Source organism: Rhinoraja longicauda, chromosome 3 (assembly GCF_053455715.1).
Source record: "Rhinoraja longicauda isolate Sanriku21f chromosome 3, sRhiLon1.1, whole genome shotgun sequence".
Lineage (NCBI taxonomy): Eukaryota > Metazoa > Chordata > Chondrichthyes > Rajiformes > Arhynchobatidae > Rhinoraja > Rhinoraja longicauda.
In genome coordinates, this window is record NC_135955.1 from 14,356,636 (window position 1) to 14,428,724 (window position 72,089).

General features: G+C 44.4%; 2 protein-coding genes across 2 annotated transcripts; both read right to left on the reverse strand.

Annotated features, from left to right (window-relative positions):
- Positions 1-21,243: 21,243 nt before the first annotated feature.
- Positions 21,244-23,225, reverse strand: LOC144612495 (profilin-3-like). The gene has a single exon (XM_078432076.1). It carries the CDS (start codon positions 21,778-21,780, stop codon positions 21,271-21,273), a length of 510 nt encoding a protein of 169 aa, XP_078288202.1. The 5' UTR covers positions 21,781-23,225; the 3' UTR covers positions 21,244-21,270.
- Positions 23,226-23,231: 6 nt separating this feature from the next.
- On the reverse strand, positions 23,232-37,104 carry lrpap1 (low density lipoprotein receptor-related protein associated protein 1). Its single transcript, XM_078432073.1, has 8 exons — positions 36,876-37,104; positions 33,779-33,923; positions 32,906-33,036; positions 32,123-32,243; positions 31,326-31,481; positions 30,753-30,835; positions 27,447-27,623; positions 23,232-23,325 (listed from the first exon to the last, which is right to left on the reverse strand). The coding sequence occupies exons 1-8, from the start codon at positions 37,065-37,067 to the stop codon at positions 23,257-23,259; spliced, it is 1,074 nt and encodes a 357-aa protein (XP_078288199.1). The 5' UTR covers positions 37,068-37,104; the 3' UTR covers positions 23,232-23,256.
- Between the last annotated feature and the right edge of the window lie 34,985 nt (positions 37,105-72,089).

A 72,089-nucleotide genomic window follows, 5' to 3' on the forward strand; every position in this document is an offset into this window, starting at 1 on the left:
CCAGTGAGGGAAATGAAGCTTATGTGCACTGTTCAAAGTCACTGCCAATTTTTTTTTTGAACTAACATGTCACCCTCAAGGTTTTTTAGTGCTGACTGAAAAGAGACTACTGAATTTGTACAGATGCATTTGTCAATGTAGACGATAGACGCAAAGTGCTGGAGTAACTCAGCGGGTCAGGCAGCATCTCTGGAGAAAGGAACAGGTGGTGTTTCATGTTGGAACCCTACATCAGTCTGAAAGTAGAGGGGGGCGGGGGGGGGGGGGGGGGGGGGGAAACTAGAGGTAGGAAAAGGCCAGAACAAATCAGGGCCGGCAACAGATGATCAAGGAGGGGTGGACAGAGGGATCATTGTTGGCTGGGGAAGTGATATCGGAGAGACACAGGGATGCCAACAGTGGAACTAGCACGACGACCGGGGGGGTGAGGGCTGGAGAGAGGGAATTCCTTTTCTCCAAAGACGCTGCCTAACCCGTTGAGTTACTCCAGCACTTTCTATCTACGGTATAAACCAGCATCTGCAGTTCTTTCCTACATGTTTCAACTGCTGTAGATGTATGGTTTATGAATAATGCAACAACATCATGTGTAAATATGCTGCTCAATGCAATTGCTCTTTGCATTTTAGTGGGAGTTGTTCCTGCTAGTTTGGTGGAGTGGGAATTACTGAGGGATGCTGTCTGGCTCTCCCCTTTCCAAATTATATTTTGTGCACGGGATGCAGATGTTGCTGGTAGTCACGGTGGCGCAGCGGTAGAGTTACTGCCGTACAGCGAATGAAACACCGGAGACCCGGGAACGATCCTGACTACGGGTGCTGTCTGTACGGAGTTTGTACGTTCTTCCCGTGACCTGCGTGGGTTTTCTCCGAGATCTTCGGTTTCCTCCCACACTCCAAAGACGTACAGTATGTAGGTTAATTGGCTTGGTGTAAATGTAAAAATTGTCCCCAGTGTATGTAGGGTAGTGTTAATGTAGGATCGCTGGTCGTCGTGGACCCAGTGGGCCGAAGGGCCTCTTTCCGCACTGTATCTCTAAACTAAACTAATTGACTCTGAACTGAGGGGTCTGTTTCACGTTAATCTGACTCTTCATCTTCTCACGACATCCTAAACTATTTCACAGACCATGACTTACTTTTGAAGTTTAGTTTAGTTTAGCACCAAGTCCGTGCCGACCGGCGATCCCCTACACCAGCACTACCCTGTACACTTGAGGACAATTTACAATTTTTACCGAAGCCAAATTAACCTACAAACCTGCACGTCTTTGGAGTTTGGGAGGAAACCGGTGCACCCGGGGAAAACCCACGCAGTCACGGGGAGAGCGTAAAACTCCATACAGACAAGCACCCGTAGTCAGGATCGAACCGGAGTCTCTGGCTCTGCAAGGCAGCAACTCTACCTCTTCACCATCGTACCGCCCCTAAGTGTAGACAGCATATTTGTGCTCGAGAAGCTCCCTCTAAGTAGCAACTAGATAAATGTTGGGAGAGGGACACACATAAGCTCACCTGAACTAATCTTCAGCTGAATAGAGCACCTCTGTCAGTGCAATATCCTCCAGGATTGGACTGGGGTCAATGGTTGCTACATGGTTTATGTGAGCATTAAAAAATTCTAGCTCTGGCAAGAATGTTACACATTTCCTTTAAAACAGTCTCCAGCTCTACTTAAAATGATATATTGCAAGCTCTGACACTTGCTCTTGCTAGTCTAATAATCTAAGTCCATAATCTATAGGAGCAAAATTAGGCCATTCGGCCCATCAAATCTACGCCATCATTTAATCATGGGTGATCTATCTTTCCCTCTCAACCCCATTCTCCTGCCTTCTCCCCATTACTCCTGACACCCTTACTAATTAAGAATCTGTCAATCTCCACCTCAAAAATATCCATTGACATAGCCTCCATTGACATGGCGATGAATTCCACAGATGCACCACGCTTCACAGAAGATCACGGTGGTGCAGCAGGTTGAGCTGCTGCCTGACAGCACTGGAGACCAGGGTTTAATCTAGACCTTGGTTGGTGTCGTGTGGAGTTTGCACGTTCCCTCTGTGACCGCGTGGGTTTCCTCCGGGTAATCTTGTTTCATTCCACATCCCAAAGACAAACGGGAGTGCAGGTTAATTGGTCTCCAAATTGCCCCTAACGTATAGCGAGTGGATGAGAAAGAGGAATAACAGAGAAGTAGTGTGAACTGGCAGCTCATTCCATATACCCCCACCTGATGTGTGAAAAATGGTTGCATCTCATGTTCCTATTAATTTCTCCTGATTCTCTCTCCTGATTCCCCCTTATTAAACCTATGGTTCTTTATTTCCCTACTCTTGAGTAAAAAACCTCTATAAGTTCATCCCTCACCCTCCTGCGCGCCAAGGAATAAAGTCCTATCCTGGGCTACTGCTCCCTATAGCTCAGGCCTCGAGTCCTGGCAACATCCTCGTCAATCTTTTCTACTCTTTCTAGTTTAACGACGTTGTTGTAGGACCTTGTGTTTGCCAGTTGTTGGTGTTACAGTTTTAGTGTCAGGTGTACCGAGAGACAATTAAAAGCATTGTTTTGCATGCAATCCAATCAGATCAGATAATACTATCCATAAACACGGTCAAACCAAACTCAAGTACAATAGAGCAAAGGGAAAGATACAGAGCACAGAGTATAGTCCCCAGCATTGTAGTGCATCAGTTCTATAGACAAAGTTCAATGTCCACAGTGGGTAGAGGTGAATCAGAAGAACCCTAGTTCATGGCAGGACTGTTCAGAAGCTTGACAACAGAGGGGAAGAAGCTGTTCCCGAGAACAGCACCTGTTGAGTTCCTCCTACAGATTGCTTCTTGCTCCTGATTTCGGCAGCTGCAATCTCTCTTGTGGTTGCACTTCAAATCTATTTATTTTGGCACTGAGGCAATTTGCAATGTCCTGAGGTTGGGAAAGATGCTTTAGAATGTGCAAATTAATCAATGCATTTGTAGTACTACTACACATGATGACCAGAGTGAATCGTCCACACTCATCTTGCTGGTGGAAGTCGGTGTTTGTTTGGAAGCTCATAGGGTGAATTGATAAAGAATTATTGCTAAAATAGTAGATTTTTTTGTTTTCAAATACTTGAGTTAAAATATTAAGGGGTGGGAAGGTTGTTCTACAGGTATAAGGTCACCTTAAAATAGTTTTTAAATTATTTTTGTATGGAAAAGAATTCCAATGTTTTGTGGCGTCACCTCAGAAGTTCCCTCAATTTGCAGAGAACTTGTCAACCGCTGGGAAACCAGTCAGGCTTCTTGTGCCTGCATGTTCCACCCTGATCAGGAGCTGATTAGTTCTGAGGGTTAGCCCCTGTGAGTCTCTGATAACTGATCATTACTTCCTGCAGTAGACAGCTTAACATGCAACACCAGGACTGACCTTGGTAGTACCCATGTACCCAAGACACTTGTAGGAATGTTTCAACGTAGAAGGTGAATAGGAATTGAAATCGCAGCACATTGATCTTTCCCCCACCCCTTCCCTCTAACGGAGCTGAATTATAACTTCTCAACGTTATAGTCATAGTGTGGAAGCAGGCCCTTCAGCCCTATTTGCTCATGTCAAACAAGTCCTATCTATACTAGTCCCACCTGCCCTCGCTTGTCACATAACTTTCTAAACCTATCCTTCCCATGTACCTCTCCAGATATCTCTTAAATGTTATGATAGTACCTGCCTCAACTAACTCCTCCGGCGGCTCGTTCCATACGCCCACCGCTCTTTGTGTAAAAAGGTTACCCCTCGGGTGTAACAGGTTAAACAAACCTATGCTCTCCGGTTCTCCCCTACGCTGAGCAAAAAACTCTGTAAAATCAGTGCAACGAGCAAAATCAGTGTAACGAGCAATTGGAATAGGTGCCTTCCTGGACCATTTTGCCCCAGTTACACTTTGGATTAGTTGCTGGGATCCTCATCAGATACTTAAAATAGAAAATGGATAGAAAAACTGGAATTGTATAGGCTTTCGCAGTGGAAGGGAGTGATTGCGATTGTGGGGCTGGGAATATTTTCACTGCAGTTCACTAGGCAGTTTATCCTACAATCACAAGCGCGGTATTGTATTTCCGGGTTTAGAGGAAAAAGTCTTCCATGGGATAGGATTACCCATCCCTCGTTACCACTGTGCTTGGGAGGATGTTAGCAGTCAATGACGCTGGTGGGTCACGTAAATGTAAGACCAGGTTATGGCAGCAGATTCAGCAGGTCAAAGAAAAATACAACGCAGGGACAAGACCTTCATCGCACATTGTCCATGCTGAACATGATGCCAGGTTAAACTAATCTCCTCCGTGTGATCACAGTGGCGCAGTGGTAGAGCTGCTGACTTACAGCACCAGAGACCCAGGTTCCGACTACAGATCCTGTGTGTAGAGCTTGTACTTCCTCCCTGTGGATTTTCTCCAGGTGCTCCGGTTACCTCCCACACTCCAAAGACGTGCTGGTTTGTAGCTTAATTTGCTTCAGTAAAATTGTACATTTTCCCTAATGTGTAGGTTAATGTTAGTGTATGGGAGCTGGTCGCTGGTCGCTGGTCGGTACGGACTCGGTGGGCCGAAGGCCCTGTTTCCGCACTGTATCTCCAAAAATCTAAATCCATATAATCAGACAGCATCTGTGAAAATCTCTCTCCACAGTTGTAGAAATAAAAGAGCAGCAAATGATGGTTTGCAAAAAATAAAGAAATAAAGTGATAGGGCAATTCGGCAGGACAGGGAGCATCTCTGGAGAACACATTTGGAGACTACATTTCAGGTCGAAAGAAGGGTCCCGTCCCTAAACGTCCCCAATCTATGTTCTCTGATCCACTGAAATTATTCCAGCTCTTTATGTCTTTTTTTTCCCCTCTCCACAGATATTACCTGACTTGCCAGGTGTTTCCAGTGTTTTCTGTTTTTATTTCAGATTTCCAATATGTGTATCTTTTTCTATTTTTATTGAGAACAGATTTTCTTCCCCGAATGGCATTAAGTAAATCTAATGATCTTTTACAGCAACCCAGTAGTTTTCTGCTTACCTTTACGGATCCAGAGTACAATTACTTGAGTTTAAATTTGTCCAGCTACCATGGTAGTTCTTACACTTGTGCTTCCACGGTCTAGAACTCTGGTTGCTTACCACACCTTCATGCCCCATTCTATGTCTGGTTGCAAAGTACCTGTTAAATACGAGACAAACTGAAGCCCTTCAATGGGACAAGGGCTGCTCAGTTCCAACGTGGTGCTTAGCTGAGGCTGGTTGACATATCATCCTCCCAGCTGCTACTATCTTCCTATTGCTCCTCTCCTGAGTCGTTCATGTTCATACATCATATGAACAGAACTAGGCCATTTGGCATATCTAGTCCATTCTGCCATTCAATCATGGCTGATCTATCATTCCCTCTCAACCCCATTCTCCTGACTTCTCCCTGTAACCCTTGATTCCCAAATCAAGAACCTACCAATCTCCGCTTTAAAAATACAGTACCCAATGACTTCGCCTTCACCGCCACAATGAATTCCACAGATTCACCACCCTCTGGCTAAAGATATTCTTCCTCTTCTCCATTCGAAAGGTACCTCATTTGGGTACAGGTACCACAGAGGTTGAGTCACCTCTATATAGGAGTCCCACAGACACCACTAGTCTCTCCTTATGCAAGCCCAATTGGCTGGAAGGCAATATAATCACAGATTACTACTGTTCCCATCATATATGAATCAGAAATATTTATCCATCCCTATCCCCGAGGATACTGATCTCAATTGTGTTTTGCATGCATCACGATCAAACCAGGAATCTTGTGGACTGCAAATCTGAGCTTGTGCACTGATTCAGCTGTTTTGGGGGTATTGTAGGGAAATGTGTTTTGTTTGTTAATAACTCAGTTGATTAATGTAACTACAAATCAAGGGTCGTTTTTTTTATATAAACACACATACACTGGATGCGTTTACATATTTTTATTCTCAATAGGTTTGGTGGTAGAGCATGGACAGGTTTTTAAATTCTCATATGTACTGTACTTGTTAGAATGTGGTTCCTCCACCTGTGCTGTGGAGATCTGACCTCAATAAACGTTGTGGCTAAAACTGATTTGCTGTTGTTCAGAGTATTTCTTCTCATTTTTCCAACTAATTTTTTTTTCCCTACAAAGTGCTGGAGTAACACTAGCTCCGGCAGCATCTGAGGAAGGAATGGACTGTTGATATCTCGGGTCTTCGGGCTGATTGGAGGATGGGGGAGAAGGCTTGAAGGGAGGTAGGAGTGGGACGAAGCCTGGCAAAAGATAGGTGGATGCAGGTCAGGGAGGGGGTTTGATGGGCAGTTGGGAGGACAACGTTATGACAAGGAAACCAATGGATGTCAGATAAGGAAAGGAGTGAAACCTAAAGTGCAACACGATAAAACACCACCAACACACACAAACTATAACATAAACTGTCGTCGTGGCTATCCCTCGAGGTCGATGATGATGGTCTACGTTCCGATGTCAGAACGAAGACGCCTGTGCGTGTGTTTGTTTAACGTGTACTTGATGTTGCACTCCAAGAAGCACCCGGTCCTTCACAAATCAATCAACTAATTCCAATAGCAAGGGAACCAAGACGATTGGAGCTGATAAGATTTATTGCTGCCTTCATCCTCCTTCACTGCCGTTGAGTTCAAGATAACCGCCTGCCGTTGAGGTCTTCAACATTGGATCATTCTTAGTCTGGACCCTCATCCTCGACCTTACTGCCATGGGTGGCCCTACCAGAAGCTAGTGCTTCCGATGGCATCACTCTCGGAATCATAGGGGCATGCAAGCCTGTTCACCACAACAAGGAGAACGGTCCAGAGGAAAACACACTATATAACACACACTAAAACAGACTATAACACACGGACACACTATAACACACGAACACAACGCACACACTATAACTCAATATAACACATTTTACACACCAAAACAGAACAATCACTACAGCACACTATAACACATAACACACTAAAACACACTATAACACACAAACATATAATACCACACTATAACACTATAAAACACACTATACACTAAAAAACACTATAACACTATATAACATACTTTTACACACCATAAAAAACACTAACACACTAAAACACACGAACATATAATACCACACTATAACACTATAAAACGATACCACACTATAACACAATAACACTAGACACTAAAAAAACACTATAACATTATATAACACTATTACACTATAAAACACACTATACACTAAAAAAACACTATAACACTATATAACACACTTTTACACACCATAAAACCCCTGTAACACACTAAAACACACTATAACTTACTATAAAACACACTACAAAGCACACTATAACATGCTATAAAACACCATATAACGCACTATAATACACTATAACACACAGTAACACACTATAACACATGATATCACACCATAACACAAACACATCACACACACTATAACAATATAACACACTTTAACACACCAAAACACACCTTTACACACCAAAACAGAATAATCACTATAACACACGAACATATAATACCACACTAACACACACTATAACACACATACATACTATAACACACACACTATAACACACACACACACACTAACATACTACAACACAAGAACACCCAACACACATACTATAACTCAATATAACACACCAAAACACACTTTTACACACCAAAACAGAATAATCACGATAACACTATAACACGCAAACACATAATAACGCACTATAGCACTCAACCACACGATCATATAATACCACACTAACACGCACTATAACACACACACACACACACACAATAACACACACTAACACACTATAACACGTGAACATACTATAACACACGAACACATAATAACACACACTATAACTCAATATAACACACCAAAACACATTTTTACATACCAAAACACAACTTTGCACACCGAAACAGAATAACTATAACACACAAACATATAACACACAAACATATAATACCACACTAACACACACTATAACACACATACATACTATAACACACAAACACATAACACACATACTATAACTCAATATAACACACCAAAACACACTTTTACACACCAAAACAGAATAATCACGATAACACACTATAACACGCGAACACATAACACACTAAAGCACTCAAACACATGAATATATAATACCACACTAACACGCACTATAACACACACACACACACACTATAACACACACTAACACACTATAACACATGAACATACTATAACACACGGACACATAATAACACACACTATAACTCAATATAACACACCAAAACACATTTTTACACGCCAAAACACACTTTTACACACCAAAACAGAATAATCGCTGTAACACACTATGACACACGAACACATAACACACGAACAAACTATAACACTCGAACATATAATACCACACTATAACATACAATACACTATACAATACACAATAAAACACACTATAACACACTATAACACACTTACACACAATAAAACGCACTGTAACACACTATAAAACACACTATAACACATGATAACACACTATAACACATGATGACACACTATAACACATGATGACACACTCATAACACATGATGACACACCATAACACATGATAACACACCATAACACATGATAGCACACTATAACACACAATAACACACACTATAACTCAATATAACACACTATTATACACCAAAACACACTATTACACACCAAAACACTCTTTTACACACCAAAACAGAGACAACACACTACAACACACCACATCGCACCACAACACACGGCAACACAAGAATACACATGATAACACACAACACATTATAACACATGAACATACTATAACATACGAACAAATAATGACACACACACAATGTAACACACTTTTACACACCAAAACACACTTTTACACACCAAAACAGAATAATCACTATAATACATAACACACTATAACACATGATAACACATGAACACACTATAACACACGAACACATAATAACACACACTATAGCTGAATATAACACACAATAACTCAACACACAATAACACACCTTTCTACACCAAAACACAGTTTTCCACACCAAAACACACTTTTACACACCAAAACAGGAATAATCACTATACCACACAACACACTAAAACACACTATACCACATGAACATATAATACCACCCTATTACACACTATGAAACACGCTATAACACACACTATCAAACAAAATATAAAACACATTATAACTTACTATATAACACATAATAAAACACACTGTAAAACACACTGTAACACTACAACATACTATGACATACTATAACACATGATAACATACTATAACACATGAAAGCACACTATAACACATGATAACACACAACACATAACACACTATAACACATGATAACACACTATAACACAACACAACACACACACTATAAGTCAATATGACACACCAAAACACATGTTTACACACTATTTCACACGAAAACAGAATAATTACTATAACACACAACACATGATACCATACTAAACCACATGGACATATAATACCACACTATAATACACTATAATATCACATCACACTACAACAGACTATAACACACTATAACACTATAACACACTTTTAGACTCTATATCAGAATAATACACTATAGCACATTATAACACACTAACACATAATAACACACTTTAACATACCAACACACACACCATAACACACTAACACACACTATAACTTACTATAAAACACACTATAACACATTATAAAACACACTACAAACACTATATAACTCACTATGACACACTAACTCACTATAATACACTATAAAACACTATAACACCCAACACACTATAATACACTACAACACACTCTGACATACTATATCACACTAAAACACTTGATAATATACTATAACACATGATAACGCTCTATAACACATAATACACTAAAACACATAACACACTATAACACACAAACATATACCACACCATACCACACACTATCACACTATATAACATAGCATATAACACATCATAACACACAACACATGATAACATACTATAACACATAACACATAACATGCTACAACACATAACACACTACAACACATAACACACTATAACACATGAACATATAACACACACACTATAACTCAATCATATAGTGTGTTTTATAATGTGTTATAGTGTGTTTTATAGTAAGTTATAGTGTGTTATGGTGTGGTATTATAAGTTCATGTGTTATAGTGTGTTATGTGTTTTAGTGTGCTATGTGTTAAGGTGTGTTATAGTGTGTTATAATGTGTGTTATAGTGTGTTATAATTTTTTTTGGTGTGTTGTAATGTGTCTTAATGTGCTATAGTGTATTATGGTGTATTATAGTGTGTTGTAGTGTTTTATATTGAGTGTGGTATATGTTCGTATGTTATAGTGAGTTCTCGTGTTTTATAGTGTGTTATGTGATTTATTGAGTTATAGTGTTATGGTGTGTTATAATGTGTTATAGTGTATTATTCTGATATAGGATGTAAAAGTGTGTTATAGTTTGTTGTAGTGTGATGTGATATTATAGTGTATCATAGTGTGGTATTATGTGTTCGTGTGTCTTAGTATGGTATTATGTGTCCGTGTGTTATAGTAATTATTCTGTTTTGGTGTGTAAAAGTGTGTAAACATGTGTTTTGGTGTGTAAAAGTGTGTTACATTGAGTTATAGTGTGTGTGTTATGTGTTCACATGTTATAGTGTGTTATCATATGTTATGTATTATCATGTGTTGTCATGTGTTATAGTATCATGTGTTATCGTACGTCATAGTATGTTGCAGTGTGTTATTGTGTTATAGTGCGTTTTATAATGTGTTATAATGTGTTTTATAGTAAGTTATAGTGTGTTTTATATTTTGTTTGATAGTGTGTTATAGGGTGGTATTATATGTTCATGTGGTATAGTGTGTTTTAGTGTGTTGTGTGTTATAGTGATTATTCTGTAAAAGTGTGTTTTGGTGTGGAAAAGTGTGTTTTGGTGTGGAAAAGTGTGTTATATTGAGTTATTGTGTGTTATATTCAGTTATAGTGTGTGTTATTATGTGTTTGTGTATTATAGTGAGTCCATGTGTTACAGTGTGTTATCATGTGTTATAGTGTGTTATGTATTATAGTGATTATTGTTTTGTTGTGTAAAAATGTGATTGGTGTGTAAAAGTGTGTTATATTGAGTTATAATGTGTTATATTGAGTTATAGTGTGTGTGTCATTATTTGTTCGTATGTTATAGTATGTTCATGTGTTATAATGTGTTGTGTGTTATCGTGTGTTGTAGTGTGTTATCTCTGTTTTGGTGTGTAAAAGTGTGTTTTGGTGTGTAATAGTGTGTTTTGGTATGTAATAGTGTGTTATATTGTTATAATGTGTGTTATTGTGTGTTATAGTGTGCTATCATGTGTTATGGTGTGTTATGGTGTATCATGTGTTATGGTGTGTCATCATGTGTTATAGTGTTATATAGTGTCATATTGTGTGTTACAGTGTGTGTTATAGTGTGTTACAGTGTGTGTCATAGTGTGTTACAGTGTGTGTCATAGTGTGTTTTATAGTGTGTTAATGCATTTTATTGTGTAAAAGTGTTTTAGTGTGTTATAGTGTGTATTGTATAGTGTATTGTATGTTATAGTGTGGTATTATATGTTCGTGTGTTGTAGTTTGTTTGTGTGTTATGTGTTCGTGTGTCATAGTGTGTTATGGCAATTATTCTGTTTTGGTGTGTAAAAATGTGTAAACATGTGTTTTGGTGTGTTATATTGAGTTATAGTATGTGTGTTATGTGTTCATATGTTAATGTGTTATAGTGTGTTAGTGTGTTATAGTGTGTGTGTGTGGTATAGTATGTATGTGTGTTATAGTGTGGTATTATATGTTCGTGTGTTTGAGTGTGTTATGTGTTCGTGTGTTATAGTGATTATTCTGTTTTGGTGTGTAAAGGTGTGTTTTGGTGTGTAAAAGTGTGTTATATTCTTATAGTGTGTGTGAAGCGTTTGTGTTATGGTGTGATATCATGTGTTATAGTGTGTTACTGTGTGTTATAGTGTATTATAGTGTGTTATATGGTGTTTTATAGTATGTTATAGTGTGCTTTGTAGTGTGTTTTATAGTAAGTTATAGTGTGTTTTAGTGTGTTACAGTGTATTTTATGGTGTGTAAAAGTATTTTATATAGTGTTATAGTGCTTTTTTAGTGTATAGTGTGTTTTATAGTGTTATAGTGTGGTATATGTTCGTGTGTTATGGTGTGTTTTATTGTGTTATGTGTTATAGTGTGCCATAGTGATTATTCTGTTTTGGTGTGTAAAAGTGTGTTATATTGAGTTATAGTGTGTGTTATAATGTGTTTTATAGTAAGTTATAATGTGTTTTATATTTTGTTTGATAGTGTGTTTTATAGTGTGTTATAGGTGTGTAAAAGTGTGTTTTGGTGTGTAGAAATGTGTGTTGGTGTGTTATATTGAGTTATAGTGTGTTACAGTGTGTGGCATAGGGTGTTACAGTGTGTTTTATAGTGTTACAGTGCGTTTTATTGTGTGTAAGTGTTTTAGTGTGTTATAGTGTGTTTTATTGTGTATTGTATAGTGTAATGTATGTTATAGTGTGGTATTATATGTTCATGTGTTTGAGTGTGTTATGTGTTCATGTGTTATAGTGATTATTCTGTTTTGGTGTGTAAAGGTGTGTTTTGGTGTGTAAAAGTGTGTTATATTCTTATAGTGTGTGTGAAGCATTTGTGTGTTATGGTGTGATATCATGTCATAGTGTGTTACTGTGTGTTATAGTGTATTATAGTGTGTTATATGGTGTTTTATAGTACGTTATATAGTGTGCTTTGTAGTGTGTTTTATAGTAAGTTATAGTGTGTTTTAGTGTATTTTATGGTGTGTAAAAGTATATTATATAGTGTTATAGTGCTTTTTTAGTGTATAGTGTGTTTTATAGTGTGGTATATGTTCGTGTTATAGTGTGTTTTACTGTGTTATGTGTTATAGTGTGCCGTAGTGATTATTCTGTTTTGGTGTGTAAAAGTGTGTTATATTGAGTTATAGTGTGTGTTATAATGTGTTTTATAGTAAATTATAACGTGTTTTATATTTTGTTTGATAGTGTGTTTTATAGGGCGTTATAGGTGTGTAAAAGTGTGTTTTGGTGTGAATAAATGTGTTTTAGTGTGTATTATGTGTTCGTGTGCATATAGTATGTCCATGTGTTATAGTATGTTAGTGTGTGTGTGTGTGTGTGTGTTATAGTGCATGTTGGTGTGGTATTATATATCCGTGTGCTTGAGTGCTTTAGTGTGTTATTATGTGTTCGCATGTTATAGTGTGTTATCGTGATTATTCTGTTTTGGTGTGTTATATTGAGTTATAGTATGTGTGTTATGTGGTCGTGTGTTATAGTATGTTAATGTGTTATAGTGTGTTAGTGCGTGTGTGGTACAGTATGTATGTGTGTTTGAGTGTGTTGTGTTCGTGTGTTATTGTGATTATTCTGTTTTAGTGTGTAAAAGTGTGTTATATTGCTCCAGTGTGTGTGATGTTTGTGTGATAGTGTGTTACATGTGTTATAGTGTATTATAGTGCGTTATATGGTGTTTTATAGTATGTTATAGTGTGCTTTGTAGTGTGTTTTATAGTAAGTTATAGTGTTTCAGTGCTTTTTATGGTGTGTAAAAGTGTATTATATAGTGTTATAGTGCTTTTTTAGTGTATAGTGTGTTTTATAGTGTGGTATATGTCCGTGTGTTATAGTGTGTTTTAGTGTGTTATGGTGTGCTGTAGTGATTATTCTGTTTTGGTGTGTAAAAGTGTGTTACATTGAGTTATAGTGTGTTATAATGTGTTTTATAGTAAGTTATAGTGTGTTTTATATGTTCATGTGGGATTGTGTGTTTTAGTGTGGTGTGTTATAGTGATTATTATGTTTTGGTGTGTAAAAGCATGTTTTGGTGTGGAAAAGTGTGTTTTGGTGTGGAAAAGTGTGTTATATTGAGTTATTGTGTGTTATATTCAGTTATAGTGTGTGTTATTATGTGTTCGTGTGTTATAGTGTGTTCATGTGTTACTGCGTGTTATCATGTGTTATGTATTATAGTGATTATTCTGTTTTGGTGTGTAAAAATGTGTTTGGTGTGTAAAAGTGTGTTATATTGAGTTATAGTGTGTGTGTGTGTGTGTGTCATTATTTGTTCATATGTTATACTATGTTCATGTTATAATGTGTTGTGTGTTATCGTATCTTGTAGTGTGTTATCTCTGTTTTGGTGTGTAAAAGTGTGTTTTGGTGTGCAATAGTGTGCTTTTGTGTGTAATAGTGTGTTATATTGAGTTATAATGTGTGTTATAGTGTGCTATCATGTGTTATGGTGTGTCATCATGTGTTATAGTGTCATCATGTGTTATATAGTGTCATATTGTGTGTTACAGTGTGTTATAGTGTGTTACAGTGTGTTATAGTGTGTTCGTGTGTTAGCGTTTTATTGTGTGTAAAAGTGTTTTAGTGTGTTATAGTGTATTGAATGATATATTGTGGTATTATATGTTCGTGTGTTATAGTTTGTTCGTGTGTTTTGTGTTCGTGTGTCGTAGTGTGTTATAGCGATTATTCTGTTTTGGTGTGTAAAAATGTGTTTTGGTGTGTTATATTGAGTTATAGTGTGTTATTATGCGTTTGTGTGTTATAGTATGTTCATGTGTTATAGTGTGTTAATGTGTGTGTTATAGTGTGTGTGTGTGTGTGTGTGTGTTATAGTGCGTGTTAGTGTGGTATTATATGTTCGTGCATTTGAGTGCTTTAGTGTGTTATTATGTGTTCACGTGTTATCGTGATTATTCAGTTTTGGTGTGTAAAAGTGTGGTTTGTGTGTTATATTGAGTTATAGTATGTGTGTTATAGTATGTTAATGTTATAGTGTGTGTGTGTTATAGTGTGTGTGTTATTGTGTGTATTATATGTTCGTGTGTTTGAGTGTGTTATGTGTTCATGTGTTATAGTGATTATTCTGTTTTGGTGTGTAAAGGTGTGTAAAAGTGTGTTATATTGTTATAGTGTGTGTGATGTGATTGTGTTATGGTGTGATATCATGTGTTATGTGTTATAGTGTTACTGTGCGTTATACTGTATTATAGTGCGTTACATGGTGTTTTATAGTATGTTATAGTGTGCTTTGTAGTGTGTTTTATAGTAAGATAGTGTGTTTTAGTGTGTTAGTTTTTTTTATGGTGTGTTAGTGTTTTTTTACTGTATAGTGTGTTTTATAATGTTATAGTGTTCGTGTGTTTTAGTGTATTTTAGTGTGTTATGTGTTATAGTGTGCTGTGTGATTATTCTGTTTTGGTGTGTAAAAGTGTGTTATATTGAGTTATAATGTGTGTGTTGTGTTCGTGTGTTATAGTGTGTTCGTGTGTGTTATATAGTGTGTTTTCCTCTGGACCGTTCTACTTGTTGTGGTGAACAGGCTTGCATGCCCCTTGCTTGCATGCCCCTATGATTCCGAGAGTGATGCCATCGGAAGCACTAGCTTCTGGTAGGGCCACCCATGGCAGTAAGGTCGAGGATGAGGGTCCAGACTAAGAATGATCCAACGTTGAAGACCTGAACGGCAGGCGAAGTTATCTTGAACTCAATGGCAGTGAAGGAGGATGAAGGCAGCAATAAATCTTATCAGCTCCAATCGTCTTGGTTCCCTTGCTATTGGAATTAGTTGATTGATTTGTGAACGACCGTGTGCTTCTTGGAGTGCAACATCAAGTACACGTTAAACAAACACATGCACAGGCATCTTCGTTCTGACATCGGATTGTAGACCATCATCCTCGACCTCGAGGGATAGCCACAACACACTACAATACACCATAATACACTATAACCCATAAGAACACATAACACACTATAACACATTATAACACACGAACACAACATAACACACTAAAACACACACTAACACACTGTAATCCACTACAACACACTATAACAAAATAACACACCATAACACATCATAACACACTATAACTCACTATAACACCATAACACACGAACATATAATACCACACTATAACACACTATAATGCCCTATCACACTACAACACAAAAACACATAACACACTACAACAAACTATGACACTATAACACACAATAACACACTATACCAGAATAACACACTATAACACACCATGACACATTATAACACACGAACACATAACATACTATAACACACAACACTATAACACAATAAAACACATAACACGCTATAAAACTAACACACGAACCTACAATACCACACCATAACACACAAACATATACCACACTATCACCCTATCACACTACAACACACTATAACACATAAAAACACATAACACTCTGACACAATAACACTATAACACACTATATATAACACATTATAACACACTAGAACACTATAACGCACTTTCACACTATACCAGAACACACTATAACACACCATAACACATTATAACACACAAACACATAACACACTACAACAGTTTAACACAATAAAACACATAACACGCTATAACTCACTATAACACTAACATACAAACATATAATACCACACTATAATACCGTATAACACACTATAACACACTATGCTAAAACTCTCTGCTTGTTTGATCCTTCCTTATTTTTGTGCTTGACAATTTTAGGTCCACCTTACTCACCATTATCCTGTGGTCATCCCAATGCAAGTTTCATTCAAATTGGTCTTATATTTTTAAAGTTGTAGACATTTTAAAGTTTAAAAATAACCTTTTAAACTTACGCTGGCGGTGTTCAGCTTGCGACGTCACAATGGGACCCGCCCGAGTGACGGGAGTGGCGGCCAATGGGGGGGGGCTGCTAAGCTGACGAGCTGCTGCTAACTTTAATAAATGCGCCCCCACGCCTGACCTTCCTCCGTGATGCAGCGAGGTGGCAGAGTGTCCAATAAAATGGGCATCAGCGCCGAGAGCTGTGTGTGTGTGTGTGTGTGTGTGTGTGTGTGTGTGTGCGTGCCGCTCGCCCGCCGGGAGGTCTAGTTCCCGCTCCCACCCAGCCCCAGGATCCCGGACCATCACCGGACTACAAACCCCAGCGGCAGCGCGGCACACACACACCAACTGTGGCCGCTCTTCTTCTTCTCCTCCTCCCGCTCCGCCGTGCTGCCCGCCGGGAGGTGTAGTACCCGCTCCTGCTCGGCCCCAGCGCCCCGGACCATCACCGATTCCAGAAGGGGGGTTGAGGGGGGATGGAGTGGTTGAGTGGGTGAGGGGTGTATGGGGGTTGAGGTGGGTGAGTGGGGGAAAAGTGGAGGAGGGGGGTTCAGGGGGGGTGGAGTGGGTGAGGGGATAAGGGGGTTTGGGGGGGATGGAGTGGGGGGGAGGAGGGCAAGGGGGGAGTGGGGGTGCTAGACCAATGGAGGAGAGGTTTGGGGGATTGAGGGGGGATGGAGTGGGGTAAAGTGGGTGATGGAGGGATAAAGGGGGTTGAGGAGGGATGGAGTGGGTGAGGGGGAAGGGGGGTTGGAGTGGGTGAGAGGGAGGATAAGGGGGGTTCGGGGGGATCGAGTGGGTGAGTGACGGGGAGGGGAGGAAAAGGGGGGATGGAGGGGGTGAGTGGGTGAAGGGGGAGGGGGGTGAGTGGGGGAGGAGAGGGTGCTGGACCAATGCAGGAGAGGTTTGGGCCCAACGGGTCCATTTGGTCTACTAACACACTGCAACACACTGTAACACATTGTAACACACTAACACATGACAACACTATAACACACCATAACAGAATAATACACTATTACACTGTAACACACCATAGCATATAACACACAAATAATAACACCTTAGAACACTCTAAAACACATAACAACACATTATAACACACTATAATGCGAACTCAACACACTATAACTCACTATAACACACAAACATATACCATACTATAATACACTATAACACACAAAAACACATTATAACACGCTACAACACATCAACACTATAACACACTATAACACTACAACACACTCCTCTTTGGATCGTTCACCTTGTTGTGGTGAAGAGGCTTGCGTGCCCCCATGATTCCGAGAGTGATGCCGTCGGAAGCACTAGCTTCTGGTAGGGTTTAGGATGGCGGTAAGGTTTAGGATGAGGGTCCAGACTAAGAATGATCAAACGTGCAAGACCTCAACGGCGGACCAGGCGGACAAAGTTATTTTGAACCCAACGGCAGTGAAGGTGGATGAAGGCTGCAACAGATCTTATCAGCTCCAATCATCTTGGTTCCCTTGCCATTGGAATTAGTTGAGTGATTTGTGAAGGACCGTATGCTTCTTGGAGTGCAACATCAAGTACACGTTAAACAAACACACGCACAGGCGGCTTCGTACTGACATCGGAACGTAGACCATCATCCTCGACCTCGAGGGATAGCCACGACGACGATAACACACTATAACACTCTAAAACATATTATAACACATTATAACACGCGAACACATAATGCACTACAACACGCTACAACACACTAACACTATAACACACTATAACTCACTATAACATATACCACACTAATACACATCATAATACACTCCAACATGCTATAACACATTATAACACACTAGAACGCATTATAACACATTATGACATACGAACACATAACATTATAAGTCTGAAGAAGGGTCTCGACCCGAAACGTCACCCATTCCTTCTCTCCTGAGTTGCTGCTTGAGTTACTCCAGCATTTTGTGAATAAATACCTTCGATTTGTACCAGCATCTGCAGTTATTTTCTTATTCTTACACTATAACGTACTAACACTATAACATGCTACAACACAACACATAACACACTATAACACACTAACATATAATACCACTTAAACACATAACGCACTACACAATAACACCAGAACACACTATAACACACTCGTGTGTAAAAACACATTATAACACGCTACAACACATCAACACTAGAACACACTATAACACATTATAACACACTATAACACACAAACACATAAAAACACACTATAACACACTCGTCGTGGCTATCCCTCAAGGTCGAGGATGATGGTCTCCGTCCCGTTGTTTTGGTGAACTCTCAGGTGGCTTGAGTCCAAAGTTGAGTGACTGAATCAAGTATTCATCGCTTCCGTGCCGGTTCTTGACTAGGAGCTTCCAGCCATCACGTAGCCTGCTCCCGTCGCCCATCCCTGATCGTCAAAAGTCTAAAGTTTTGTGCTGCTCACAGTACGAAGACGCCTGTGCGTGTGTTTGTTTAACGTGTACTTGATGTTGCACTCCAAGAAGCACACGATCCTTCACAAATCATTCAACTAATTCAATAGCAAGGGAACCAAGATGTTTGGAGCCTTCATCGCCGTTGGGTTCAAGATAACTTTGTCCGCCTGGTCTGCCGTTGAGGTCTTGTAGGTTGGATCGTTCATTGCCTGGACCCTCATCCTCGACCTTACCGCCATGGGTGGCTGCACCAGAAGCTAGTGCTTCCGACGGCATCGCTCTCGGAATCATGGGGGCACGCAAGCCTCTTCACCACAACAAGGTGAACGATCCGAAGAGGATTAAACACACTATAACACTGTATAACACACTATAACACTCTGTAACACACTATAACACACCGTAACACTATAACACACTATAACATTCTAAAACACATCATAACACACTGTAACTCACTATAACACACTTATATAATACCACATTATAACACCATAACGCACTCTGATACACAAAAACACATAACATGCTACAACACGCTACAACACACTGTAACATACAAATACATAATAACACACTGTCACACTATAACACACTATAATACACCATATACATAAACACGTTATAACACACTCGTCATTGGCGGTTACTCGAAGCGAGTATAGCTGTCCTTTTAGGATGCCTGTGTGTGAGGAGAGGAGGGGGGGGGGGGTTTAGAGGTAACCTAAAATTAGAGAATTAAATGGTTATTCCTTCTACATTCTGACTTTTATACTTCATTACTTTGCAACACAGTCCAACATTCCATTATGCTTCTAATTGTCTGCTAGATCGACATACCATCCTCTGTTGTATAGACTAGGAGCCCCCCGCCCCCCCACCCCCATTATTTTGTCACACAGCCTTTATTTAAAATATATATAAATATTTTGATTTTTCAGGCTTCTAAATTGAGTTTCCCCACAATGAACATTGTGTGCCCACTCACTCAATATCCCACCGTGCTCTCTTCACAACACAATAAGCAAACAAAGTGTAGGAACCCACATTGGTATCAGAAAATCTCAGACCCTTTATCCAAGTCACTAAAAGGACTGTAAATAGTTGTGACCTATCACGTCCAGTGTCTACCACTAGTTAGTGATTGGCAAACCCAAAATGACTCATTTTTTAAAATGTAGATAGACACATGGATATGGAGGGAATGGATCATGTGCAGGCAGGTGAGGCCAGTTCGCATGGACATTGTGGGCTGAAGGGCCTTTCCCTAAGCTGTACTTTTTTACGTTCGATATTGGGGGAGGAAAGAAGGGAAAACCAATAACTGACAGAAAAAAATGTACAAAATGGTGAGATCATGATTACTAGAAAGTTGAACTTCACAGCCAGAAGCTGGAAGTGAGGCGACAACTGTGGAAAGCTCTAATTCAATCAGTTCCGGAAAGATCTCTCAGGAAATGCGCTCAACATGTGTGCAGCCGAACATTTCAGAAGCTTCAGGTTTTTAGTTTAGCTTGTGAGGAAACATGTCCTTCAGCCCACCGAATCCATACAGACCAGCGATCCCCGCACACCAACACTATCCTATACACATGTGGGACAATTTACAATTATACCAAGCCAATTAGCCTACAAACCTGTACGTCTTTGGAGTGTGGGAGGAAACCAAAGCTCCTGGAGAAAATCCACGCAGGTCAAGGGGAGAACCTCCAAACTCCATACTGACAGCACCCGTAGTCAGGATTGAAACTGGGTCTCTGGCGCTATAAGGCTGCAACTCTACCTCTGTGCCACCGTTCCATTCACAGCATTGTCAGAAGCTTCCACTGCCGAATTGTTATAAACTAAACTCCCATTGAATTTGCACACTGAAGATCCTTGAAACACTTGAAAATTAGCATTTTCCCGTCTAATCACAAAGTAAGAAAATTTGTCCACACCAATTTACTGGGTCATCAGCTTTATTTCATATTTGACCATTTAAATGTTGCCATTTCTACTGAGAAAGTCCACCATGTCATGCATCTTCTTGTTGATGACACCTCCATGAACTCCTTTCTGGCCCATCAGAATCATTAAGGCTTTGGAAGATTTCCCAATACAAATGCTCATCCCCTCATTACCCAGTGTCCTGATATCCATGGAAGGATCATTTTCCAATAGCATGTTATCCCGGATGATGGAATACTTTTTCCCGCCAATGGATATGCCGTTTTGGAGGATAGACTTCCTGTCTGTGTCGATGATCACTTCAACCTCCTGGGATGTAATCTGGCCAAAGACACCATCGCTACTGCATGCCCAGATGGATTTGTTCTTGGGGGTGCATCCGACAATTGCAATGTCCGCAATAGTGCTGTCTTGTAGGACAGCCGCCACGTATGCTTTCCAGTCCAACATTGCTTCACCGCCTGTTATCAACTGAAGGAACGAGGTGCTTGGACATGGGGAAGGCTGGGAAATGAAGCACTCAACCAAAAGGCTCAGCATAGGGCAAACGTTGATGTCATGCAAGCTTTTATGACACTGTCTTTACAACACAAGCACTGTGCTGGGAGGTTTTCCACCATACCCAGAGTCATATCATATCATATCATATATATACACTTGGCTTTCACTTTTCACTGTGAGTCATTCCCTCATGTTTGCACCTTCCCAAGTCTGGAAATCAGAAGAGATGTTGATAAGCCCATCTACCGCTTTGGAATTCCCTGGGAGTTAGGAAGGTTACAGAGACAGGGAAGATCAAGTGCATTGAGTTGCAAGGATGAGCATTTTATACAGGAGGCCCAGGGACAATTGTAGGTGGTCTACAACGGTGCAAATGAGGAAGAAGAGTGTACGGCCATGGAAGAGATCTTGGAATAAAGAGGGTGCAATCAGGCCGTACTCCATTATCTTGCCACTCTTGGCTATCAAATTGCAGTCAGAGTAATTGCAGTGTTTTCTCTTTATACTTCATACATTGCCTCTGCACTGTCCCAATGGTCTATATTTAGCACCTTTCTTTGGTCGGACCCACTTGGTGACACTCTAAGAAATAGTGGATGAGGAAAGTCTAATGGGAAGGGAAAGGAAGCGAGAAATGATGAGAGCGATCTTTCCAACGTTAATCCAGAGGAAACTGGAAATCATTTAAGATTTGATCTTGGACAGACGTTCTGATAATGTGAGTTTTTTTTAAAAAACACGGAGCATGAGAATGAGGGAAGATAAATGATGCTTGGATACTGAGCCACATTCTGACTACTTGCATGACTACCTGTTGCTCGGTAGAGACGGAGCCTTGTGTTATCAGGATCTTCCATATCTGTAAGTAAAGGCATAGTGAGTAACCAAGGATGTGTTATTATGGCATTTGAGAAGTAAAGGTGCTGGAAAAGATGACAAAATGGTACAATTTGATAGCGACTGGACTTAAGAGATTCAGATGAAAGCTCATAGCCCAGAGGTTGTAGCTTCAAAGGAAATATTGATCCTGCCCCCTTTGTGAATGTCAGAGATTGCTTGGGAAATAATACCATGTCGTGGATAAGCTGCAATTTGAAAGGTGCATCACTTGATTTAACGTGTTTCAGTTCATCAACTCAGTTACTGAGACAAAGCCGAGTTGAGCACTCTACATCTGTTCGTTCACTCAGACCCAATTATTGATTGAAACCAAAAGTCAGCCATCTACAAAAATAATTGTACAGAAGGTTCAGAAATCAGTGATTTTGATTAAAAAGAGATGGTGCGTTTGATAACACAGATCTTGTAAATTCTTTTCATCAGCAACTTGTCATCAGCATGAATCTAGTGTGCTGCTGGGTTACATTCCAGTAGCTTCAACAATTTGCACAAAAGACAATTATCGAAAAATCTGAGTGCTGGTTGAACCAGTGATTAATGATTATTTGGTACTTATCTCTGCTGCAGGGTTCCACCTGCACCCAACTATACGACAGGGGGGATGTAACAGGAGAGTCACAACTCATTGTGGTTCAGTCCTCCCCTTGAGAGTCTGGCCAGAAGATCTTGCATATGCTTTTTTACCTAAAACACCAAGACCGTTTGAGAATGAATATTTAGCAAATAGTGTACAATTCAAAAAGATCACTGCTGTTCATTACTAAATTTTCACATCATCTGCCAACCATCCTTACATTGTGGACAGTTTTCTGACACTTAAGCGTCACTTATCCTCAGGATAAAAGGACATACCATTAGAAAGGAGATAAGGAGGGATTTCTTTAGCCAGAGGGTGGTGAATCTGTGGAATTCATTGCCACAGGCAGCTGTGGAGGCCATCATTAGATATTGTTAAAGCGGAGATTGACAGGTTCTTGATTAGGAAGGGTGTCAAAGGTTTTGGAGAAAAGGCAGGAAAATGGGGTTGAGAGGGAAAGATAGATACAACGTACTCCGTACAGACAGTACCTGTAGTCAGGATCGAACTTGGGTCCACATCAGCTGTGGCACAGTGGAGTAATGGTAGAGATGCTGCCTTACAGCGCTAGAGACCCAAGTTTGATCCTAACTACGGGTGTTGTCTGTATAGAGTTAGTATGTTGTACCTGAGACCACCTGGGTTTCCTCTAGGTGCTCCGATTTCCTCCCACACTCCGAAGATATAGAGGTTTGTAGGTTAATTTGCTTTGGTAAAATAGTCCCTAGTGTATAGAACAGCGCTAGCATACGGGGTGATCACAGTCGGTGATGACTCGGTGATTTGTTTCCGTGTTGTCTCTCTAAAGTCTAAATCAAGGAAGAGCTGGGAAGTAATCCCATCTCACATCCCGAAGGCTAACAGGAAATGTTGCAAAGACTCGATAACTCTGATCAAATGTTGTAAACAGAAGCAGTGTTAACATTTCAGGTAGATGACGTGTAACAGTCACCGATCTGAAGCATTAACTGCTCTATTCTCTACAGACGCTGTCGATCGAATCTTTTCAATCACAGATTTCCAGAACTCACAACTTTTAGCCTTGAAAAGAAAAACCTAGATGATCTGCGCATCAGTATTTAAAAGACATTGGGGCAGGTGCATCGATAGGAAAGGTTTAGAGGGATATACGGGTCAAAAGCAGGCAAATGGGACCAGCTTAAATGGGGCATGGATGAGTTGGGCCAAAGGCCTTGGCCTCGTGATATGACTCTGCTGGATGCAAGCATGGGCCCAATGGAAGCATCAGCGATCTCTTTTCCACTCCCTGCTTCATGAGGGTGCTCACTCCAAACACCAGATAATTTCCGACTTTGGTGTTAAATAGACTTGTTAAAACAGAAACCCGCTAGTTTAATCAAATAAGAGTCTCCAAATTGCATTGATTGATCTGGCCCTCCAACAGCACAAACAATAATACATCTAAAGTCCACTAAAATTGGTTATAAACTGCAAGACCACAGGTCCTGATCAGCAGAGAGATGATTAGGTAGCTCTCCCATCACTAACAGCTGGAGACAGCACGATTGTAAGCGCCCGATTAATTTTTGCACAAATTGATCTGCGTAATATTCCTTTACTTTCTGCATTTTTCCCGTGAGAAATAATTGCCCTTTTATTCAGAGACCTTGCTGTAATTTTGATCTTTTAGATTGCAGCAGTTCGTAAAGGCTCTTTTTAATAAGGACCCAAGAGGTTGGTGCAGGAATAGGGCATCCAACCCGTCGAGTCTGTGCTGCCACTCATCAAGGTCAAGGCTGATAATGCTCTTCGGAGCCAATTTCCAGCACTCTCTCCGTATCCCTCAATGCTCAGGAATCTATCTGTCTCTTTTGGGACTCAATGACAGAGGCTCCACAGCCTCCACGGTGGAGAATTCCAAATGTGCATCATCCCCTGAAAGAACAAATTTATCCTCATCTCAGACGTGAGCAGCCCAGCCTTTAACCCGGGATTGCAAGCACTGTCTCCGGTCTCCTCAGCCAAGGCGAAAGCCCTCCCTGCATCTAACATTTCACTGGATTCTTAACAGAACACGCTGTTGTGAAAACAAGGAACTGCAGATGCTGGTTAATACACAAAAGACCAAAGTGCTGCAAGTCAGGCAGCATCTCTGGAGAACGTGAATAGGTGATGTTTCGGGTCAAGACCTTTCTTCTGATTGTAGCCAGGGGGAAGAGAAGTAAAGGGGGAAGGGCAGGACAAAGTGTGGTAGGTAATAGGTGGACAATGGTGAGAGGGGTTTTGGTCGGAAGATGGTTGGAACAAAGGCCAGAGATAAGAAAGAAAGGTGTAAGCCAGGTTTGAAGAGTTGTGGATTGTGCAGCCAAAAGGGTGAGAGTGGGTGGACGTCCAGTTGGGGCACAGGGGAAGGAATGTGGGAGGGGGGGGTAGTGAGAATCTAATATTGGAGAATTAAATGTTAACATAGAAACATAGAAAATAGGTGTAGGAGTAGGCCATTCGGCCATTCAATATGATCATAGCTGATCATCCAGCTCAGTAACCTGTACCTGCCTTCTCTCCATACCCCCTGATCCCTTTAGCCACAAGGGCCACATCTAACTCCCTCTTAAATATAGCCAATGAACTGGCCTCAACTACCTTCTGTGGCAGAGAATTCCACAGACTCACCACTCTCTGTGTGAAGAAATGTTTTCTCATCTCGGTCCTAAAAGACTTCCCCCTTATCCTTAAGCTGTGACCCCTGGTTCTGGACTTCCCCAACATCAGGAACAATCTTCCCGCATCTAGCCTCTCCAACCCCTTAAGAATTTTATATGTTTCAATAAGATCCCCCCTCAGTCTTCTAAATTCCAGCGAGTATAAGCCTAGTCTATCCAGTCTTTCTTCATATGAAAGTCCTGCCATCCCAGGGATCAATCTGGTGAACCTTCTCTGTACTCACCCTAAGGCTAGAATGTCTTTCCTCAGATTAGGAGATCAAAACTGTACACAATACTCCAGGTGCGGTCTCACCAAGGCCCTGTACAACTGCAGCAGAACCTCCCTGCTCCTATACTCAAATCCTCTTGCTATGAATGCTAACATACCATTCGCTTTCTTCACTGCCTGCTGCACCTGCACGCTTGCTTTCAATGACTGGTGCACCATGACACGCAGGTCACGTTGCATCTCCCCTTTTCCTAATTGGCCACCATTCAGGTAATACTCTGCTTTCCTGTTCTTGCCGCCAAAGTGGATAACCTCACATTTATCCACATTATATTGCATCTGCCATGCATTTGCCCACTCTCCTAATCTATCCAAGTCACTCTGCAGCCTCCTAGCATCCTCCTCGCAGCTAACACTGCCACCCAGCTTCGTATCATCCGCAAACTTAGAGATATTGCATTCAATTCCCTCGTCCAAATCATTAATATATATTGTAAATAACTGGGGTTCCAGCACTGAGCCTTGCTGTACCCCACTAGTCACTGCCTGCCATTCCGAAAAGGACCCGTTTATTCCTACTCTTTGCTTCCTGTCCGCCAACCAATTCTCTATCCACCTCAACACCTCACTGTAATCCCAACTATATCATAATCATTAATAACTATCTCCACATTTAATTCATCCACCTTATTACGTATACTCCTTGCATTGAGACATAAAGCCTTCAGGCTTGTTTTTACAACACTCTTACCCCTTATACAATTATGTTGAAAAGTGGCCCTTTTTGATTTTTGCCCTGGATTTGTCTGCCTGCCACTTTTACTTTTCACCTTGCTACCTATTGCTTCTACCCTCATTTTACACCCCTCTGTCTCTGCTCATGCTCCCATCCCCCTGCCACATTAGTTTAAATCCTCCCCGACAGCACTAGCAAACACTCCCCCAAGGACATTGGTTCCACTCCAGCTCAGGTGCAGACCGTCCTGTTTGTACTGGTCCCACCTCCCCCAGAACTGGTTCCAATGTCCTAGAAATTTGAATCCCTCCCCCTTGCACCATTTTTCAAGCCACGTATTAATCTGAAATATCCTCCTATTCCTACTCTGACTAGCACGTGGCACTGGTAGTAATCCAGAGATTATTACCTTTGAGGTCCTACTTTTGGAGGTCATACCGTTGGGTTGGAAGCTACCCAAGCAAAATATGAGGCACTGTTCCTCCAGGTTGCATGTGACCTCACTGTGACAATGGAGGAAGCCCAGGGCAGAAAGGTCAGTATGGGATGAAATAGTTAGCAACCAGGAGATCCAGCAGACAAAAGGGACTAATTTACCTTGTAGCCGAGTTCTTTAGTTTTTTCTGTCAGCATTTTATACTTTTCTTTGTTTCGAGATAGATGTTCCTTGTCTCCAATACTTTCCACGTGTTTTAGCTTCTGGTGGGATAGGTCCAGCTGCTCCTGATAATGATGGTGCTTCTCAATCTTCACCTCAAAGTGTTTCAGCTCCTCCTGTGGCCAGAAAGCAAAGGTTAAATGTGCTGCTGTTCCAGATCCACGAGCTCAAACTGCTCTGAATGCAGCAACAGCACAAGGCAGAAAAGTCAGTCCAGCTATTTCCTCTCAACTTCATTTCATCTGCTAATAGTCTGTAGCTTTCCTCACGCACCAAGCTTACAGGTCTGGAAGCAGATGCAGTACAGACGGGCCCAAACTGACCTGAGGGTTAAGTCCCGCGGCCCCTCGTGTAAGGAAGATGTTATGCATGTCAGAAACAAAGTGCTAATGCACACTGGCGAATTTACTATTATTTAGACTTTAAAGATATAGTGCGGAAACAGGCCCTTCAGCCCACTGATCGCCCCATACACTAGCACTATCCTACACAATAGAGGAAATTTAGAATTTTACTGAAGCCAATCAGCCTATAAATCTGCACTTCTTTGGAGTGTGGGAGGAAACCGGAGCACCCGGAGGAAACCCACGTTGTCACAGGAAGAACGTACAAACGCAGTCAGGATCAAATCTGGAATTCTGGCGTCTTGAGGTAGCAATTCTACGGCTGTGCCACTGTGCCGCCCGGCAGTATTCGTACTTTAAGAGACTATGTGGGGACTCCGGCGCAGAGACCACGCCGTAGCATTCACAAGAACAGCCGATTGAGTTGCGGAAACGGCCGCATGCCTAGTAGTGCACTGCTACTGAGACGTGCACCTCGGAAATGAAGCAGTAGGCTTAAAGAATCGCTTTGTAAATGCGAGGTTATGTAAGTCGTCTATTACGTAAGTCAGGGAATGCCTGTACTGTGGAATGCTGCGTTGCAGAGAATGCAATCATTCTCTTACGGAGGCTGGACCAAGGCTTTGGTCTCTTCTGGGAGCCCTCAGCTACCTCTTTATTTTTCCCACACATATAAAAAGTGACCACATCTTGTCTTGAACCGCTGGGCTCCTCAAACACATTTGCCATCTAGCAGACTAAATGGCTAGCCGAGGAATCAATAAGGCAATTCATAGTCACAGAGCTGTACAGCACAGAATTGGGACCTTCAGCCCAGTGTCATTGCCAAGCAAGTTGACATACTGAGCATGCCCCATTTGCCCGTATCTAGCCCATATCCCTTTAACATCCTTCCTATCCATATACATGTCCAAATGATTTTTAAGTCATAATTGTGTCCACTTCGATAGCTTTCTTTGCAGTCAATTCCAACTACATACTACGCTCTGAGTGATAACATAGCCCAGGGGCCCTCTTAAATCTCCCCCATTCCAATACCAACCTAAACATAGCACAAAAAGTAAGGAAATTTGTGTTTGGTAGATTATTTCTTTGTTGTAACAATGCTTCTTGGCAATAAATCTTATACCATTGGAAAGCCTGTTTATTTCCCTTTTAAATGGTGCCACATTTGTAAGGAACATGCATTTGTGGGATGAGCAGCAGAGCTGAGTATATGGGTTGCGCCCATGAAAAATTTGCCAAATCGTCTCTGCCAATGCCAAACAGCTTATTCTGCTGTTGCTATTGACTCTTGTTTTGAGCTTCTGGTACCCCCAGGTGCTGACAATCAGGTGCCTGATTGGCACCTGATTGGCAGCATCTGTGAGCATGGGCCCTGCTACAGTGGTCAGTAGGTGTCTGCTCCAAGAATCGGCATGCCACATTTGACTGATCTGGATAGGGCCCGTGCGATAGGGCAACTTCAAGCTGGTGTTCCGCAAAACCAAGTTGCGGCATTATTTGGAGTGAGCCCTAGTACCATCTCCAAAGTGAAGGCCAAGTTCCATATAACAGGGGATGTCAGAGACAGGCCGCGAAGTGGGCGTCCCAAGAAGACGACACCCGAAGAAGACCGTTTCCTCACCCTGTCAGCACTTAGGAACCGTAGACTGTCTTCTACAGATTTGCAGTCAAGGTTTGCAGGACGATATGGCCGACGGCTCTCTGCCCAGACAATTCGGAACAGACTGCAGGCAGCCAATCTCTGGTCTCATAGGGCTGCCAGGAGGCCTGCCATGACTGCCCTTCACCGTCAGGCCCGTTTGCGCTGGTGTCGGCAACACGTGCACTGGAACCTGAACATGTGGAGGAACGTTATGTTCAGCGATGAGTCCAGATTCTGCCTACGGCAGTTGGATCATAGGGTCAAAGTGTGGAGAAGACGCGGAGAACGCTATGCTGATTGCTGCACCAATAGAGTAACATCTTTTGGTGGAGGCAGTGTGATGGTGTGGGGCGGCATCTCCCTCACTGGAAAAACGAGGCTTGTCATCATTGGAGGCAATCTCAATGCAGAGAGATATCGAGATGTGATTCTGCAACCAGTGGCAATCCCATATCTCCACAGTCTGGGACCGAACTCTATCCTCCAAGATGACAATGCTCGCCCCCACAGAGCAGGGTTTCTCAGAGACTACCTCCAGAATTTGGGAGTGGAGAGGATGGAATGGCCTGCCAGCAGTCCTGACCTCAACCCCATTGAACACTTGTGGGATCAGCTTGGGCGTGCTGTTCGTGCCAGAGTGACCAACACAACCACGTTGGCTGACTTGCGACAAATGCTGGTTGAAGAATGGGATGCCATCCCATAACAGTGTGTGACCAGGCTGGTGACCAGCATGAGGAGGAGGTGCCAGGCTGTTGTGGCTGTGTATGGTTCTTCCACACGCTACTGAGGCTCCTGTTTATTAAATGAATAAATTGTTAAATTGCCAATATGTCTTGTTTCTTCAGACTTCAATCATCCAATCCACCAAACAACACCGAACAAGAGTCAATGGCAGAATAAGCTGTTTGGCATTGGCAGAGAAGATTTGGCAGATTTTTCATGGGCGCAACCCACATACTCAGCTCTGCTGCTCATCCCACAAATGCATGTTCCTTACAAATGTGGCACCATTTAAAAGGGAAATAAACAGGCTTTCCAACGGTATAAGATTTATTGCCAAGAAGCATTGTTACAACAAAGAAATAATCTACCAAACACAAATTTCCTTACTTTTTGTGCTATGTTTATATCCTTTCCCTCCACAGACGCTGCCTGGCCCGCTACATTATTCCAGCAGGCTGTTTATTCCTCCAGATCCCTGCATTTGCAGTCCCTAATGTCCCCCCCACCCCGCCAATAGGTTGGTTTACCTTAATGGAATCCAGTTCATCATGTGAGAAATTTGACTGTTTGGCCATATCCCACAGCTCAAGAACTTTAGGTTCAGAAAATTCTGCGTAGAAAATAAATACTATTATTCAAACAAATTTCACAATCACAAAGGAGTGTTTCATGGCTCTGGGCCTGTACTCGCTGAAGTTTGGTAGAATGAAGGGGGATCACTTTGAAACCTACTGAATAATAAAAGGCATGGATAGAGTGGATGCGGAGAGGATGTTTATAGTAGAGGGAGAGCCATGGACCAGAGGGCACAGCCTCAGAATAAAAGGACGTATCTTTGGAATGGAGTTGAGGGAGAATTTTAGCCAGAGGATGGTGAATCGGTGGAATTCATTGTCACTGACAGCATTGGAGGACCTCATTGGGTATTTTTAAAGTGGAGATTGACCGGTTCTTGGTTAGTAAGGTCGTCAAATGTTACGGGGAGAAGGCAGGAGAATGGAGATGGGAGGGAAAAGTAGATCAGTCATGATTGAATGGGGGAGTACTCGATGGGCCGAATGGCCCAATTTTGCTGCTATGTTTGTCTTATGGAATCTTACCACTGTCCTCGTCGTAGCCTTGGTGAATAAGTTTGCGCAAACGCCCAAAACTTTCTTGGACATTACGGTGCTTGTCCTTCAACTCTGCGTGCTTGGTGTGGAGCAAATCTTCCTTGATATGGGCTTCACCAGGGCTGATCGCGTTCTGATGTATGTCTGTGAGAAAAGAGCTCACTTCACTTACAATAAAACATACCACCCAGAGTACAAATCACTGCACATCACTATTAGTGCAGGTGCCAGAGCTTATGGGGAGAAGGCAGGAGAATGGGGTTAGGAGGGAGAGATAGATCAGCCATGATTGAATGGCAGAGTAGACTTAATGGGGAGAATGGCCTAATTCCGTTCCTATCACTTATGATCTTATGATATAGGGTCAAATTTGCTGAGCGACTTCCAAAACAACATACTTGAATCCTTTCTCCCCATTATTTTTTAATACTCCTTAATATTTTCTTCATATGTTCGACTAATTTTTTCCTTGTGCGAGGTAATCTTATTTGACTTTAACGGATTTTAAGTGGCACAACTTTGTATTTTTTATAGGAAAAAAACTCCTTCACAATTGTGCTCGTAACCCTGTGCCTATGGGTAGCATTGCATAAAAGTAATCTTATCTTACTTTTTACACTTCTCTTGCTTTAACTTGGGTCTTCTCTGTTCTGAGTTTTCAATTTTAAATATCACCTCAAAACTAAGTTACAAATGAAATACCAATCATAAAACAATCATTGCTTTTGTTATAAATGACTCAGCGGGTAGTCATGCTGCTTAACTAATGGATTTTATTGCGATACCTTCACTCCTGCTGACAGTCTCCCTCAGGATGTGATATTCCTGAATCTTGTCCTGGTGATGCAGAAACTCACGGCGCAGTTTCTGAACTTCTTCATCGTCAAATTTCCCCGATGTTATTGCCTATCAAGAAGTCCAAGAGTTAAAAGTGGCAACGCAGGCACTGCTGCTCTGTGAAATTTATCTACAAAATATTTACTCTTGAAAGAATTCAGGTTTAAGCCATTGCTATTAGTGCTCTTAATGATAGCGGGGTCAAGGGATAGGGGGAGAAGGCAGGAACGGGGTACTGATCAGCCATGATCACGGTGAATGACGGTGCCGGCTCGAAGGGCCGAATGCCTACTCCTGCACCTATTGTCTAAACTTAAACTATCAGCTTCTTTATTTAAGTGCATATTACTAATTAGCCTGATCCTTCTCACCCATCGCAGCTTCTTTAGTTATAGTCAGCTGCTTCACAGAAATTATAATGCACTGTGAAGGAAGCAGCCCAGACCATAACAGAAGCCAACCTCCCCTCCATTGACCATCTACACTTCATGTTGCCTCGACAAGGTCACCAGCAGAATCAAGGTCCAGTCTCACCCCAATCACTCCCTCTTCTCCCCTCTCCTATCAGACAAGAGGTACAGAAGTGTGAAAACACACACCTCCAGATTCAGGGACTGTTCCTTCCCAGCTGTTACCAGGCTGCTCAATTTCTCAATTCTTTAAGTTGCCATTAATACTTTAAACATGCATTGTTACACTTTTAATTCAGAAAGCCTTAAATCCGTACCAACCTTATTCCATAATTTTTCTAGTTTTGGATCATCGAATACATCGTTTTCGGAATCTCCCAATTCTCTGAGGTAATTGGATTCTGAAGGCATGGTTTTCATTCGCCCATCGAGTTTGTACTTTGTGAGGATAACTGTATGGAAAAGTATAATGACAGAGGTTACTCGTTAAACTATATTACTTTAGCTGAAGAACCCGGGATGAGCTGTATCAGCGCTGGCCCAGTCAGTAGAACTCTTACCGAGTGAAAAGGTTGCCCCGTTCGTTCCCCGCGACGGATACACAAAGACCTGGTAGGCCGCGGCCTGTAATGGGGAAGCCGCCGAGCTGGCCCCTTTCACGTCCCCCGAAGACCAGACTGGAGAGGATGAAGCCGGTTATGACAGACGCGAGAAGCAAGGCTGGCAGAGGGAACCGGGGTCTGGCCCTCGGTTGTGGGAGATGCCCCCAGGGCACGAAGGTGGCGGCAAGGAAAGGGATGATGGTTCGCTAGGCAATCCTAAGGAAGGCAATGGCTGGAAGCCTTGCAGCAGCCTGGGGCTTGTCTGGATTGGGCACCGTTGATAACACCTAGAGCATGGACTGGTCTTTGAAAATGGCATCAAAACCTGGCGCCTCTTGCATATGGTCTCAGTGCACTATTTCTGTGCACTTTACTAATCGGGGATTGTGCTTGGGCATGGCAATATTTTACTGGACTGTATGTAAGATAAGTATTTCTCTGTGAGTTTGCACATGCGACAATAAAGCACCACTGATAGACTCGCTGGTATGGTTAGTATTTAATGCCCTCCCCTGAACTAAACAGGTGAGTTCGGGCAAGAGGAGGGCTAGAGTGCGAGTTCAGAAATCAAAACCTATGTCAAGTGTATTACCGTTGAAGTTACGACGGATCCTCGCTTCCTTCTCACCGTCCTCATCAAAACCATCAGCCTTCAGCTTCTTCCAGTTGAGCTCATCTTTCTCCTGGATTTTCAGGTCACTGTGCAGCTCTGCCAGCTGCACTGGGGACAGTTGGAGCTGCGGGAAGAAACAGAGGAAACATTCAGTGTAAGTGGATCCCGAGCTGCAATTAAAAATAACCTGTAAATTAAGAGTCAATTATGAACACTGTGCACTGCCAAAAATGAAGGTAAGAAAAACTTCACCTAATAGAAAGACTGACAGAGAGATGCTTATAAATCTAGAGGACAAGCACGCCAAGAGCTAAAGTTCTCAGATATAGGTAAAGATAAAATCATAATAGGTTCCCTATAAAATAAGGGTAGATTTTAGATTTAGATTTAGAGATACAGCGCAGAAACAGGCCCTTCGGTCCACCGGGTCAGCGCCACACAGCGATCCCCGCACATTAACACTATCCTACACCCACTAGGGACAGTTTTTACATTTGCCCAGCCAATTAATCTACAAACCTGTACGTCTTTGGAGTGTGGGAGGAAGCCGAAGATCTCGGAGAAAACCCACGCAGGTTACGGGGAGAACGTACAAACTCCGTACAGACAGCACCCGTAGTCAGGATCGAACCTGAGTCTCCGGCGCTGCATTTGTTGTAAGGCAGCAACTCTACCGCTCCGCCGACATTCAGAACTTTTTCCTCAGGGTAGAAATGTCACAGACTAGAGGTCATAGCTTTAAGGCATTTGCCTTTCCATCAGGGAAAGATGAACGGGGCATATTTTTAAATTTTACACAGAGGGTGGTGGGTGCCTCAAACATGCTGCCTGGGTGGTGGTGAAGGCGGCTACGATAGTGGCATTTAAGAGGCTTTTAAATTGGCACAGGAGAATGGAAAGATCTGAATCATGTGCAGGTAGAGAATAGCTAATAGAATATTTTATCGTGGGCCGGAGGGCCTGTTGCTAGACTGCTCTTTACTATGTTCTAAAACAAAACAATAGCCAACTAGTAGGTTATCAAAATACGGCTCCAGTTAATAATAAATAGCAAAAAACTTGAAGACACTGGTTAATCTTTTAAAATGTTAACCAGGCGTCAGAAAACCTTTGAAGCAATATCAAATGTTTATCTTTATTTACCAGCCCCCATTTCACCTTCACTGTCTATAGACTGAAGTAAGTGTGTCACACAACAAGAGTAAAGACTCCCCACTCACTTACGAATGCCACTGCAGTGGCCAACTTATCACTTCCAGTGAACACGGAGATTGGGTCAGAATTTCACTTTGAACAAACCCACTCTATTAGGCAAGACTTGGTCATAAGTTGCTGACTCTCAGGAAACCCTCAGTGCAAACCAACCTCCCAGGGACAGAAAGGAGAAACCACAAGTAGTTTAAACACATCTGGGCAGTGCATGAGTAAGCTGTTCAGAACGAGGTACAGTTTGTTGCGTCCAAGAGTCTCCAATGGGGTAGATGGAACAGTTATTTATCTATCTATGTTCTAGTAATCCCTGTAAAGCGTCTTTGAGTGTTTGAAAAGCGCTATATAAATGTAATGCATTATTATTATTATTATTAATGCTTAAGTACATCAGTTCAGGTTGAGTTAAGTGAAATGCCTCATCCTCTCCCCCAACCACTCCTTGCCCTCCATTACCTCTTGCACCCCTCCTAATTCCCAAACCCTCCTCTCTCTCCCCCCAGTCCCCCCTTCTCCCAAACCACACCTCTACTCCCCCTATCCCTCACTTCCACCCACCCCACTCCCCTCTTCCTTATACCCCCACTCCCCCCCTCTTCCTTATACCCCCACTCCACTTCCCAACACCTCCTACCCACTCCCCCTCAGCTTCTCTCTGCCTGCCGTGCTCACTCACCCTCACCGCTGTCCTCCCTGCAGTCTCACTACCCCTCTTCCTCTCCCCAGCCTCATTGACCCCACCCCAACTCCTCAGCATTACCCATCCCACCTCCACTTCCCCTCGTCCCCTCATCCCCTCTCCCACTGACATTCCCACAACCCCACACCCAACCCTTGTAGTCCTGCTCCCCCTACCCTGGTTCCCCCTCCCTTCACTCTTCCCCCCAAACTCTACTCAACCCACCACCTCAAACACACCTTCCTCTTTAGCAAACTTCCCTCCCCATTCCCCCCTCATTCCCTCTCCTCCCCTTTCCCCTCCCTTCTCCTCCGCCCCTTTTGCAACCTCCCTTGTCCCCACCCACCACCCCTTCACCTCTTACTCCTCCCCATTTCCCTCACCCTTTCCCCCTCCTCCCAGTCTTCCTCCTCCCCTCCCTCTCCATCGTTTCCCTCTCCCCTCCCCTCCTTCTCCCTTTTCTCCCCCTCTCCCCACTCCTCCCTCTTCTAGCCCTCTACCTCCCATCTCCCCCTCCTCCCTCCCCCTCTCTCCTCCCTCCCATCTCCTCCCTCCTCCTCCTCCTCCCTCCCTCCTCCTCCATCTTCCCCTCTGCTCTCTCCTCCCCTCCCTCTCTCCCCCTCCACTCTCTCCTACCTCCCTTCCCACTCTCCTCCCACCCTCTCTCCTCCTCCCACCCCTCCCACCTTCCCCCCTCCCATCTTCCCCTCCTCCCATCTTCCCCCCCTCCCCCATCTTCCCCCTCCCCTCCTCCCCCCTCCTCCCATCTTCCCCCCTCCCCCTCCCATCTTCCCCCTCCCATCTTCCCCCCTCCCATCTTCCCCCCTCCCATCTTCCCCTCCTCCCATCTCTCCCCCTCCCATCTTCCCCCCCTCCCCCTCCCATCTCCCCCCTCCCATCTTCCCCCTCCCATCTTCCCCCCCTCCCATCTTCCCCCCCTCCCATCGCCCCCCTCCCCCATCTTCCCCCCTCCCCCCCTCTTCCCCCCTCCCCCTCCCATCTTCCCCCCTCCCCCTCCCATCTTCCCCCTCCCATCTTCCCCCCCTCCCATCTTCCCCCTCCCATCTTCCCCCCTCCCATCTTCCCATCTTCCCCCCCTCCCCCCTCCCATCTTCCCCCCTCCCCCTCCCATCTTCCCCCCCTCCCCCTCCCATCTTCCCCCCTCCCATCTCTCCCCCCCTCACTCACCCTCTGCGCCTTGTCCCACACCTGGCTGAGTTTGGCGACCCTGAACTCTTTCGCCGGGGCCGCCGCCGCCTCCTCGTTGGTGAGGCGCGAGTATTTGTCGGCTGCCTGGGGCCGGACGGCGATGAAGCCGCCGAGGAGGAGCAGCAGGGTCAGCACAACCCGGAGCCGTCGCTTCCCCTCCGCCGCCGCCATGATCTCAGTCACGCTCCCCCCGGCCGTCACCAGGGCAACCGGGTCCGGGCGGGCCCGCAACACGCATGCGCGGCGCCTCTCCAGGACTACAACTCCCACCGGGCTTTGCGCCGCCCTTTAGCGCCACCAGCAGGTCGCAGCGCGACGCTGCACCCCATCGTGTCTCTCTCTCTCTCTCTCGACTCGAGTGACAACATGTGGAAACGAGACATGTGGATTCAGGATAAAGGATTCAGGATATCTTTATTTGTCATCCAAAAAACAAGTCTTTTGGACGTGATTTCGTCACCCACAGTCCAACAATAAGAGCAATAAAATAAGCAAATTACACAACCCCAACCAACACAAAACACACAAAAAAAAGAAACATCCATCACAGTGAGTCTCCTCCAGTCCCCTCCTCACTGTGATGGAAGGCCAGAATGTCTTTTCTCTTCCCCTGCCGTCTTCTCCTGCGGTCAGGCTGCGTACTTGCCATGTTCCAGGCCGCACCGGACGGTGAAAGGTCCGCAGCGGGCCCAAAATGTTCGCCCGCCCGGATCGGACTTATCATCGGCGGAGCCGGCCGTCTTCGGAGGCTGCGGGAGCGGCTGGGACTCGCCTTGGGCCGGCCCGCTGCGGACCGTCCGGCGCGGCCTGCAACCACAACAACCTGACTGCGGGAGAGGACAGCAGGAGAAGGGAAAGACATTGTGGCCTTCCATCACAGTGAGGAGAGGACTGGAGGAGACTCACTGTGATGGATGTTTCTTTGATGGATGTTTCTTTTTTTGTGTGTTTTTGGGGTTGTGTAATTTTAATGCCTATTTAATGCTTTTATTGTTGGACTGTGGGTGACTGAATTTCGTCCAATATTGGATGACAAATAAAGCTATCTTGAATCTCTTGAATCTTGAATGCTGGAGTAACTCAGCGGGACAGGCAGCATCTCTGGAGAGAAGGAATGGGAGACGTATCGGGTCCAGACCCTTCTTCAGACGGAGAGTCAGGGGAGAGGGACACACAGAGATACGATGGGAAAATGAGACATCAAAAGAGATGTGGTTCAAGGAAAATGTTAGGTCGGAGAAGGTGACAACAAAGCAAACAAAGATAAAATCTGGTTTACCCCAAAGCTACACACAAAATGATGGAGTAACTCAGTGGAACAGGCAATTCTATCCAGAGTTCAGTTCAGGTTAGTTTTTTGTCACGTGTACCAAGGTACAGTGAGAAGCTTTCGTTCCATGTTAAACAGTCAGCAGAAAGATAATACAAGGGGCCACAGTTTAAGAATAAGGGGTAGGCCATTTAAAACGGAGATGAGGAAAAACTTTTTTCAGTCAGAGAATTGTGAATCTGTGGAATTCTCTGCCTCAGAAGGCAGTGGAGGCCAATTCTCTGAATGCATTCAAGAGAGAGCTAGATAGAGCTCTTAAGGATAGCGGAGTCAGGGGGTATGGGGAGAAGGCAGGAACGGGGTACTGATTGAGAATGATCAGCCATGATCACATTGAATGGTGGTGCTGGCTCGAAGGGCCGAATGGCCTACTCCTGCACCTATTGTCTATTGTCTAATACATGATTACAATCAAGCCATTTACAGTGTATAATGCACGATAAGGGAATATATTTTAGTGCAAGGTAAAACCAGCAAAGTCGGGTGAAGGAAAGTCTACGGGTCATCAACAAGATAGATCAGTTCGTATCCTCACCGCACCAGGAGTTGATGTCGTTGGTCTTCGGTTGTCGGGAGTCGATGTAATGACAGATCTGAAAGGAGTTTGAGAAGATGCCGTCTGTTCCGCTGAGTTACTCCAACATTTTGAGCCCATCTTAGGAACTGCAGCTGCTGGTTTACACGGAAGATAGACACACACTGCTGCGGTTACAAGAATTATTCTTATGTAGAATGTATGTATTGAGTATAGAAGTTGGGAGGTCATGTTGCAGTTATATAAGATGTTGGTGAGGCCACATTTCGAGTATTGTGTTCAGTTCTGGGCACCAGAAAGATGTCAAGCTGGAAAGAGCACAGAGAAGATTTACGAGGATGTTGCCAGGACCCAAGGGTCTGAGCTATAGGATGAAGTTGAGTAGCCTGCGACTCTATTTCTTGGAGCACAGGAGGGTGAGGGATAATCTTATAGAGGTGTAAAATATAATAAAAGGGATAGATTAGGTAGATGCACCAAATCCTTTACCCAGAGCAGGTGAATTGAGGACCAGAGGACAGGTTTAGAGTGAAGGGGAAAAGATTTAATAGGAATCTGAGGGGTAACATTTTTACATTAAAAAATGGTGTATTGAACTTTAATCAGACTTTGTGTAGGATGGAACTGCAGATGTGGTTTAAACCGAATAGATGCAAAAAGCTGGAGTAACTCAGCGGGGCAGGCAGCATCTCTGGAAAGAAGGAATGGATGACATTTCAGGTCGAGACCCTTTAATCAGACTTTACTGGATTTTATCTTGCACTAAACATTGTTCCCTTTATCCTGTACCTGTACACTGTGGACGACTGGATTGTATTCGTGTGTATTGTCTTTCTGCTGACTGGTTAGCTTGCAGCAAAAAGCTTTTCACTGTACCTCGGTACACGTGACAATAAACTAAATTCAACTCTTTCGCTCCCTTCTCCCCCCCCCCCCCCCCCCCCCCATCGACACAATTGTCTTTATAAAGTGATTTGCTATATCCTTAAGAGCTCTATCCAGCTCTCTCTTGAATGCATTCAGAGAATTGGCCTCCACTGCCTTCTGAGGCAGTGAATTCCACAGATTCACAACTCTCTGACTGAAAAAGTTTTTCCGCGTTATAACAGAACTACCTGTGCTCTATTCCAGCACTCCTTTAGAACATTGAACATAGAACAGTACAACACAGGAACAGCCCCCTTTGGGCCACAATGTTTATGTCGAACATGATGCCCGGTTAAACTGATCTCGCCTGCCTGTATCCGTCTATTCGCTAGACTTCCATGTGCCTGTTAAATGCCACTGTGGTACCTGCCTCCTCCACCACCACCACCACCACTCTGGCAAATGCGTTCCAAGCCCCCATCACAATAGATGTGATGTTGAAATTTCGATACAGCATCGAAGTCACTCTCACGCTCTGAAACATAGTCGACCCATACATTTTGGATGAAATAGATTGCTCACTGACACGCGTTCACCAAAGGCTGGGTGGATCTGACGGGGGTGGGTGAGATGAATATATCAGTCCTCACTATCACCAGCAAGCGACCGTCCAAAACTTTTGTGTTGACGAGCGTAGATTTCATTTAATTCTTGTTGCCATAGTGTTGGAACCCAGTCTAAACAGTTGTGGCGAATTGAGAATGTCGGTGTTTCGGGGCAGATTCTAGCCCAGGAAGCTCGTCGTTCAGGGACGACTTGGGTGGGCCCCGTCCAGTCAATGTGAGAAAAAACAATCACCAGATCACAAGCCGGTCCACGGATCCATCTCCCTCCCGGCAGAAGGAGAAGAAGAAGGAGGAAGGAAGAAGGAAGGAGGAAGAAGTAGTCTCCCAAAGTTGTCGGCCACCTCCAGAGGGATGGAGGTTCTCCAGTGCGACGTTGCCCAGGCTTGCTTGGTCCCAGATGCTCGGCTGTTCCGAGGAGAGGACGCCGGCTACTTGGTGTCCACCGCCTCCGAGTGCGGGGACAGGGAAGAGATGAGCCCGGGCGGGAGGAACCTCAACAAGCAAGCGGCCAGAGGCAAACCCTGGCGTAAACTCGAGGCGGCTTACGGCGACGGGGACGGGGCGAGACTCGCCAGTGCCAAGAGCAACGTAAGGCCACGCTGTCTGCAAGGGTCAAGGCGGGATAGACCTTGTAGTCACCCAGTCACACTTCATTAGGTGACCTTGCCCCCCCCCCCCCCCCACCTCCCGTGCGTTCCTTTATAGATATAATACTGCCTTTGACGCATGATTGCAACGTATCTTCTCCACTGGGACAGGTAGTATTGGATGCACATTAATGCAAAGCCAAGCTGGTTGTCCATGCTACCAGGTCCTGCCCGAACACTGAGCCAGAAAGTCATACAACGTGGAAACAGGCCCATCGGACCAACTTGCCCACACCCATCTACACGCCCCCATCTACACTGGTCCCACCTAGTCCAATACCAGTCCCACATCTTGTATCTATGTGTTACCTTTCACCATTTTTTTGCACCCGATTACTCTCCATGGAGCAAAATGTTGTCAAATGGCAAGAGCATGGATGGATGTAGGCATAAGGAACTGCAAATGTTGGATTCTTTCTGTAGGACACAAAGTGGTGGGAAACACAGTGGTCAGACCTGCTGAGTTACTCCAGCACTTTGTGTTCCAAGCATGGACGGATGCTTGATAATGAGAATGGAAATGTGGATGTAGCCCAGTCCATCACACACAACAGATTCCCTGCCGTTAACTCCATCTACACTTCATGCTGCCTCGGGAAAACAGCCAACATATTCAGACTTGTCCTACCCCGGTCATCTCTCCTTCTCCCTGCTCCCGACCGGCAGAAAGCGAGCACCACCAGACTCAGGAATAGCTTTTTCTCCTCTGTTATCAGGCTTCTGAACAGTTAATAGTCAATAGACAATAGACAATAGGTGCTGGAGGAGGCCATTCGGCCCTTCGAGCCAGCACCGCCATTTAATGTGATCATGGCTGATCATTCTCAATCAGTACCCCGTTCCTGCCTTCTCCCCATACCCCCTGACTCCGCTATCCTTAAGAGCTCTATCTAGCTCTCTTTTGAATGCATTCAGAGAATTGGCCTCCTCTGCCTTCTGAGGCAGAGAATTCCACAGATTCACAACTCTCTGACTGAAAAAGTTTTTCCTCATCTCAGTTCTAAATGGCCTACCCCTTATTCTTAAACAGTGGCCCCTTGTTCTGGACTCCCCCAACATTGGGAACATGTTTCCTGCCTCTAACATGTCCAACCCCTTAATAATCTTATACGTTTCGATAAGATCTCCTCTCATCCTTCTAAATTCCAGTGTATACAAGCCTAGTCGCTCCAGTCTTTCAACATACGATAGTCCCGCCATTCCGGGAATTAACCTAGTAATTCTAGTGTACTGAGACACCTCACTCACCTGGTGTATCGACATATCTTGCACAACCACGATGAGGGTATTTACACACCTTGCACACCAGTGTGAGGATATTGACACACCTTGCACACCAGGGTGAGAGCATTAGCACACCGTGCACTCCCAGGGTCCAGTGTATTAGCACATCTTGCACAGCAAGGTGCACCGACACACATTGCATTGCCAGGGTGAGTGCATCAGCCCACCTCGTACACCCAGGGTCCAGTGTACTAACACACCTTGCACACCCACAGTGAGTGTACTGAGACACCTCACTCACCTGGTGTATCGACATATTTTGCACAACCATGGTGAGGGTATTAACACACCTTGCACACCCACATCCATTGTATTGGCACACCTCACAATCAGTGTATCGACACATCACACACACCTAAGGTGAGTGTATTGGCACACCTTGAACACTCTGGGCCCAGTGTATCACACTTTGCACACCAGTGTGAGTGTACTGACTCACCTTGCACACCAGTGTTAGTGTACTGACTCACCTTGCACACCAGTGTGACAAGCCTTATCCACCCAGGGTGACCATGTACACACAGGGTTCAGTGTACCGACACACCTTGCACACCAATGGTGAGGGCAATCACACCTTGCTCACCCAGAGTGAGTGTAACTACACACTTTGCACACAGGGTCCAGTATACCAACACACCTTGCACACCCAGGGAGAGTGCACAGACACCTTCCACACCCGGTCCAGTGTATTGATACAGCATGCACACTTAGGGTCCAGGGTACAGCTACATCTTGCACACTCATGAGGAAGGGTGTCAACCCGTAACATCAACCATTCCTTCTCTCCAGAGATGCTGCCTGTCCCGCTGAGTTACTCCAGCACTTTTGGTCTATGACCAGTACAGTGACCTCCCTCTTTGCGGTCTCTCGGGCTGACGAACTGTCTTCAGCCTGCCCATCACTGACTGCTCCCTCCCGAGAGGAATAGATCGGGTAGATGCACAGAGTCTCTTGCCCAGAGTAGGTGTATCGAGGACCAGAGGACACAGGTTCAAGGTGAAGGGGAAAAGATTTAATAGGAATCTGAGGGGTAACCTTTTCACACAAAGGGTGGTGGGTGTATGGAACAAGCTGCCATAGGAGGTAGTTGTGGCTGGGACTGTCCCAACGGTTAAGAAGCAGTTAGACAGGTGCATGGATAGGACCGGTTTGGAGGGATATGGACCAAACGCAGGCAGGTGGGACTGGTGTAGCTGGGACGTGTTGGCCGGTGTGGGTGAGTCGGGCGAAGGGCCTGTTTCCATGCTGTATCACTCTATGACTTCTCCTCCTCCTCCTCCCCCTCCCTGTCTTGTTGTCCACCCAGGCTCTCCCCTCGAAGTCTCCCCCCAAGAGGCCAGAGAAGGGCAAGAGCAGGAAGAAGGTGGTGGCGGCCCGCAGGAAGTATCACCGGCGGCCCCCTAAGCAGCGGTGGAGCAGCGGCGGCTGGGCCGCGGAGGAGGACGGGGACAGCCAGTGCTTCCCCCACCGCCGCCCCAATGCCTCCAAGTTCAGCAAGGTCGGCCCCAACTCCTGCGTCTTCCTGCCCGTTCCTGAGGACATCTTCATCGAGGACATGCTGTCGGACGTCCCACACTATTGCAGCAACTCCCAGCTCAAGTCGGGGGAGTTCTGGTGCAGCGTCGCTGCCGACATCCCTCCGTACAGGAGCGCCGGCAGAACCCGCAGACAGAAAGATACTTTCAAAGAAAAGATACAGGGAACTCTCAAATAATTAACTGTCCCCCCCATATCAAATATCTATTAATAAAATAATATTATTAAACCTCTTCCAATTTGCAAAAAAGCATTCATCTTGTAACTATAAGAAAATAACTGCAGATGCTGGAACAAATCGATTTATTCGCAAAATGCTGGAGTAACTCAGCAGGTCGGGCAGCATCTCGGGAGAGAAGGAATGGGTGACGTTTCTGGTCGAGACCCTTCTTCAGTCTGAAGAAGGGACTCGACCCGAAACGTCACCCATTCCTTCTCTCCCGAGATGCTGCCCGACCTGCTGAGTTGCTCCAGCATTTTGCGAATAAATCAATTCATCTTGTAACTAATAGTTTCGTTTTTAGTTTAGTTTAGTTTGTCAGGCGTACAGTAAAAAAGGGTCCCGTCTGCACAAGGGTCTCGACACGAAACGTCACCTATTCCTTTTCTCCAGAGATGCTGCCTGGCCCACTGAGTTACTCCAGCATTTTGTGTCTGTTTACAGTTAAAATCTTCTTTTGCGAGCAATCCAGTCAGTGCAAAGGCTATACATGATTATAATAAGAGCCACCCACAGTGTTCAGATATGAAAGATAAACTGTTGGAAGAACTCAATGGGTCGGGCAGCTTCTTTTAGTTTAATTTAGTTTAGAGATACAGCGTGGAAACAGGCTCTTCGGCCCACCAAGTCTGTGCCGACCAGCGATCCCCGTACACTAACACTATCCTACACTATCATGACCTCGGGTGCTGTCTGTGTGGAGTTTACATGCTCTCCATGTGACCGCATAGGTTAATTGGCTTGTGAAATTGCCCCCTAGTGTGTAAGGAGTGGGTGAGAAAATTAGATAACATGGAACCAGTGTGTATGGGTGATCAATGGTCAGCCTGGACTCAGTGGTCCGAAGGGCCTATTTCCATTCTGTGTATTTCAATCAATCAATGAAACTTTGTTTACAAACCCTCACCACATTCGCAAGCTCCCCCCGCCCCACGTCTCTCCCCTCTCCTCTCCTCTCCATGGGCAAACGCCATATTCCATCTCAAGGTAGGGTGATGTTTGTTTTACCTTGAATACAACACAAAAGTGCTGGGGCAACTCAGTGGGAAGTTGGGAAGGAATTCCCTCCAAAGATGCTGCCTAAACCACATAGTTCGTCCAGCACTTTTAAGCTCAACTCAAAATTTCCAACATCTGCAGTTCCCTGTGTTTGTCTCTCTCTTTGTTTTTCTTTTAACCTTGGCTGTACTTAGGCAGGAGAGTGCGGAGGATGTAAGATAAATTGCATCTTGTTCTCATTGGAGGACCGAACACTTCTTGTATGTACAGAACAATTAAAAAATAACAATTTGGCATCTCCTGCCTACTCTACAATTCAATGATAGATCAGCCATGATATTATCTCTTTACAACTCGCCCTCACTAACCCTATATCGTTTCATTTGCTCCAAGTTAAATTTTGCAAGTGCTGAATTCTGTTCACGAACTTAAAATGTAGTGGCCAGTTGGAGTCACAAGAGACTGTGGGTGATGTAATTTAGAGAGAAAAAAACAGACTATTGTAGGAATTCAGCATCCGTGGCACCTCATCAGGGCTGATTGGCTAGTTTTTTTTGTGCTACATGTGTTCTTTGCAGAAATTATGTATTTGCATTCTTGGGCACCTGTTCATCTATACATTTGTAACATTGGGCAGTTTTTCAAAATTATTTCTGTTGGGATTGAGCAATGTTCTGAGATTTGGTTTGTTTAAAAAGTACTGATGCAAACTGATGAAAATGCTCCCTTGAGACACCACCTGATAATTGCCACACTTTGGGAGGGTTTGGTGGTATTAGATTAAACCTTTATAACAATACTAAAAGTATAAACAATAATAAGTGTAATCTTATAAGAGTGGTATTCTTTAAAAAAAACTTTTCAGTTATTCAAAGTTCAATATTTAGCAAAAAATATCATTTAAATATATCTTAAAAAATCAAAATTAAACGCAAACCAAATTTTAACTTTAGTATAAATGTCTGTTCAAATGTTTCTGGTTTTATGTATTTCCTTTTTTTCATTCTACCCCTTCCCTTGTTATCACCTATCCTTGGGCTTTAACTCTTTGCTATATTTCTTAAATTCATTACTTTTAACAAAAATCTTAATTTCACTGACTAAACAATTGACAAAACCTCCGTTGTTCTCAAGGCAGACAACTGCACATTTCCACTGTCATAAAGAGAAATAAGTGCTTACTGACATCATCCACAGACAGATAAAACGCTATCAAAAGATACGTCCAATATTCTTTGTTCTTCCATGACAGAGCAGATAGCTTCTCTTTGTTAGTTCTTCAATCAGCTTTAATGCTGAATATAGATAATATCTAAAGTTTCAAGAATACAGGCCGAGCCGACACAACTACCCACTATAGTCCCAAATCATCGTTGCTAATTAGCATTTTATGCCACTCCAAGGTCATATTTCCTTTCTGGTTTATTTACCGGCACTGAACAGAATAATCTAGAAGAGAGTGCACACGCATTAACTTTAGAGTTGTATCCTTGATGTTATGGCAAAAATCCATTTGACCTTTTTATATATTTTGCCTTTTCACAAAGGGTTCTTCAGTTAGATTCTTGCTCGTCCATAGTTCTTGTCTTCTTGGAAAAAAAAATCTGTGGTGTTTAATTAGAATCCAAAATGGATGACTCCACATTCAATGCTGAACTCCATTGTTATCGTTTTCATCACTCCCAATTTGTTAATGCCGTTTCTCAATTTTCTGTTTCTATCTACACTATTTACTGCATGAGGGTGTTGATCTGAAAAGTCACCTATCCATATTCTCTCGAGATGCTTGACTCACTGGGTTACTTCAGCATTTAAAAACAATCTTTCTTTGGTAAATCAGCATCTGCAGTTACTTGTTATTACACTATTTACTGTTAGCAATGTCATGAAAAGGTTTTACTGGTTTGGAAACTATCCAAGTCTGCAAGAAATTGCAGTGAGGTGGGGATATAGCCCGGTCCGTCACGCAAACCAGGCTTGCCGCCTCTGACTCCATGGGCACTTCACGCAACCTCGGAAAAGCAGCCAACGTAATCAGAGACTTGTCTCACCCTGGTCATTCCTTCTTCTCCCTGCTCTTTTTGGGCAGATCCCCATCTGTTATCAGGATTCTGAATAGTCCTTCCATAAGCTAGGGCACTGTCCGATTCACCTCTACTACTTGAGATGTGACCTCTACTACTTGAGACTGCTTCTCCATCACATAAAAGGGCCAGTATCCTTTGATTCATCGAGAACACGACGGACATATTCTTCCTTCCTTCAAAGACGTCTGCATAGAAAGAGGTTTGTTGCAAACTGACGACCATTGGCAACAGACGATGGAAGATGCTGAGCGGACAAGACTACCCGAAGCAATGAGAGATTTGTTTGTTTTGCTGACGATTGCTGAGATGAACACTTCTCGACAATTATGGGATCGCTTCAAGAATTCAATGTCTGAAGATTACCTTCAAAGAGAACGGAGAACAATCGATGATCCAAATATCATGATTGATGAGAGGCATCATGATCAGGCTCTGTTGTATATTCAAGACAAGCTTGGGAATTACAACAAGACACTGGGATACTTTCATGTGCCACTACCAAGACATGGAAGGATGAACCTTGATGGTGACAATCCAGAATTGCTGAGTGAACTGCAGTACAATAGACCTGAACAACTGATTTGTTGAAGAGAAGGAGCCTCTGTTGAATGCTGAGCAAAGAGCAGTGTATGACCATGTGTGCAGCTGCTTGTAGGCTTCCTTCAATGTTTTTCATTGATACACCAGCAGGAATGGGCAAAACAATTCTCATCAATTTGATCGTCTTCAAAGTTCGAGGTCAAGTTGATGTTGCTTTTGCTGTAGCATCCTCTGGTATAGCAGCTACATTGATGCCTGGTGGAAGAACTGCACATTCTCGATTCAAGATACCCATCGAAGTGACCGATAATACCATGTGCAACATTGAGAAGAACTCCAACATAGTTCATTTGATCAGGAGTGTGAGACTGATTGTTTGGGATGAGTGCCCGATGATTAGGAGGGAGAACTTTGAAGTGGTGGACAGAACTCTTCGACATCTATGCAAAAAGAACGATGAGCCTTTTGGCGGCATTCTTACCTTTTGTTGTGGCGATTTTCGCCAACTGCTTCCTGTTGTGAAAACGGGAAATGATGCTGATGTTGAAAATTCCTGCATCAAGAAATCCTATTAACGTTCAAATTGTTATATTTTGTTATTCATATTTTAAACTTTAATAAATCCCTTTTCCACTTGCTGTGCCCGTCAGCCGCCCATGCGCAGTAATACCTCCATGTTCCACGTCACAATGGAAACCCGACGGGCGGGAATGGCGGCGCCGCCAGAGAGCCCCTAAGAATGGAGGGAGGAGATAAGGGGGGATGGAGTGGGTGACTGGGGGGTGGGAGGGGAAGGGGGGAGTGGGTGGGGAAGATGGGGGGTTGAGGGCATGGAGTGAGGGAGGGGAGGGGAGGGTGCTAGACCAATGCAGAAAAAGAAAAAAAAAATTAAAGAAAAATCGCGATTTTCATTGAGATTTATTTAATTTTTTTTAAAGGCATTTATTTTAAAGAAAAAAGTGCGATTTTGCCCAATATCACAATGGCAACCCAATGAGTTATGGGCCCAACGGGTCCACTTGGTCTAGTATAATAATAAATGGCTGACTTCGGAGGCTGTGGTGGCGCTGCGTTTGTGGCTGTGACAGGACTTCGGAAGCTTCGGCTGCGGGCCCTGTGGACTGTGACATCGGGAGCTCACAGGTCCCTGGTTGGCGACCGATTTCGGGGGCTCCAGCAACAGCATCTTTGTCCGCCCAGGACCTTTAATCATTTGGCGCGGCTTAAAATAGGCTGCTTCACAGTCGCCTTGACTGCCTGACGGCGGGTGAAGAAGCAAGAAAGAGAGAAGACTTTCTTCTTACCTTTCATCACTGTGAGGAAGTGCTTGGAGGAGAGTCACTGTGATGGATGTTTGTGTTGAATTATGTAGTTGTGTGTTTTTGTTGCTTGTGACTGCATGGTAACTAAATTTCGTTCAAACCTGTTTTTGAATGACAAATAAAGAAATCCAATACTTTATTAGCCGAGTGTGTTTTGCAACATACGAGGAACTTCATTTGCCATACAGTCATAACAATAAAAAGCAACAGGGCCCACAAAATACATTTTAGCATGAACATCCGCCACAGTGACACCTCCACATTCCTCACTGTGATGGAAGGCGAAAAAAAAGAATGTTGTCAGGACTTGCTAGCTTGAGTTATGGGGAGAGGTTGAGCAGACTAGGACTTTATTCCTTGGCACACAAGAGGCTGAGGGATGATCTTATAGAAGTGTGTAAGATCATGAGGATCGATAAACACTTTCCCCCAGAGTTGGGGAATCAAAAACCAGATGACTTAGGTTTAAAGTGAGTGGGAAAAAATGTAATAGGAACCCAAGGGGCAACTTCTTCACGCAGATGGTCCACTCAATAACCAAGGAGAGAATTTAAGTGTGGAGCCAGAGGAAGTAGATGAGGTCCTTAATGAGTAGAAACAAGAAACTGCAGACGCTGGTTTAAAAATAAGCCACACAGTGCTGGAGTAACTCAGCGGGTCAGACAGCATCACTGGATTACATGGATAGGTGACTTTTCGGTTCAGCACTCTTCTTCAGACTATTTTTGTCTGTGGGGTCATGGTTAATGGGTAGGTGTGAGGCGGTGTCCGAGAGCTGGTGTCCGTAGAGGTCAGCCAGCCAGGCTATGATGGCGAGACCAAGCACAAGCTCGTCGATCATTTCGCAGAGCACCTCCGCTCAGTCCGCAATCTCTCGGTTGCCAAACTCTTTAACTTCCCCCCATTCCCACGCTGACCTTTCTGACCTGGGCCTCCTCCATTGTCAGAGTGAGGACCAACGCAAATTGGAGAACCAGCACTTCATATTGTGATTGGGCAGCTTACAACCCAGCGGTATGAATATTGATTTCATTAACTTCAAGTAACCCCTGCTTTCTCTCTGTGTCCGTCCCTCCCCCATCCTATTTTTCCCACTAGTTTCACTGTCCTTCTGATGAATTTTACTAATTATTTGCCTCCTTGTCACCTTCCCCTCAGCTAACAATGAACTATTCTATATTTCCTATGAGAATAACTGCAGATGCTGGTACAAATCGAAGGTATTTATTCACAAAATGCTGGAGTAACTCAGCAGGTCAGGCAGCATCTCGGGAGAGAAGGAATGGGTTTCGGGTCGAGACCCTTCTTCAGACTGATGAAATCTATATTTCCTTATCATTGTCTGCTTTGATCTGTAATTTTCACATCTTGCATTTCCATATCTCGAGTCTCCCTCTCCCCTGACTCAGTCTGAAGAAGGGTCTTCACCTGAAATGTCACCCATTCCTTCTCTCCAGAGAAGCTGCCTGTCTCGCTGAGTTACTCCAGCGCTTTGTGACAGAGTACAAAGGCACCTTGCTTGTCGAAACGTAGAAACAAGGAACTGCAGATGCTGGTTAATACACAAAAGGACACAAGTGCTGGAGTAACTCAGCAGGTCAGCCAGCATCTCTGGGAAAACATGGATAGGTGACATTTTGGGCTGGGTCCCTTCTTCACGCTGATTGTGTGTGTGTGTGTGGGGGGGGGGGGGGGGGGGGGGGGGTGGGAGGGGAGAGGAAAGCTGGAAGAAGAGGCAGGAGAAAGTGTGGTGGGTAACAGGTGGACACAGGTGAGGGGACAGGCTTGATAACACCATTGACACCATTGTTTAGATAGGTCTGAAGAAGGGTCTCGACCCGAAACATCACCCATTCCTTCTCTCCAGAGATGCTGCCTGTCCCGCTGAGCTACTCCAGTATTTTGTGTCTATCTTCGCAGTAAGCCAGCATCTGCAGTTCCTTCCTGCACGTTGGCATTGTTTGCATTGGATATCCTTTAATCTTTCCTCATGAACATCTAATCTGATTAATCAGCGGGATAATTTGGATAAGGTTTGTCAGCACCGGTTTGCGACTTGACAGATGTCGGTTCACTTGCCCGTTAGGCTTCTGCAGTGAGTCAACAAGATTAAATGTTCCGATTGATTCTGAGAATTGCTTCATTTAGCGATGATATCCTCAGGGACTGTGAAGCAGATTGTTGTGTTGGAGATCAACTATCCCAGACGGCGACACCTCAATCATCTCCCTTCATCTCTGACTGGGATAGTTTTGCTTGCTGTCTCACTCCAGAGACCCAGGAACATTGCTGGGGTAGTTTTAGTTTCAGAGATATAGCGTGGAAACAGGCCCTTCAGCTCACCGAGTCCACGCCGACCAGCGATCACCCTCGTACACGAGTTCTATCATACACACTAGGGACAATTTAAAGAGGACAATTCACCTGCAAATCTCCCATGTCTTTGGGACAAGGGGGGAAACCGGGGCACCCAGAGAAAACCCCCGTGGTCACAGGGAGAATGTGCAAACTCCGTACAGACAGGATCGAACCCGAATCTCTGGCACTGTAAGGCAGCAACTCTACTGCTGTGCCACCTTGAGAGACCACTGCACTGACATAGAGTCAACCTAAACTAATCACATCTGCCCACCAGTAATGCCCATCGTAAATTCACAAGAGGCATAGATAGGGTATCCTATTCCCCAGGATGGAAATGGTATAAACTAGTAGGCATAGCTTTAAGGTGAGAGGGGGAACGTTTAAAGGAGATGTGTGGGGAACGTGTTATTACACAGAGAATGGTCTGTACCTGGAACATGCAGCCAGGGGTGGTGGCGGAGGCAGATACAATAGACAGGGAGTGGATGGATATGGATCACATGCAGGCAGAGGTGATTAGTTCAACTTGGCATCATGTTTGTTACATTGTGGGTTGAGGGGCCTGGTCCTGTGCTGTACCCTTCTAAATTCTATGTAGAATTCTATGATGAAAGAATGGAGCGACTGGGCTTGTATTCACTGGGATTTAGAAGGATGAGAGGGGATCTTATAGAAACATAAAATTATTAAGGGATTGGACAGGCTAGATGCAGGTAACATGTTCCCGACATGTTCTCCTATATATATATATATATATATATATATATTTACATGTAAAAACAAACAATAATAATATAATATATAATATTATATAAATACACACACATATGTATATATACACATAAAAACAAACAAATATAATATAATATTTATCTAAATACACACACACACACACACATATTATATATATATATATTGTTTATAGTAATAATGCTAAAAGACAAAACCAATGCCCCCAAGTCTATGCAGTTGCAATAGACAATAGGTGCAGGAGTAAGCCATTCGGCCCATTCGAGCCAGCACCGCCATTCAATGTGATCATGGCTGATCATTTCACAATCAGTACCCCATTCCTGCCCTCTCCCCATACCCCCTGATTCTGCTATCATTAAGAGCTCTTAAAGTCATAAAGTCCGATCAAAGATAGTCCGAGGGTCACCAATGAGGTAGATAGTAGTTCAGCACTGCTCTCTAGTTGTGGTACGATGGTTCAGTTGCCTGATAATAGCTGGGAAGAGATGAACAAATAATGAACAAATAATGAGAGGTTATTTGGAGGTTATGGTGTTTAATAGCTGGCTTTTGGGAGCTGGCTTTGAGTAACTGGTGATGAATCACATTCTTGAACCACTGCAGACCATCTGGTGAATAATGGAAATCCCTCCATCATTACACCTGGAGTCTGTGCCGAAATCCTTCGGAGCCAGAGCGGTGTGGCCGAGGAGCTGTTTGGAACATAGAAAATAGGCGCAGGAGGAGGCCATTCGGCCCTTCGAGCCAGCACCGCCATTCAATATGATCATGGCTGATCATCCGAAATTAGTACCCCGTTCCTGCTTTCTCCCCATATCCCTTGATTCCGTTAGCCTTAAGAGCTATATCTAACTCTCTCTGGAAAACATCCAGTGAATTGGCCTCCTGTGGCAGAGAATTCCACTCTGTGGCAGAGAACAATGATGGACTGCATGCTTAACCTGACTTTGGTGTAGTTAATACAAAATAAAGCGTTGGAAGTGATCAGTTGGCCAATTAGCTGTGGGAAGGATCGAAGTGTGACTAACATCTCCAGAGAAGCTGATTGAGGTCTGATTGGAGATCGATAATGGAAAACATTATCTCCTTAACAGACTTTGATGGAACCTCAGTTTGTAAATGTACAGAGCCTGATATAAAAGCCATGCCTTTAGTTTAGTTTGCAGGCTCGTAGGTCCTGGTGGCGACCTAGGACTGGAGGGGAGGAGCCTGCCCTGCCCTGCCCTGCCCTGCCCTGCCCTGCCCTGCCCTGTCCTGCCCTGCCCTGCCCTGCCCACCCCACCCGAGCTGACCCGTGCCCGTCCCCCGAAGACCAGAAACCGAGAGGAAGGAGCCGGTCATGATGACGGACGCGACGGGAGACGAGCGAGGCCGGTGGGAGAGGATAGGGAACTGGGGTCTGGCCTGCCACTCCACACATACAGCATACAGCATACAACATGGAAACAGGTCCTTCAGCCCAACTTGCCCACACCGACCAACATGTCCCATCTACACTAGTCCCACCTACCTGCGTTTGGCCCATATCCCTCCTGTCATATCCATGTAACTATCTAAATGTTTCTTAAATGTTGCAATTATACCTGCCTCATGTACCTTCTCTGGCAGCTCTTTCCATACACCCACAACCCTTTGTAACCCCCTCAGGTTCCTATTAAATCTTTCCCCCCCCCTCATCTTAAACCTATGTCCTCTGGTTTTTGATTCCCCTACTCTGGGCAAGAAACTCTGTGTGTTTACCCAATCTATTCCTCTCATGATTTTGTACATCTCTATAACATCATCCCTCAGGCTCCTGCACTCCAAGGAATAAAGTCCCAGCCTGCTCAACCTCTCCCTATAGCTCGGCCCTTTGAGTCCTGGCAACATCATCGTAAATCTTCTCTGCACCCTTTCCAGCTTGACAACATCTTTCCTATAACACAGTGCCCAGAACTAAACACAATAATCTAAATGTGGCCCCACCAATGTCTTATACAACTGCAACATGACCTCCCAACGTCTATGCTCAGACCTTCCCCCCCATTGACGAACTGTACACTGCAAGGGGCCAGGAAGTGAGCGGGTAAGATCATCTCTGACCCCTCTCACCCTGGCCACAAACTCTTTGAAGCATTTCCCTCTGGAAGGTGATTCCGGACTGTCAAAGCAGCCACAGCCAGACATAAAAACAGCTTTTTTTCCATGAGCCAAAAGTCTGTAGCCTCCTTTTGCTCTGGTATTTTATTTCATTCTTCATGTGTTTAAACTATAATGTTTGATTCTTGTTTTAATGTTTTATTCTTAATTGTTTACTGTATGTCATGTTGTTACTTGCGAGCAAAGCACCAAGGCAAATTCCTTGTATATATATATACTTGGCTAATAAAATGTATTCATTTCAATTCAATTCAATTAAATCTGTGACATCTGTGCCTGAATGAAGACACAAAGTGCTGGAGGAACTCTGTGGGTCAGGCAGCATCGGTGGAGGGAATGGACAGGCGGCATTTCGGGTCAGGACCCTTCGTCCGACTCTTAGTAATAGTGGGTAGAAAGCTGGAAAAGAGAGATGAAGGAGATTTAAGTCTGCAGGATTCAGGTGATTGAATTGATTGATTGAAAGTTACAGCATGGAAACACGCCCTTCGGCCCACTGAGCCCATGCTGACCATCAATCACCCGTTCACATTCGTTCCATGTTAACCCACTTTAGGGTGGCACAGTGGCACAGTGGCAGAGTTGAGGATCCAGGCTCGATCCTCACTATGGGTGCTGTCTGTATGAACTTTGTACATTCTCTCTGTGGCCGTGTGGGTTTTCCCCTGGTGCTCCAGTTTCCTCCCACACCCCAAAGACGTTCAAGTTTATAGGTTAATTGGCTTCTTTAAATTGTAGATTGTGCTTAGCGTGTAGGATAGTGCTACTGTATGGGGCGATCGCTGGTCAGCACAGACTTGCGGGGCTGAAGGGACTGTTTCCGCGCTGTTTCAGCCATGATCACATTGAAAGGCGGTGCTGGCTCGAAGGGCCGAAGGGCCTCCTCCTGCACCTATTGTCTATTGTCTATTGTATCGCTAAAGTCCAAAGTACAGTTTAAAGGCACTTTCCCATCCACTCCCTGCACACTAAGGGCAAATTTACAGAGGCCAATTATCCTGCTAACTTGCACATCTTTGGGATGTGGAGGGGGAGTCTGGGGTATCCAGAGGAAACCCATGCGGTTACAGGGAGAACATGCAAATTCCACACACAGACAGCACCCGAGCGAGGTCTGGATTGAGCCCGGGTTTCTGGTGGTGTGAGGCCACTGTGCTGCCCACACCAGCCCTTCAGTAACCACAGATTATTAATTCACTCCTGTCTCGTTCCTCGATTTTGACAAGCCTCAGCGGTAACTATTGACAACATGAGAGCCTTAAGTAGTCACTTCGAATGCAGAGTCATTGACCCGAATCACTAACATCCATTCCCTCTGAATCAAACATTTCTGCAACGGAACAGAAAAAATCTTACTTGCTCCAGCGTTACAGGCATGTTAATACAATAACACACAGATAAATATATAATCATCCATAATACAATAAATTAATAACCGTAAGACTAGGTAACCGAAACGGTGCAGAAACTGAAGTGCGTGGTGCAATCAAAGGCACAGCCCCTGTGGAAGATCATAGCTGCAGTTTAGGCAATTGGTAATATTTTACTAATTGAAATACCTCTGAATTTCAGAGATAAATAATTCCTATGAAAATTCTCAAATACTATCAAAAAATTAGAAGGATTTTCTTTTCTCAGAGGATGGTGAATCTATGGAATTTATTGCCACAGACGGCTGTGGAGGCCAAGTCATTGGGTATTTTTAAGCCGCAGATTAACAGATTATTGAATAGTAATGGTGTCAGTGGCTATGGGGAGAAGGCAGGAGAATGGGATTGAGAAGGAAGGATAGATCAGCCATGATTGAATGGCGGAGTAGACGATGGGCCAAATGGCCTAATTTGTCTCCTATAATTTATGAACTTACGAAAATCTTTATTACTTCTGAAACAGATAAGGATAATTAAAAATGAATCGTTTCCCTCTTGAAGCTTGAATTAGCAATCTAGATTCTCCAATTAAACAATTAATAATAACTCTAAAAGAAATTTAAGAAACATATTGATTGAGGCAGTGGGTGGTGGTTGGGACAGATACGATAGTGGCACTTAAGAGACTTTTGGTTCGGTCTATGGATATGCAGGGATGTCATAGACCTAATCATAGACCCAGATATCTCTGTGGATTGTCACCTTGTCATGGTGGAGAAGCTTGTGTGGTCCTGAGATCCTGAGAGCGATGCCGTCTGGAGCTATGCTCCTGGTAGGGTCACCCATGGCGGTAAGGTCGAGGGGGAGGTCCCTGACAGAGCAATCCAACCAAGATCTCAACGGTGAAACAGGCGGAGGATGATGGCTGACTTTTGTGAAGCGTCACAACGGGTGGCAAGGCGGATGAAGGCTGCAGCAGACATCCCGGTTGTCCTGGATTCCATGCCACTGGATCCTGACCCAGATCTGTCAAGGACCGTGTGGTGTCTGTCTGTGCACCAGTCTCCCCACGTTAAACAAAGTCACGCACAGGCGTCCTCCATGGAGAGGACAGTCATACTCGCTTCGAGTGACTGCCGATGATGATGATGGGACAGAGGGATATGGATTATGTGCAGATAGATAAGAGATCTTTTTTCGCCAGAGGATGGATGAATCTGTGGGATTTATTACCACAGAAGACTTTTTGGACGGCAAGCCATTGGGTATTTTTAAAGCGGAGATTGGTAGGTTCTTGATTAGTAGGAGAGGTGGAAAAATGTTGAGAGGGGAAAAATAGATCAGCCATGATTAAATGGCGGAGTAGACTCGATGGGCTGAATGGCCTAATTCTGCTCCTATGTCTCATGGTCTTGTCTTAAGTCCTGGAATTTCCTTGCAGCTTGAGCGCCTGAACATTGCCCGTTTCCATGGGGACCCGTTGTAACCAGCCCACCAATTAAACATTAATGTTGAGCCTCGTCAGCGATACCAGGCCGTAGAAGGTAGGTTATGCCCCTTCTCCCGGCTCAGGTCCGCGCCTAGGTGGACTACACGCTGTCCTGTGGGATTTCCGGGACCGCTGGGCACCGCGGGGGGTGGAATGTATCCTTGACAAGGATTGTAACACAGTTGTTTAATACTCAGTATATTTGTTATTTAAGAATATTTGTTTTACTTTGGTGGCGGTTTTATTGGTATTGTTTAGTATTGTACATCTTATTCTTGTAATAATTTATTTTTGGTCAAAGATAAAGAGAAGGGATGAGTTAGAGGCGATGAGTGCAAGTGATCGTCAGATTGACAAAATCATTGGAAGGGAAGTGGGGAGGATTTGGGACGGATTTGCAGAGCCATAGAGAGATACCACATGGAAACGGGCCCATTAGTCCACTACACCCATGCCTTGGACCGTCCATTTACACTCATCCCGTTTCATTCTCCCACATTCCCGTCAACTCGGCCCACTCTCGGATGATCCGGCGGTCCGTGGCCTGGAAGGGGGGAAGCCCGCCGAGCCGCTGCTGCTCGTCCCCGGAAGATGTGCGGGGAGAGGGGCGAGGCCGGTGGGAGAGAAGGGGGAACCGAGGTCTGGTCTACCGCACCCTCGTGGTCTGCTGAGGGAGGGCGTTGGTTGCTAGGCAACCGAGGAAGGCGATGGCTGGGGCTTGCCTGAATCCAGCGATGCTCATAGCAACTGGAGCATGAACTGGTCAAGTGAAATGGCGTCACAACATGGCACCGCTTGCATGTGGCTCAGTAGACAATTTCTGTACAATTGCTAATAGAGGGTAGACACAAAAAGCTGGAGTAACTCAACGGGTCAGACAGCATCTCTGGAGAAAGGGATTTACCCTTCTTCAGACTGAGAGGGGGTGGTATGGTATAAGAAAATAACTGCAGATGCTGGTACAAATCGAAGGTATTTATTCACAAAATGCTGGAGTAACTCAGCAGGTCAGGCAGCATCTCGGGAGAGAAGGAATGGGCGACGTTTCGGGTCGAGACCCTTCTTCAGACTGATGTCAGGGGGGCGGGACAAAGGAAGGATATAGGCGGAGACAGGAAGACAGTGGGAGATCTGGGAAGGAGGAGGGGAAGAGAGGGACAGAGGAACTATCTAAAGATGGAGAAGTTGATGTTCATACCACTGGGCTGCAAGCTGCAGTGTGATACTCTACTGGATTATTTGTAAGAAAATAACTCCACTGTGCGTTTGCACTATGCACGTGACAATAAAGCACCATTGAACCATTGATTGAATCATTAAACTTCCCGTCGCCCCCCCCCCCAACTTTACTACTCACCCACACGCTAGGACCAATTAACCCACCAACTGGCAGTTGCAATTGCAATGTGGACTTTGAGTTGCGTTTTGTTTTCTCGGGTTCAGGAACCACCCAGACCGAGCGGCTTATTGTAGTGTAGTATGGAGAGAGGCCATTCAGTATGAACAATGCAGTAGGGAGAAAGGCCATTCATCCCATCGTGCCTCTACTGGCTCTTTGGAAGTACTATCAAATTAATAATCCACATCTCTCTCTCCATCGCCCTGGAAATCCTCTTCAAGAAGACAAGGTAGGAAAGATTCAGAGGAATACGGGCTAAACACGGGCATATGGGACAAGTTCAATGGGGCATCTTAGTCAGCATGGACCAGTTGGGCCGAAGGGCCTGTTTCCACACTGTATGATTCTATGACTCTAATTAAACATTACTGATGAATCAATTCACTAACCTGACACGAGTCATGACAGCTCACTGTTTTAAAGAAACATATTCCTTGTGTTATCTTTCGTTGTTAACTCATCATCTCTGAATACTTATTTACTCTTTGTTATTTTAACAGTCTACATAACCTTTTGCATTTGCTTTCTCTGCTCTTGGGTAACTATTTCCAGCTTTCCTGCTCTCTCTCTCTCTCCCCCTCTCTCTCCCTCCTGAGTCCTCAACTCGTGTAACAATCCCTGCCTGCTGTTCGGAAACCAAAGTCATAGAGCCACACAGCACAGAATCAGGCCCTTCGGCCCAACCTGGCCATACTGACTAGGTCCATCTAAGTTAGTTATGATTAATTATTCAGAGGGTGGTGAATCTGTGGAATTCATTGTCACAGTGGAGGCCAAGTCAATGGATATTTTTAAGGCGGAGATTGACAGATTCTTGCTCAGTTAGTGTATCAGGTATTATGGGGAGAGGGGAGGACAATGGGATTGAGAGGGAAAGATAGATCAGCTTTGATTGAATGGTGGAGTAGACATGATAGGCTGAATGGCCTAATTCTGCTCCTATAACTTATGAACATGAATTATGATGCCCAGAACATGGATAGGACAGGTTTAGAGGAATATGGGCCAAACGCAGGCAGGTGGGATTAGTGTAGATGGGACATTTTGGTCGGTGTGGGAAAGTTGAGCCGAGGGGCCTGTTTCCACGCTGTATCACTCTAGGACTCTATTACTGAAGACGATACTTCCATTGAAAAAAAACTTATGCAGGAGATACTCCTGGGTTGCTATGATGATACAAGACATTAAACGCCACATCTATGTTCTCCAGAGATGCTGCGTGACCCACTGAGTTATTCCTGCAAGGTTTGTCTATCTTTTCTATCAAATCCCATTTGTCAATAGCAGAAAATGAACAATTATGCTCTTGACATTTGAATTACCAATCCAGATTCCCTAATTAAACTATTATATTTGGTAAGCATCCTGCTGCGTCTGTGATCTCTTATTAACTGAAAATGGACTGATTAAATTAATGGAGTGTATCATTTGTTCCGTTTGAATAAATCTGCCTACGGCTAATCAAATGAAAGATGAAGCACTTGCAATAATTGTTTTTAGGAGAGTGCATGGATATTTTCAAAGTCCACAAAACCCCAGGCCAATAACTATGGATTAAAACATCGAGGATGTGTAGGAAGGAACAGCAGATGGTTTACACAGAAGCTGGACACAAAATGCTGGAGTAACTCAGCAGGACAGGCAGCATTTCTGGAGAGAAGGAATGGGTGACGTTTTGGGAGTTTGTAGAGTCTCGACCTGATACATCGCCCATTCCTTCTATCCAGAGATGCTGCCTGTCCCGCTGAGGTACTCCTGCCTTTTGTGTCTAAGCATCGAAGATGTTTGGCCTACCTGCCTTAAGCAATCTCCTTAATCTTCATCTGGCAACGCTACTCCCTTTGCCTGTTCAACATATGGTGGATGAAGGGCAAGTTAGGTTGTATTGGTCACAGACAATGGGACGATCGAGAGCCAAGACAGTGTCATATGCACTTGCAACGGAACGATGAAATTCTTGCTTGCTACAGCTTAACAGAACCATTAACCTAAACAACACCACAAATAAATAAACAATAACCAGTAATACAATAAATTAATAGTATGTTATGGGCGACACAGTGGTGCAGCAGTAAATATGCTTCCTTACAGCACCGAAGACCCGGGTTCAGTCCTGGCTATGGGTGTTGTCTGTATGGAGTTTGCACATTCTCCTTGTGACCGCGTGGATTTTCTCCAGGCACTCCACTTTCCTCTCTCTCTCCAAAGATGTGCAGGTTTGTAGGTTAATAGGCTTCTGTAAATTGCCCCTAGTGTGTGGGATAGAACTGGTGTACGGGTGATCGCTGGTTTGCAAGGACTCGATGGGCCGAAGGGCCTGTTTCCACGCTGTATCTCTGAAGTAAATGGGTGGTTGAAGGTTGGAATAGACGTGGAGGTAAGTTGTTATGCTCTTTCCCTTTGAATTCCAATAGAGGGCGCCAGGGGCTAATTGTCGTCATTCTTGCTTCTCAATCAGTGGAGTGCGTTCATGTCCCGCTCCCCTTGTGCCTGGAACTTCCATACTGTCCTGAGACAGTGCACGCCCAATTGGCTTCAGAGGGTATCAACTAATTTGTCAAACAAGAGACTCTAAACCAAGGTTTAGTACAACGTAATCTTGATCAGCACTGGAATTACTTAAGCATGCATGATTTCTAAGAACTTTACATTTGGTTTACAGGTCTGGCTTATCGTTTGTTGTTCCAAAGGCGGAAGAGTGGCACAGCTGGTAGAGTTGCTGCCTCAAAGCACCAGAGACCCCGGTTCGATCCTGACCTCAGGTGCTGTCAGTGTGGAGTTGGCACGTACTTCCTGTGACTGAGTGGGTTTCCTCCGCGTGCTTCCGTTTCCTCCCACATCCCAAAGACGTGTGGGTTTGTAGGTTAATTGACCCACTGTAACTTGCCTCCTCGCATGTAGGAAAAGAATGAGAAGGTGGGATTACATAGAACTAGTGTGAACAGGTGATCACTGTCGGCATGGACTCGGTGGGCTCAAGGACCTGTTTCCACGCTGTTTCTCTAAACTCTAAATCACAGGACATCACGGCTTGGACTCACTTTGACTTTAGAGATACAATGCGGAAAAAGACCCTTTGGCCTACCGAGTCCGCGCCGACCAGCCATCACCCCGTACACTAGCACTATCCTACACACTGGGGACAATTTACAATTTTTTACCAAAGTTGTCAATCTACAAACCTATACGTCTTTGGAGTGTTGGAGGAAATTGGAACGCCCGGGGAAAACCCACGTGGTCACAGGGAGAACGTACAAACTCTGTACAGACAGCGCCCGTGGTCAGGATCGAACCTGGATCTCTGGCTCAGTAAGGCAGCAACTCTACCGCTGCACCACTGTGCCGCCCTGTCTTCTCTCAGTCGTCTCAATGGCATGCACACCCAAGTCCCCTAAGGACTTGGGGATCTGAGTCTGAAGAAGGGTCCTGACCTTGAAACATCACCCATTCTTTTCCTCCAGGGATGCTGCCTGACCCTGGGTGGCAAGGTGGCGTAGCAGTAGAGTTGAGGACAGAGGCTGGTAGATGTTAGGTGGAAACATAAGAGGAAAAGAAAAGGCAGAGGGAGCTGAGTGGGGGAGGAGGGCGATGGAGAGAGAGAGAGAGGTTGGTGGTGGACAGGTGGAACCAGGAAAGGGAGGGATGATTGGCCGGTGATATCAAGTTGTAGGATGGTGATGAGTCTCGGTAACATGGGGGAAGCAGTGGGAAAGGGGGACAAAGGGACAAAGGGAGGGGTGGGAGTGGGAAAGGAACGGAGGGGGAGTGGGTAACCAGAGATTGGGAACTTTTCCGTGCTGTGTGCCTCTATGTCTGTGACTCTATCCCATGGTACTAACTTTAGAGCATCAGATATTTATCCTGGCCAACATTTATCTTCAACTACCATCACAAAAAGAATGGATTATCCGTTTTTAAAATCAAAGTACCGCTTGTGGTAATTGCCATTATGCCAGTTGAAAGTATTATTTTCTATCGTATACATTGACTGCAGTTCAAAGTAAATCGCTGGCACTTTGGGTCCTGCAGATGTTTCCCGCTGCAGATGCTGCCGGGCCTCTGGGTTCCTCCAGCAGCTCTCCCTTATACTTGCGAAAGAAAGGTAAGAACGAGCGGTGAATAAAACATGAAGCAATTGCCTGTGTGCATCGAGCTCAGAAGTGATTATACTTCAAGCAGCTTCGACCAACCACCGACACAAACATCATCCAGAACAATGGACCGTGAAAGGTACTCATGTTGATGGTTTCTGGCTAGGAAGATGAACTTTGTTCGAGGATTAACATTTACAGTGTTGTAACCACAATGCTAATTGCAGCTGGCACACTGTGATCGTGTAGCCTATTGCAAATCTCGCCCTGACCTGAGGCTCATCACTCTCTGAGTTGGTTTGCCTAATCTCAGTTTTAGAATACCAGCAAAATATTATCCTGTGACTGACTTTACAATGGTGCACATTAATCTTCCAGTCACTGGTAGACTAATTGGCTTTTGTAAGGAAGAAAAGGTTCAGCCACTTCTGACTGTCGACCCTATCTACGCCTCTCGTAATTTTATATACTTAGGACGGCACAGTGGCGCGGCGGTAGAGTTGCTGCCTCACACCGCCAGACGATGGAAAGAGTGCAGAGAACATTTATGTTGCCAGGACCCGAGGGGCAGAATTATAGGTAGTCGGTAGTCTTTTTTAGTTTAGTTTAGAGGTACAGCGCGGAAACAGGCCCTTCGGCCCACCGAGGCAGCACTGACCAGTAATCCCCTGCACACTAACACTATCCTACACACATTAGGGACAATTTTACAATTATACCAAGACAATTAGCCTACAAATCCTTACATCTCTCGAGCGTGGGAGGCAACAAGAGATCCCGGATAAAACCCATGCAGGTCACGGGAAGAACGTTCAAACTCCATACTTGGCTTCGACTTTATTTCTTGGAGCAGAGGAAGCTGAGAGACTATGGAGGTGTATAAAATCATGAGGGAAATAGATAGTTTTTAAGGGCCTGCGCAGTCTTTTACCCAGAGCAGGGGAATCAAGAACCAGAGGACATAGGTTCATGGTGGGAGGGGAAAGATTTAATAGGAATCCGAGGAGCAACCTTTTTCACTCAGAGGGTGGTGGGTACATGGAATGAACTGCCAGAGGAGGCAGTTGAGGCAGATTCTATAACAACAATTAAAAGGGATTTGGATAGGTACATGGATAGGAAAGGTTCAGAGGGAAAGGGACCTAATGTGGGCAGGTGAGACTGGCTTAGATGGGACATCTTGGTCGGCATGGACAAGTTGGGCTGAAGGGCCTGTTTCCGTGCTGTGTGACTCGTATTTATTTTATTTTCTAAATTCCGTTTCTGAAAGTTATCCTTGATGTTGCTTTCATCCTTATTTCAGACTGTGTATTTCACATTATATTAACTCTGCACGAGAGAAAAAGTCCTTTCTCACAAGGTCAGAACTCTTTTGACAGCAAATGTCCCCTGGTTATCATTGGCTCGAGGAAGGAACTACTTTCTGCCAACCATCAATATGTTTCCCTCTTCTTTGTCATCTTGAACAGTGGATATTAGGAAACTAATTAATTGATTAGTTTATTGAAAGATACCGCATGGATCAGGCCCTTTGACCCACAGATCCACACAGACCACTGATCACCCTTTAACACGAGTTCTACATCATCCTACATCATCTATTCCCTACACATTAGATTAGACAATGGTGTCTGATTACTCTGGGGAGGTTACAAGGAAATATGTTTTTGCCCCTCCATACTGTTTAAATCCAAGACAGCTTTTTCTTAACTGAATTTTAATTTCCAAAGGAACTTTTAAGTGGTTCTATACCTCCTGATCGAAATTGTGTTATAACCAAATCGCCCCCTTTAGTTTAGTGACACAGCATGGAAACAGGGATTTGACCATGCTGACCATCGATCACCCATTCACACTAGTTCTATGTTATCCACACCCTACACACTAGGTGCAATTTACAGAGGGCCAATTAACCTACAAACTCTCACATCGTTGGGATGTGGGATGAAACTGGAGCACCCCGAGGAAACCCACATGGTCACAGGGAGAACTTGCAAACTCCACACAGATAGCACCCGAGGTCAGGATCGAACCCAGGTCTCTGGCGGCGTGAGAGACAGTGGCTTTACCCGCTGCGTCACTGTGACTCCTGGTGTTCCTGGTGGTGTTTCAGAGGGATTAACTTATCTTGGCTTCACGTAGGGCAAGTGACTCTGTGATTTCACCCTATTTCATGTCTCCAAATTTGAGGAAGGATATTCTTGCTATTGAGGGCGTGCAGCATGGGTTTACTAGGTTAATTCCCGGAATGGCGGGACTGTCATATGTTGAAAGACTGGAGCGACTAGGCTTGTATGCACTGCAATTTAGAAGGATGAGAGGGGATCTTATCGAAACATATAAGATTATTAAGGGGTTGGACACATTAGAGGCAGGAAACATGTTCCCAATGTTGGGGGAGTCCAGAACCAGGGGCCACAGTTTAAGAATAAGTGGTAGGCCATTTAGAACGGAGATGAGGAAAAACTTTTTCAGTCAGAGAGTTGTAAATCTGTGGAATTCTCTGCCTCAGAAGGCAGTGGAGGCCAGTTCACTGAATACATTCAAGAGAGAGCTAGATAGAGCTCTTAAGGATAGCAGAGTCAGGGGGTATGGGGAGAAGGCAGGAACTGGGTACTGATTGAGAATGATCGGCCATGATCACATTGAATGGTGGTGCTGGCTCGAAGGGCTGAATGGCCTCCTCCTGCACCTATTGTCTATTATTCCCCTCATGATTTTATACACAGCATAAAGGAGGCTGAGCAGTCCTGAGACTGGGTAGCTGGTGTCTTCCGAATCGGCAAGGAGAGATTTACACCCTGTCTATTCTCCTCAGCCACGATGACACTCAAACGAGAAATCCAGTTTAAGACATTATTAATCTGATCAAATTTGCTGCTTGGCAGTGACTCACCCTGCTATATTGATTCGTGGAATCACGGAACAACGCAGCCTGGATTAAACTGAACCAAACAAAACAAAGAAAATGAAGAAAGTATTGTCTCTCAGGTTCATGGACAAAGAGCTCAGAATAAGTGCTTCCACTTTCAAATCCCTCCATTGTTTGTAGAGACAAAGAACTGCAGATGCTGGTTAATACACAGTGGGTCACAAAGTGCTGGAGTAATTCAGCAGGTCAAGCAGCATCTCTGGAGAACAAGGATAGGCGATTTTTCAGACCTTTAGGCTTTGCTTCAGAGATGCAGGATCTGCTGCTAATGTTTTGGTGCTAGATACCACAAGACACCTTCAGGGGTCTTGTAGAGTCTATGCCTCGGCGCCGACCTGCCGAGGCATAGACTCTACAAGACCCCTGAAGGTGTCCTGTGGAATCTAGCACCAAAACATTAGCAGCAGATCCTACAAGTCCTGTAAGTTGCGAGGTGGAGCTGCCGTGGATCGGACTTGTCGATCCAGCACATCCCACAGATGCTCAATCGGATTGAGGTCTGGAGAATTTGGAGGCCAGGGCAACACCGTGAACATTTCATCATGTTCCTCAAACCATTCCCAAGCAATGTTCCTCAAACCATCCCCTTCAGGAAGCAAGCCCTTCGGCCCACCGAGTCCGCGCCGACCAGCGATCACCCCGTATACTAGTATTATCCTACACACACTGGGGGCAAATTTACAACTTACCGAAGCCAATTAACCTACAAACCTGCACGGCTTTGGAGGAAAACGGAGCACCCGGAGAAATCCCACGGGGTCACAATGGAACGCACAAACTCGGCACGCGTGGTCAGGATTGAACCCGGGTCTCTGGCGCTGTAAGGCAGCAACTCTACCGCTTTGTCACTGTGCTGCCCCTTCCAGTCTCAGGGTTTAGACCCTGAAGAAGGGTCGGTATCCTTCTTCAGACCACTGAAGACTTCTTCAGACTTACAGCGGACGGGGGCTTGGCCTCTCCGTCCCCACCTCTGTGAACATCTGAGACCTCCTCCTTCCTCCAGTTCTGAGTTCATCATTGTAGAACTGTCGCGCCTCCAGCAGTTTGTGTCGATCTTTGGTGTAAACCAGCATCTGCAGTCCCTACTTACACATAAAGACTTCTCCCACCCTGGCCTTTCCTTCTTCTCCCTGCTCCTGCCCGGTTGGAGACACAGAAGCTTGAAAGCGCGCACCACCAGACTCGGGAACGGCTTCTTCCCCTCTGATACCAGGTTTCTGAACAGTCCTGCTATAGGCTTGGGTACTGTCTGATTCACCTCCACCTCATTGAGGATATTGGAGTTTGTCTCTGGAACTGATGTGCTACAATGCTGAGAACTACGCCGATGAGCCAAAACATTATGACCACCTGGTCTAATATGCTGTTGGTCCTCCGTGTTCCGCCAAAACAGCGCCGACCCGCCGAGGCATGGACTCTACAAGACCCCTGAAGGTGTCCTGTGGTATCTGGCACCAAAACATTAGCAGCAGACCCTACAAGTCCTGTAAGTTGCGAGGTGGAGCTGCCGTGGATCGGACTTGTCGATCCAGCACATCCCACAGATGCTCAATCGGATTGAGGTCATGGAGAATTTGGAGGCCAGGGCAACACCGTGAACACTTCATCATGTTCCTCAAACCATTCCCGAAAATGTGTGCAGTGTGGCAGGGCGCATTATCCTGCTGAAAGAGGCCACTGCCATCAGGGAATACCATCGCCATGAAGGGGTGTACCTGGTCTGCAACGATGTTTAGGTAGGTGACACGTGTCAAATTGACGTCCACCTGAATGTCTGGACACCAAGGACATGATTGGTACAATTAGGGGCGGCACAGTGATGCAGCGGTAGAGTTGCTGCCTCACAGCGCCAGAGACCCAGGTTCGATCCTGACTACGGGTGTTGTCCGCACGGAGTTTGCACATTCTCTTTAGACTTCAGATTTTAGAGAGATACAGCTCAGAAACAGGCCCTTCAGCTGACCGAGTCCACGCTGAATAGCGCTATCCTCCACACCAGGGACAAATTTACAAATTTACCGAAGCCAATTAACCTACAAGCCTGCACGTCTTTGGAGTGTGGGAGGAAACCGAAGCACTGGGAGAAAACACATGTGTCTGCAGGGATAACATGCAGACTCCGTACCGACAGCACCCACAGTCAGGATCCAACCCCAGTCTGTAAGGCAGCAACTCTAACGCTATGCCACTGTTCCACCCCATGTGACCACGTGGGGTTACTCCGGGTGCTCCAGTTTCCTCCCACATCCCAAATACGCTCAGGTCTGTAGGTTAATTGGCAGGTTGGCACGGACTTGGTGGGCTGAAGGGCCCGTTTCCACGATGTATCTCAAAAACTAAACTAAAACAAAAAACAATCTAGACCTTAGTACCATCTCTTCACCCTCGCCTCAAGCTGTCTGATACTCATGTGATATAAATATCTTCCATTTTCACCAGGTATTTATTCACAAAATGCTGGAGTAACTCAGCAGGTCAGGAGAGAAGGAATGGGTGATGTTTCGGGTCGAGACCCTTCTTCAGTCTGAAGAAGGGTCTCGACCCAAAACATCACCCATTCCTTCTCTCCTGAGATGCTGCCTGACCTGCTGAGTTACTCCAGCATTTTGTGAATAAATACCTTCGATTTGTACCAGCATCTGCAGTTATTTTCTTACTCTTCCATTTCCCCCATGTGCTTATCCATCTGCTCTTTTTGAAATGCTTCACCACTCTGAGAGCAGTGGATTCTAGATGGTGTTCGCTCCCTGCTAAAACCTTCCCTCTCTCCTTGCATCTTTATCTGTCCTTCAATTATTCACCAGCAGGAACAGCTTCTCTCCTTCACCTCCGTCAGACAGTATGACCCTGGTCCTCTGCCATTAAACATCCTGTCAAGCTCCTTTGCTGCAAGGACTGCATCCCCAGCCTCTCCACTCAAGTCAAGTCGAGTTTGCTGTCACATGCACAAGTACGGTGAGGGACAGTGCTGAAGAAAGGTCTCGACCCGAAACGTCACCCATTCCTTCTCTCCAGCGATGCTGCCTGACCCGCTGAGTTACTCCAGCATTTTGTGTCTACCTACGGTGGGGGGCAGCGACAAGGAAGATCTTGCTTGCAGCAGCATCACAAGCTCGGTACCTTGCACTCACTGGAACAAAGGAGACTGCAAAAAGTGGTGACCACTGCCCGGTTCATCACGGGTTCTGACCGCTCCCAACATCCAAGGGATCTACAAGAGTCTCTGCCTCAAAATGGCAGCTAGCGTCATCAGAGACCCACGCCACCCTGACCACGCTCTCAGTTCACTCCTGCCTTTGGGAAGAAGGCACAGGAGCCTGAAAACTGTAACGTCCAGGTTCAGGAGTAGTTTCTTCCCTACAGCCATCAGGCTATTAAACACGACACCTCCAAATGGGCTCCGAACCATATAGACTTAGCACTTTTATTATCTATTTATGTGTTTTTTTTTAATATACTGGACATTTATGTTGTTGTTTTTATGGGTTTTATAGAGTACTATGTTTACATATCTGTTGTGCTGCTGCAAGTAAGAATTTTATTGTTCAATTTCGGGATATATGACAATAAAACACTATTGACTCTCTTCTCTCTTGTCATAGACTCGGGTAACACACAAAAACTCAACATAGATAAATTCCATTTAACTTCTGCAATATCAGTAATAGCAGTGCATTTGGAAAGCAGTGACGGGATCGGTCAAAGTCAGCATGGATTTATGAAGGGGAAATCACGCTTGATCAGTCTGGAATTTTTTGAGGATGTAACAAGTAGAATGGATAAGGGAAAGCCAGTGCATGTGGTGTATCTGGACTTTTAAAAAGCCTTTGATAAGTCCCACACAAGAGATTAGTGTGCAAAATTAGAGCACATGGTATTAGGGATAGGGTATTGACATGGATAGAGAACTGGTTGGCAGACAGAAAGCAAAGAGTAGGAATTAACGGGTCCTTTTCCGAACGGCAGGCAGTGACTAGTGGGGTGTCGCAAGGATCAGTGAGTGGTGATGCTGGCTCGAAGGGCCGACCCCTGCACCTATTTTCTATGTTTCTAAGACTGTAAAGAAGGAAAATATGCAGTGCATAAAAACCAAGACAATGCAAAATACAGTGGAAAAACTATGATAGTGCTAGAGGTGGTCCACAGTGGTCCATTATTGTGGTAGGATTATTGTACAGGTTGGTTTAAGAACCTGATAGCTGTAGGGAAGTAATTGTTCCTGAACCTGGTGGTGTGGGACTCAGGCTTCTGTACATCCTGCTGGCAGTGGTAGCGTGAAGAGAGGGATAGGTAGGTGAATGTACATAGTCTTTTACCCAGAGTAGGGGAAATGTCAAGCAGAGGATATGGGTTTAACGTGAGAGAGGAAAGATATAATAGGAACCTGAGGGGCAACTGCTTCACACAGAGGGTGGTGGGCAGATGGAATGAGCTGCCAGAGGAGGTAGTTGAGGCAGGGTCTGTAACGACATTTAAAAGACATTTGGACAGGTATATGGATAGGATAGGTCTAGTGGGAAATGGGCCAAACGTGGGCAGGTGAGACTAGCGTAGATGGGTCATCTTGGTTGGCATGGATGAGTTGGGCAGAAGGGCCTGTTTCTGTGCTGTATGATTCTATAACTGATGGCCCGGATGATGTAAATCCATAGATGCCGCTATCTTGAGGCATTGACTCTTGCAGATACCTTCGATGGTGGGCAGACAGAAATCTTTGCTTCTCCCAGAAATATTCCATGAACTCTATCCTGCCACCTTCTCATCCTAAAGTGAGTTTATTTTATTTTATTTTATTTATTGTCATGTGTACTGAGGTACAGTGAAAAGCTTTTTTTGTTGCGGGCTATCCAGTAGGCGGAAAGACTATATATGATTGCAATCAAGCTATCCACAGCACACAAAGAAAGGATAAAGGGTACAACATTTAGTGCAAGATATAATATTGAAGTCTGATCAAAGATAGTTCAAAAGTCTCCAATGAGGTAGATGGGAGGTGGAAACAGGCCCTTCAGCCCACTGAGTCCATGCTGACCAGCAATCACCCTGTACACCAACACTTCCTACACACTAGGGACAATTTACAATTTACAGAAGCCACAGTTTGAGATTTGTAATAGAAAAAAAATCACATGTGGTTAAAGTGCACATTGTCAGATTTTAATAAAGGCCATCATTATACATTTTGGTTTCCCCATGTAGAAATTACAGCAGTGTTTATACTTAGTCCCCTTATTTCAGGGCACCATAATGTTTGGGACACAGCAATGTCATGTAAATGAAAGTAGTCATGTTTAGTATTTTGTTGCATATCCTTTGCATGCAATGACTGCTTGAAGTCTGCGATTCATGGACATCACCAGTTGCTGGGTGTCTTCTCTGGTGATGCTCTGCCAGGCCTGTATTGCAGCCATCTTTAGCTTATGCTTGTTTTGTGGGCTAGTCCCCTTCAGTTTTCTCTTCAGCATATAAAAGGCATGCTCAATTGGGTTCAGATCGGTTGATTGACTTGGTATATTTTTTAGATTTGAAAAACTCCTTTGTTGCTTTAGCAGTATGTTTGGGATCATTGTCTTGCAGTAGAATGAACCAGACGGCCAATGAATTCTGAGGTATTTGTTTGAACTTGAGCAGATAGGATGTGTCTATACACTTCAGAATTCATTATGCTACTACCATCAGCAGTTGTATCATCAATGAAGATAAGTGAGCCAGTACCTTCAGCAGCCATACATGCCCAGACCACCACCCTGTTTCACAGATGAGGTGGTATGCTTTGGATCTTGGGCAGTTCCTTCTCTCCTCCATACTTTTTGCTCTTGCCATCACTCTGATATAAGTTAATCTTCATCTCATTGGTCCACAAGACTTTTTTTCCAGAACTGTGGTTGCTCTTTTAAGTACTTGGTAAACTGTAGCCTGACCATCCTATTTTTGCGGCTAACCAGTGGTTTGCATCTTGCAGTGTAGCCTCTGTATTTCTGTTCATGAAGTCTTCTGCAGACAGTGGTCATTGACAAATCCACACCTGACTCCTGAAGAGTGTTTCTGATCCGTCGGACATGTGTTTGGGGATTTTTCTTTATTATAGCGAGAATTCTTTTGTCATCAGCTGTGGAGGTCTTCCTAGGCCTGCCAGTCACTTTGCAATTAGTAAGCTCACCAGTGCTCTCTTTCTTCTTAATGATGTTCCAAACAGTTGATTTTGGTAAGCCTAAGGTTTGGCTGATGTCTCTAACAGTTTTATTCTTGTTTCTCAGTCTCATAATGGCTTCTTTGACTTTCATTGGCACAACTTTGGTCCTCATGTTGATAAACAGCAATAAAAGTTTCCAGTGATGGAAAGACTGGATGCTGAGAGCTCTCTTATACCTGCATTAAGGAGGCAATTAAACACACCTGAGCAATTACAAACACCTGTGAATCAATGTGACCCAAACATTACGGTGCCCTGAAATGGGGGGATTATGTATAAACACTGCTGTAATTTTTACATGGTGAAACCAAAATGTATAAAAATGGCCTTTAACAAAATCTGACAATGTGCACTTTAACCACATGTGATTTTTTTCTATTACAAATCTCAAATTGTGGAGTACAGAGGCAAATAAATAAATGATGGGTCTTTGTCCCAAACATTATGGAGGGCACTGTATGTCCATGATGACC

What these genes read in the sequence shown, in the direction of transcription:
- LOC144612495 (XM_078432076.1), bottom strand. Translation starts at nt 21,780, where the DNA reads ATGCTGAGCCTTTTGGTTGAGTGCTTCATTTCCCAGCCTTCCCCATGT.
- lrpap1 (XM_078432073.1), bottom strand. Translation starts at nt 37,067, where the DNA reads ATGGCGGCGGCGGAGGGGAAGCGACGGCTCCGGGTTGTGCTGACCCTG. An exon ending in TGTGGGACAAGGCGCAGAGG is followed by an intron (nt 33,924 to 36,875) that starts GTGAGTGAGGGG and finishes TTCTTCCCGCAG; the next exon opens with CTCCAACTGTCCCCAGTGCA. An exon ending in AGGCTACGACGAGGACAGTG is followed by an intron (nt 30,836 to 31,325) that starts GTAAGATTCCAT and finishes TTTTCTACGCAG; the next exon opens with AATTTTCTGAACCTAAAGTT.